The 72,089-nt window shown below is 36.7% G+C and overlaps 5 protein-coding genes across 12 annotated transcripts in view; 2 read left to right on the plus strand and 3 right to left on the minus strand.

Moving 5' to 3' along the window:
* Window positions 1-253: 253 nt before the first annotated feature.
* On the minus strand, window positions 254-15,138 carry LOC110377766 (ubiquitin-protein ligase E3C). The gene is made up of 21 exons (XM_064043613.1): window positions 14,939-15,138; window positions 14,710-14,837; window positions 14,044-14,247; window positions 13,285-13,404; window positions 12,285-12,411; window positions 11,803-11,956; window positions 11,174-11,397; window positions 10,591-10,972; window positions 10,009-10,277; window positions 9,390-9,616; window positions 6,814-7,012; window positions 4,898-5,012; window positions 4,698-4,816; window positions 4,326-4,437; window positions 4,114-4,246; window positions 3,497-3,709; window positions 2,882-2,976; window positions 2,547-2,707; window positions 2,039-2,169; window positions 1,401-1,569; window positions 254-888 (listed from the first exon to the last, which is right to left on the minus strand). The coding sequence occupies exons 2-20, from the start codon at window positions 14,833-14,835 to the stop codon at window positions 1,402-1,404; spliced, it is 3,279 nt and encodes a 1,092-aa protein (XP_063899683.1). The 5' UTR covers window positions 14,836-14,837; window positions 14,939-15,138; the 3' UTR covers window positions 254-888; window position 1,401.
* A 1,303-nt stretch (window positions 15,139-16,441) lies between these two features.
* On the plus strand, window positions 16,442-18,861 carry LOC110377773 (uncharacterized). The gene is made up of 6 exons (XM_049835958.2): window positions 16,442-16,622; window positions 16,895-17,080; window positions 17,198-17,327; window positions 17,694-17,848; window positions 18,192-18,296; window positions 18,471-18,861. Exons 1-6 carry the CDS (start codon window positions 16,575-16,577, stop codon window positions 18,621-18,623), a joined length of 777 nt encoding a protein of 258 aa, XP_049691915.2. The 5' UTR covers window positions 16,442-16,574; the 3' UTR covers window positions 18,624-18,861.
* Window positions 18,862-18,991: 130 nt separating this feature from the next.
* On the plus strand, window positions 18,992-21,518 carry LOC110377772 (leucine-rich repeat transmembrane neuronal protein 2). The gene is made up of 3 exons (XM_021336785.3): window positions 18,992-19,355; window positions 19,789-20,028; window positions 20,470-21,518. Exons 1-3 carry the CDS (start codon window positions 19,137-19,139, stop codon window positions 21,271-21,273), a joined length of 1,263 nt encoding a protein of 420 aa, XP_021192460.3. The 5' UTR covers window positions 18,992-19,136; the 3' UTR covers window positions 21,274-21,518.
* On the minus strand, window positions 21,510-31,020 carry LOC110377765 (tyrosine-protein kinase Shark). 2 transcript variants are annotated; one of them, XM_021336769.3, is made up of 14 exons: window positions 30,747-31,020; window positions 30,087-30,183; window positions 29,931-30,007; window positions 29,473-29,681; window positions 26,837-27,035; window positions 26,447-26,587; window positions 25,921-26,026; window positions 25,444-25,673; window positions 25,096-25,236; window positions 24,491-24,830; window positions 23,945-24,174; window positions 23,389-23,588; window positions 22,946-23,171; window positions 21,510-22,822 (listed from the first exon to the last, which is right to left on the minus strand). In XM_021336769.3, the coding sequence occupies exons 1-14, from the start codon at window positions 30,780-30,782 to the stop codon at window positions 22,619-22,621; spliced, it is 2,436 nt and encodes an 811-aa protein (XP_021192444.3). In that variant the 5' UTR covers window positions 30,783-31,020; the 3' UTR covers window positions 21,510-22,618. The 2 variants fall into 2 exon arrangements, with proteins under 2 accessions (XP_021192444.3, XP_021192445.3); XM_021336770.3 differs by lacking the exon at window positions 30,747-31,020 and adding an exon at window positions 30,321-30,338.
* A 6,651-nt stretch (window positions 31,021-37,671) lies between these two features.
* LOC110377768 (uncharacterized) overlaps window positions 37,672-72,089 on the minus strand; it is a 73,722-nt gene continuing 39,304 nt past the window's right edge. For 2 of the 7 annotated variants that reach the window (XM_021336777.3, XM_049835951.2), the window contains 8 exons: window positions 53,296-53,446; window positions 43,363-43,482; window positions 41,801-42,535; window positions 41,327-41,560; window positions 40,994-41,225; window positions 40,557-40,813; window positions 40,004-40,473; window positions 37,672-39,845 (listed from right to left, as the gene is read on the minus strand). In XM_021336777.3, the coding sequence (XP_021192452.3) occupies window positions 39,492-39,845; window positions 40,004-40,473; window positions 40,557-40,813; window positions 40,994-41,225; window positions 41,327-41,560; window positions 41,801-42,535; window positions 43,363-43,482; window positions 53,296-53,446 (2,553 nt within the window). In that variant the 3' untranslated portion in view covers window positions 37,672-39,491. Of the gene's footprint in view, window positions 39,846-40,003; window positions 40,474-40,556; window positions 40,814-40,993; window positions 41,226-41,326; window positions 41,561-41,800; window positions 42,536-43,362; window positions 43,483-53,295; window positions 53,447-59,348; window positions 60,089-72,089 lie in introns of those variants that run through there. The other 5 variants (XM_049835950.2, XM_021336776.3, XM_021336775.3 and 2 more) reach the window with 5 other exon arrangements.

Raw genomic sequence — 72,089 nt, forward strand, 5'->3', positions numbered from 1 at the left:
TGTAGCGCTGATGTTAGGGGTGCGGGAGTGCGCGGTGACGTGCTCGCGCCCGGTGGTCGCCGCCGCGTCATGCACTCGCTGTGACGAACGTTATCAACTACTATCTGAGCGTAGTGCTAGGCATGACACTGACACATCTGTACCGTACGTCTATTCTAGTACGATAACCATCCGCCTCTCACTTTCGTTTGTCTACACAGTAGATACGAATCGGGTTGTATGACAATAAGGTCCGCGATTAAAAAAACGATACTACAAGATTCAGATAACTTTATTCAATAGGTACTAAAATATAAAGTCCCAAATTTGACACGACTGAATAGTTTGTACAAGACCGGGCACACATCACAATGACCGATGGAAGCACGACACTCCATCGCATGTATTTGGACATTTACAAAATTCAATAAAATAAAAATATTATTACTCTTTTACACAATCCCAGGTACCTAATCTAGAACAGCTAGTGTATAAATTCGACACAATTTTTATTATTTACATGTAACAACATTGCACTAACATTTTTATCTATTGAACCTCAACACACCCTATGCTCCATAAATTAGAAATATAATACCAATTTAGAAGAAGTGAGTAATTGTTATAAATAAATAATTTAATTTAATGTGAATAAAAGATGAGTACATTAGAAATACACAAGATATGTTTCTTAAACAGAGAACACGAGAAAATAACTAACGGTAACGTTTATTTACAGAAACACAACCACATCGCAATAGTTCTCAAATATATTCGGATATTCTATTATCACAAGAAATGCGATTTGTTAGTGGTTAGTGAACTACTACAGTGGGAAAATAAAACTAACAATAAACCTCCAAATATTTAGTAGACAACTATCTAAATACGTGGTATTTGTGATTGTACCTGGAAACAAAACTGAAATTAGTTTCACGCTCAGTATTCTACTAGAATTTTAAAAGAATTAAGTGGGTCATAGTCCTCACAAAAAAGGATATGGAGATACTCACTGAACATAACAGATTATTGCGTAGGGAAATAATACACCAGTCTTGACTCACGTTAATAGAAGAATGAGAGAACAAAACATTATAAAATTTATTTATTTATTTTATTTATTTAAAATACTTCTTGCACAGATAGTACAATGGCGGATTTAACGCCTTAGGCGTTCTCTACCAGTCTACCTTTTAATTAATCTGTATTCAATTTTTATATTATGCTGTTACAAGCTTAAGAAGATTACGCGACTTTTTTGACAAATAAATAAAGTAAGTTTTACAATATTTGTAGAATTTCTCAACAAATCCCTTTTTTCACTATCATGATATAATTTTTGATCTATTCTACTATTTTCGATTTTTACACAATGTCTCACACTATACCTCTATAACTATGAAAATATATGTGGTACTCACTCTAGCTAAGTTCGAAGCCGGCGCCGGCCTGTATGGCGTACAACAACTTCTCGGTGAGCTGCTCCTCCGTGTGGAACTCCGGCAGCTTCAGCAGGTTCATGCAGGTAGACGATGATGGAAGACGGTCTGACGCACCCGCTGATTGGATGCAGAAGGGAGGTTGCAGGTCCTGGGGTACAAAAAAAAACAAGTTACACTTATATGTAGCTCCGATGGCCATTAGTAACTTCATGGTGTTCAAAATGAACTAAGAAAATACGATAACTTTTGTAAAATAACTTTGTCGTTCGGCAAACAGCCTTTTCAGTGCGTATGAGCAAGAGTGCTTTTATACAGTTTGACTGTTACAGTCAGCGAACTTTTAAGCGTACTAAAGGAGACTACTTTAGTAGGCTATTAAAGAACAGAAATGGTATTTTTCGAGACCATTACTCGACCTTTACTAGCCTTGTGTTGGGTCATAATTTATAGAGATCAATTCACAAAATTTTAACACAAGATAATTTAAGACGACAACATTTGACAGGCCATTGCTAGGACATAAGCCTTACGCCTTACCTGCTATAAAAAAAAGAAAAAATACAAAAAAATAATTGAGAATCTCTGTTTTTCTGAAGTCGGTTAACTATCTAAATTACCTTAAAGCCAAGCAGTGGTGGTCTGGAACAGCTGGTGACGAACTTGAGCAGCTGCCGGCGCTGATCGTCCGTGAACGTCGCCAGCACGCGCCAGAAGCATTGTACTGTTGGATGCTGCGCTGAGAAACCCCCTGTGTCGTGGAATAGTTAAATAATGTTAGAAAATATGTATAGGACGTTGAAGGTGTTTCTAGGCGTTTTGCAATATGGTAAATTGGTCTCCAGTTCTACTTATAGTGAGCAGATATGTATTTCGAAAGCTACTCAGAAAATGTAACATGCATGTCAGCTTTTCAGGGCTTCAGAACCAAATATTGTAACATCTTTTTTAACCGAGCATATAAGGAAAGAAAATAAAAAATTGGTTGACAACAAGTTACACACTACACCAACCTCAAAACAAAAATATAGTCTATGTCACCCAGCCATAGTGTAAGTTCCCAAAATTTAACGGACCGTAGTTTTCGTCCTTATAATATTAGTAGAAATATTATTTGTAGATACTAACCTGCATACTGCGTATATCTCTTGAGATCCTCGATGTCTATGGGCACTTCGGCGCCAGAGATGAGCAGCTGCAGCTCTCTGCACGAGAACATGCGCAGCCACTCCGCGGATACCACGGATACTAGGCCGCGCTTGAACGCGTTGCACTGGGATCTTATTTGTCTACAGAAAAGAAAGAAATAATTTAAAAAAGCAGACAAGAAAGTAATAAAAAAATACAAACACTCGTATTAAGGACTTCATCTTGTTTGGAAGTTGGTTAAATATGAAGGGAGGAAAAACAGTATTAGAAACACTTAATATAATCTGTATTGAAGGGAATGGAAGTTAACTTACTTATTTAACTTATAATCGGCGACTAGATGAATATATTCTATCCTATTTTCAGCTGTCACGGGAATGTTTGCACCACCAGGTTTTAATTCTTCTATCTGCAATACAAAAATCGTATGGAATTGTATGTTTATTTGCCAAACATACACTTTATTTAGGAATGATTTGCAACTAGAAAATATGTAATGTATAACATAAATATTTTTGTTTAAAGTAATGTAGACTGTTCTTTATCGGAAGAGGCATTCTTCTCCATAAGCCCCACTCATTAGAACTGTACTACATATTTGACATTTCAATAGAGCTTTTAAGACTTTTCAGCATAAAATAGCTTTTTTTTGTGAAGTGATTGAAGAAGAAGTGGATTAAATATACATAGTTTAAATATTTTTTGTTGTATGTAAGTGAGCCAAAATCAAAACCGAGAGGATTCTTAACGTATTCCATATTCCAGATACGGCCTAGACTAGAGAGACCAGCACGGAAACGGTGGTGGGGGGACACCTTCTTCGCAGACTGGCCGCAGCATGCTTTAGGTAGAGAAAAATGGAAGACTGAGCCTTTGCCCAGGACTATATAGGCCAAAGAAAGAAGTTATTAATAAGAACATGAGCCTACCCTCTGCTCCCCCAGCTCATCCGTCAACACAGTGAAGTCCAGCCCCAGCTCGGGCACGTCGCGGCGAGCATGCGCGCGCAGCAGCAGCAAGCCGCGGTGCAGCGCGGGGTCCAGCGACGCCAGCGCGTGCACGTCCGCCTCGCCGCAGCCGCACAGCTTGCCCAGGAAGAACTCTGCTAGGGGAAGCTCTACTAGCAGGTTCTCGTACATCGCCTGGGGACAAACTTGTTAATTAAAGAAGCTGAAGTACGTAATGCAGCTGCTAGAGCCTTACATAATAGTGTATTTGTAATAATCCATATCTATTCTCTAATGTATTTCTTTAGTACTCCCCTAGGTAATACCCCTATGTATTCCATCATATATCCTTGTGGACTACCCCTGTGTACTCAATTATGTACATCCTAATATCCGCCCGTATGTACTCATGTACCTTTATGTACTGCCCTTATGAACTTCCTTTTTTACTCTATTATGTACTACACCTATGCAGCGCAGCAGCATTCACCTATGTGAATTTTCAACCATCGAATGATTGTGACCACAACCTTTTTTGAGGGCGAATCCGCCCCTATCTATACTAAAAACATAATAGATAGACAATATAGATACGTTACCTTGCCCAACATCCTGCCTACAAAGTAGTAATGCATGGGGAAGTCGTCGTACAACAAATGTACGGCGGGATTCGGGTACAACATGTTGTCTATGGTCAGCCGGAATAAGCCTCTGTTTGGGTCAAACGCTGATCTGAAAGCGAAAAATGCAATTTAGCTTTTTTAACCTAATAAATTTAAAGAAATAAGTCTTATATAGACAAATATCTTACTTAAGTAGTTCAGAAAGAAACTCTCTGAATAGTCCTCCGCCGTCGACACCCGCTTCCTCTGCGCCCGCTTGATTTATTAGTTGTACTCTAAGTTTCAGTTTTAAATCAGGTTCTGTAAGGAAAACATATTGTCAGATCAGAAGACGAAGAAGTAAGTACTTTCAATTATACTTTAAATATTGCCTGATAAAGTACATTTTCATATGAAAGTACAGTTCAAATAATAATGGTTCTCGGATCAAAAACTCGGATTTGATGAACTGGAATATTGCTACGAATTCGACCAAAAAATTCCGGACGTTTGGGTACCCTGAGTCTTACATTAGATATCCTGATTAGATAAAATTAGATGTGGTATGTGATTTTTCTTACCGTTATCTGGACTAAGTTTGTCAAATGCATCCTCATATAAATGCGTCCGTCGAACACTAATGTTTATTGAAGGCCCCTCGTTGAAGTTTGACATTTCGTACCAATGGTCATGTTTTTCTCTGAAATAAACACAAAGTAAAAAGGTATTCCTCTAGATAGGGTTTTAATATGTTATTTTCGAAAATTGAATACAATCATACCTGGCTAAAAGTCCTTGGAATATAAGTACACGCGTTGAAAAAGGCACGACGAATGGAATTTCTCTAAGTATAGTGACTGTTCTAAGTTCCTTGATTGTTAGTGGTGGTCCCTCATCTAGGAAAAAAACATATATTATAAAAGTGACAGTCAAGTTTTCTTTAATACTTAGTTGTGTATTATTTATGTACTCATTGTTTCATTTCATGTTCATGTTTTTATATTTTCATGATTTCCTGGTCAACCAAGATTTTTCCCGTTCTTTGGAAAACGGAAAAAAACTTAAAACTGCAGCCGCCCGTCGCGTGTTGTGGCGGGCCCGCTCGCCCGCCACCAGCAGCGCGGAGGAGCGATGTGCATACATGTACCCACCATGTGAGAGCGCCAGCGCGGCAGTAAGGTTGGGCGGTCGGCGCAGGTGTCGCGTGTTGTGGCGGGCCCGCTCGCCCGCCACCAGCAGCGCGGAGGAGCGATGTGCATACATGTACCCACCATGTGAGAGCGCCAGCGCGGCAGTAAGGTTGGGCGGTCGGCGCAGGTGTCGCGTGTTGTGGCGGGCCCGCTCGCCCGCCACCAGCAGCGCGGAGGAGCGATGTGCATACATGTACCCACCATGTGAGAGCGCCAGCGCGGCAGTAAGGTTGGGCGGTCGGCGCAGGTGTCGCGTGTTGTGGCGGGCCCGCTCGCCCGCCACCAGCAGCGCGGAGGAGCGATGTGCATACATGTACCCACCATGTGAGCGCCAGCGCGGCAGTAGGTTGGGCGGTCGGCGCAGGTGTCGCGTGTTGTGGCGGGCCCGCTCGCCCGCCACCAGCAGCGCGGAGGAGCGATGTGCATACATGTACCCACCATGTGAGCGCCAGCGCGGCAGTAAGGTTGGGCGGTCGGCGCAGGTGTCGCGTGTTGTGGCGGGCCGCTCGCCCGCCACCAGCAGCGCGGAGGAGCGATGTGCATACATGTACCCACCATGTGAGAGCGCCAGCGCGGCAGTAAGGTTGGGCGGTCGGCGCAGGTGTCGCGTGTTGTGGCGGGCCCGCTCGCCCGCCACCAGCAGCGCGGAGGAGCGATGTGCATACATGTACCCACCATGTGAGCGCCAGCGCGGCAGTAAGGTTGGGCGGTCGGCGCAGGTGTCGCGTGTTGTGGCGGGCCCGCTCGCCCGCCACCAGCAGCGCGGAGGAGCGATGTGCATACATGTACCCACCATGTGAGAGCGCCAGCGCGGCAGTAAGGTTGGGCGGTCGGCGCAGGTGTCGCGTGTTGTGGCGGGCCCGCTCGCCCGCCACCAGCAGCGCGGAGGAGCGATGTGCATACATGTACCCACCATGTGAGAGCGCCAGCGCGGCAGTAAGGTTGGGCGGTCGGCGCAGGTGTCGCGTGTTGTGGCGGGCCCGCTCGCCCGCCACCAGCAGCGCGGAGGAGCGATGTGCATACATGTACCCACCATGTGAGCGCCAGCGCGGCAGTAAGGTTGGGCGGTCGGCGCAGGTGTCGCGTGTTGTGGCGGGCCCGCTCGCCCGCCACCAGCAGCGCGGAGGAGCGATGTGCATACATGTACCCACCATGTGAGAGCGCCAGCGCGGCAGTAAGGTTGGGCGGTCGGCGCAGGTGTCGCGTGTTGTGGCGGGCCGCTCGCCCGCCACCAGCAGCGCGGAGGAGCGATGTGCATACATGTACCCACCATGTGAGAGCGCCAGCGCGGCAGTAAGGTTGGGCGGTCGGCGCAGGTGTCGCGTGTTGTGGCGGGCCCGCTCGCCCGCCACCAGCAGCGCGGAGGAGCGATGTGCATACATGTACCCACCATGTGAGCGCCAGCGCGGCAGTAAGGTTGGGCGGTCGGCGCAGGTGTCGCGTGTTGTGGCGGGCCGCTCGCCCGCCACCAGCAGCGCGGAGGAGCGATGTGCATACATGTACCCACCATGTGAGAGCGCCAGCGCGGCAGTAAGGTTGGGCGGTCGGCGCAGGTGTCGCGTGTTGTGGCGGGCCCGCTCGCCCGCCACCAGCAGCACGGCGGCGCCGCCCTCGGGCACGGCGCCCGCCGCCGGCCACGCGCCCGCGCCCACGAACTGCAGCCGCCCGTCGCGAGCGTATAGCGCGCGGAGGAGCGATGTGCATACCTGGACAACAATTTATTACATTAACCGCTGGCATGCCGCTAATTAGAGAACATAAATATTCTTTTTTTGTATCTCGCGTGGATCCGCTCTCCGTTCAAGGGGTTACGGTTGCGTCTACTCGGTGCATATAGCTGGAGCAAGTTAACATGCGCAAGTGACCCGCGCGCCCGCAACCGAGCACGCGGGATCTTGTTTTGGTTCATGCGCGAGTCGCTCGATCCGTACGTATTTAAAATGCATGTAACCCGCGCATGTGCCTCAACAGGCGCAAGCTACTTGCACCGTGTAGACGCACCCTAAAATTGGGATCTGAGTGGCCATCAAGGTGGTCAATCATATATTCACTGACCGGGTATACGTCAGTGAATACACATTTACGTTGCCCAACCTTAACATTTACGTTGCTTCTGTAAAGAATATGTAAGTAACTCTGAAAAGTTGTAAAAAGTTCTAAGAGATTACTATAAGCGACTTATGAAGGGGTTTACATGAGTAAATAATAAGTTAATTAGGTAAGCCAAACTTACAAGTGTAAAGCCGACCTATAGCTTGTGTAAGCTGAAATGATTCCCCCACTGCAGTATTAATTGTTTAATATTTAAAAAATATAAGTGTAAGCTTTGTTTACTGTATGTTGTGTATACAGCCTAGTATTAACTTTATTATTCATGTGTACGTCGCCTAAAAGTATGACACTGCGTATAACAGGACAGCACACTCAAGGGAGAGCGAGAGAGAAGGCGGTTACAAAACGTCAAGTTGTGAGGGAATTGTTAGCCTGCTCATTACAAATATAATAGTATTCTTATAAAGACTAGATTTAAAGTAAATAATAAAGAAAATAGAAGAAGTAAACTTAATCCCACCCAAAACAATAATGTGAAAGACTGCCAAGTTCGATAATATGGGAATGCTTCGCCTATAAAAGAAGTGAGATCTGAATAAGTACCAAGTTCCATAGTTACATACCTCAGTTCAAAATAGTTACTTTTTAATGATGCTACTTGGCAAGTTTTCACACACCTTGTTATAAACCTACTAAACGCAATGAATCAAGTATTTAATTTTCTATTAAAACTTGCCAAGTAACATCATTAAAAAGTAACTATTTTTAACTGAGGTATGTAACTATGGAACTTGGTACTTATTCAGATCTCACTTCTTTTATAGGCGAAGCATTCCCATATTATCGAACTTGGCAGTCTTTCACATTATTGTTTTGGGTGGGATTTCATTTATTTTTGTAAGGTTGATTATTTTATTTTTTTCTTATGATTAAGTTAGTTAAGGAAATGTCTCATTTATACTATCTTTCTGATTTATGCTTCTTACAAAGAAATGAACTAGATTAACTAAATGGACTAGATTTACCAACTGACTGACATGACATGTTATCATATATTATGTTCGTGGATCAAAGTTACACATTCGTTATTTTCGAAACTGACGCACATTTGGTCGTTTTCAGATCAGATTTTTACTTTACTTTGACTTAATACAAACCTTTGTAACGAATTTCAGATCGGCACGACCATTCGAAGATATATTATATAAATATAGATAAATTTATTTCGTTTTAGTTCCTTAGGGGTATAAATTTACACCGGGTATAAAACACCTTCATTTTTTTGAAACCGACTCACACTTGGCCATTTTCAGATTTTTCCCTTTACCTTGACATAAAGACCTACCTCCATGCCAAATTTCAAGTCAATACGACCATTGGAAGTGGTCTAGGTTTTTGATGAGTGAGTCAGTCAGTCAGTGAGTGTATAGTAAAAATAGCGATTTTCTGACGTCAATATCTCAAGACCTACAATAGGTATATTAATGAAATTTTGTATTTTAGATAAGTGAGGGGGTCTCAACAGATACTAGAAATTTGGTATGCGTAAATAAAATAGATTTTGAGTTATAGGGGGGTCGAATTCGGCCCGAAATGGTTCGTGTAATATAACCCACGGCCGGTGTGTCGCTTTTTTTGCTCGAACTTGGCGGACACACTGCCGTGTGTCTAGATTGAAGTGATACAGTGTGATCTACTAATATACTGGATGTAAAAACCTTAATTGTCGATTTATAATATGTTGGACGATACAGGAGAAAAAACACAATTTTGATTTATCTAAAATAGATATACACTTATATAAACATATTATATAAGTACAAGCTTAACACCAAATGCAGTAATAGGACGTGTCGTTTCATCTTAGACAAACGATAACAATGAATGCTGAATCATTTGATTGATAAAGAGTAAATGAACGAAAGGAACGAATTATAGTATAAGACAGGTTCATTTTCAAGCTATGATCTCAAACAAAAAAATATCAAATGAGAGCAATTAAAAACAACTTTTACTATAAGCATCACCTACCTTAAACAAATGCGACCACGCCGGCGTCTGATTATTCCCAGATATCTGTATATGATCAGCATGTACCGCGTCTCTATAGTGGCCCGCGACCGCCGGCCTGGACTCCGGGTAGGCCAGCTCGACCAGGCCTAGGCATACCGTACGCAGAGTACGGCATAGTGAGCCTAGTTCACCGAACTCGAACGCGTGGACTCGACCGGCGGGAGTTATCGGTTGTGGCAAGCCTACTGTGGAAAGACAATGTTAGTCAGTGCATGGTAACGTGAAGATTTGAACAGTTGGTTTGATTAAAAAAAAAAAAAACGATAAATAATATTTTGCAAATAGGTTGAAAACAATACTTTTACAAGTTCGTTTTTCATTAAAAGCGAGATGATGCCGGTTATATGTAGGAACCCTAAAATAAACTGTCTGCGTATAATTTCACCTCAAAAGAAGAACCTACATATTTCAACATAGTTGTAGGTACCTAATTGACAATTTATTTTTTAAACTAAGCACACACTTTACACTTTTTGGCTTTTTGGTACTAGAGTTTAAAATCTGTATAAAAAATACCAAAAAATACTTGGTTTTCAATTTTGACAATATAGTAAAAATATAACACAAAAATACTCACAACTAAGCTTCTTCTCATCATCAGGGTCTCTACAGAACTCCGTATCGTGAAGCGTTCCAATCAACAGTGAGAACAAGGCACAGAACACAGCTAGCGGGGCCAGTAGGCGGTGCACGTTGAGCGCATGCGCGTCGGCGCCCAGCCCGCGCGACAGAGCCGACAGCAGCGGCGTGGCCGGCCCGCCGAACGACGACAAGTGAGACATTGAGGACACCCACAGCCATAGGCCGCGGAGGAACATCGGCTTGAACGCTAACGTGTATAGTAATCTGTGGACACATACGGGGGCTTTCAATAACCTATAGGTATGTTGATTTGCTTACTTAATATATGTGGCTAAGGAAAAAATCTAGTAACTAAAACAACAACTATTGAAATCTGTAGTTAATAAATATGTCAAAATTAAAAATATAGCTAAGACTGACAAAATGTTTAATGATGATAAAATGTTTTTACAAAGGCTTTGGAATGGAAGGAACATTTAAATGGGTTTTGATACTCCTATTCGAATAGTCATTTAATAACTGCCCATCCTCAAAAAAGGTTTATTTTAGAGAAAAAACTAAAAAATTTTACACTAACCTATACTTATGCAACGCCATCCTATGACTCAGCAACAAATTATGGCATATTTCCGACACACAATCCAGAAAATCCTCACTCAAGTCAGCCTCCGTGATCTGCGAGCACGTGGTCATCACACAACGTTCCGGTTCATTCAGAAGCTCTATACATCTCGTCAGCAACATTTGTTCTCTAACAGACGTAGGATTGGGTTCGTTCTCACTGTCACTATCGTCATCTTTATCAGCCACAGTCTCCTGGCTATACAAGGAGTCTTCATACTCATAGGTAATTTGCTTATTACAAACATTTACAGTTAACTTAGCAATAATTTTAAAGTAGTCTAAAACAATAGGATTGTTCGGCAGTCTTGAGTTGTCCATGTTGCGTACAACGTTTACTGTAACAAAAAAAAAGAATTACGTTTGATAGCATTTTGATACAAATCGATTTTGCCGCGCGGTTTGGCCTACCTAATAAATTCCGCGAGACAAAACTCGATTTTGGGCGGCATTACTTGAGTTTATTAAAGAGCTTATATTGCTGATATTTAAACATAAAAAAAAGTTTTATTTCTAATGTACGTAATCAGAAAACTCACCGAAATCCGGAGGTTCCAACGCCAGCACAGAATGCAGTAACCAGGAATCATTACTAAGCACTCTACTGGTAAACTTGGCATCATCCCGCAGCGCCTGCACTAGCGAGAGGAAGGGGAACTTCTTGCTGGGATCGTGCGCCAGCGCCGGGATTATATACATCTCTACCGGCTCCGGGTATGGGTTGCAGAGGAAGGCTGATGCGAACGCTGTCATTATGCTGTCACTGGAAAAAAATACGATGCTCTTTTAAGGAAGTCCGTCAAAAAGAAGGCTGTATTTAATGTAATTAGAAATGTATAAAAAGCAATGTTTTTGTTTCTTTAGGTTTCACATCCTAACTGATTGAGGGTGATTACAAACTACCGACTATCGTATAAGTCCGCGCATCTACGGTCCTTTTGTCATGATGCATGATACAGGCTTATAAATATGAGCGCTATATTTTGTACATCCATACACGGGTTTTATACCGTCTTTGCTCGAAGCAATACGCGACCGTAGTTACGGGACGAGCTTATACGTGCAACTGCATATCAAATAACAGTCTGAAAATGCTCTTAGAGGAAATAATCATATTCTCTGATCTGAATGCTATAAAAAAAAATTACAAAAGAATAATGAAACTTACTCATAATGTGGTATATTGATGCGCGATATGAGAGTGAGTGGTCGTTGTATGAGATCTAAGAGAGCTCCACTGAGAGGTGTCGGCGGGTTGGGCGAAGGCCCATATAGCGGTGGCGTCTTGTCACACATTAGTTTACACAGATCTTGGAAATAACCTGCAAAATATGAATAAAAGTAAAGTTTCCTTGATGAAGGTAACCGAGCTAGGTGAGTGAGGAATTTTCTGTTTGCTAAGATCACCCAAACAAGGCAAAAATGCGTAATAACAAATTCATATGAGAAGCTGCGGATCTCATTTTAGATAGCTTAAAGCCCAGAGCAGTCAAAGAGAAGCACCATTTTTTTTAAGTCACTAGAAAATCTATTTGCCTTAGGCCTAAGTGTTTGTAAAGGCGAAAGAAGGCCGGAACACAATGAGAAATAACATGTTAGAATAGTATTGTTCTTTTAGATCATAAGTATAATTATTGATTTAACGTTTACCTCTTTTAACAAGATATAAGAATGTGCTGCCCACAATACTGAGGGCTTCGTCACAGTTGATGGAAGCCTCAGCAGTGTTCGTAGACGTGAACACTTCGAACATTCGGAGAGGTACTGCCAATGGTACCTGTAAATAAAATGAAAGCTTCGTATCTGATTTGATTTTTTTTAGGGTTCCGTAGCCAAAATGGCAAAAACGGAACCCTTATAGTTTCGTCATGTCCGTCTGTCCGTCTGTCCGTCTGTCACAGCCGATTTACTCGGAAACTATAAGTACTACAGTGATGAAATTTGATGGGAATATGTGTTGTATGAACCGCTACAAAAATATGACACTAAATAGTAAAAAAAAGAATTGGGGGTGGGGCCCCCCATACATGTAACTGAGGGATGAAATTTTTTTTTTCGATGTACATACCCGTGTGGGGTATCAATGGAAAGGTCTTTTAAAATGATATAAAGTTTTCTAAAAAACATTTTTCTTAAAGTGAACGGTTTTTGAGATATCAGCTCTCAAAGTCGTAAAAAGTATGTCCCCCCCCCTCTATTTTTATAACTACGGGGTATAAAATTCTAAAAAAAATAGAGGTGATGCATGCTAATTAACTCTTTCAACGATTTTTGGTTTGATCAAAGTATCTCTTATAGTTTTTGAGATAGGTTGATTTAACTGTAATTTACGGAACCCTTCGTGCACGAGTCCGACTCGCACTTGGCCGGTTTTTTTATGATAGAGCAATTTCACACCCGCGGATATTCCATACGGAAATGCTCAGTTCGTATGGATGGCTTACGCTAAAATTGCCTCTGCGCGGCGTAAAAACCTGTCCCACGTACATGGTCTAATGCCGGCGTCAAAACTCGAACCGGTAGTGTTCAATTGTTGAATTTGTCGCTCGGAAAACCCGAGCAGTCGTTCCGCTAGTTTGAAAGCGCTTTTAAGTAATACATTTAAGTGTCATATTCAAATCTAAACAATTGGGATTTTGGATGTGCTTACCTCACTATTATCTCGTAACAAACGGAGATGTAAGGCTAACACTCTTCGTATTTGAACACAGGCACCAAATATTTGATACACTTTCTTCCATTGTTTCAGAAGCAGTTGTGATATTGCAACCTGGAATTAAAATTTTTAATAAGTTTAGAATGCTGAACCGAAGTGCTACAAAGTATTCTCTTCTATACCAACTTCAGAAAATTACAGGAAAATATGTGAATTAAACAACCAAGTATTATAATTTAAATTTTTTATAGCCTTTACAAAGTAATACTTCTGGTCATTGTCTGTTGTTGTATAATATTTTTTGGTAGATAAAGCAAATGATAATATTGTTTGACTCTCAACTGATAACAGCCTACAACATTATTTACTCACTCAAACATTTGCAAATGTAACTGGAAGATGCTGGCACTTTTTATATATAGTGTACCTTCATGTAAAGTATATGTTGGGAGGTTTATTACATAACTTTAGTACAGCTTATTCACAGATTTTATAATTATTATTCAACAATTTTTAAACTGCTCAGCTTAGCTGAGAAAGGCCTAGATCATGATTATAATATGATTAAAAACAGTATGGACACACTTGCTTACAGCAATCTTTGCTTGAAATATGTTTATCCAATAGAAGCATTAAAAAAATTTTAAAAGAAAATATTTGATCAATTATAGATTCTTTTTTTTTATACAGCCTTATTATGGTAAGACCTATGATACTTTTGGTTTATTTTAACATTTTAAAAAATAATCATACCAGTCTAGAATAATCCTGTTGATCATCATAAAAGAACAGTATCTTAGCAACAAGAGCACACAGCATCTGCTGGTCATCTGGGTTGACTCTCGGGAATATGCTATCAAACTGGTCCCTCTCAGTCTGTTTACAATGCTTTCTGGTTAAATAACTCCTTACATAAGCTTGGATTTTAACTGTACTGTTCAAGCGTTTTCTGTGTTCCTGTAAAAATAAATTATAACATAAAAATTACTGCTATATTTGTTCCAAGAATCAGAAACAATGTGAGGAAAAGTTTCTGTGTTTAAGTATAACACTGTTGTATACTTTGAATTAGAAATATTACAATTTATGGTGAAACTAAACAAAATGAAAATTGCAGAGTCATGCTTATGATACTACAATGATTTGTACAATTTTATATGAATTTTATAAGTGTTCCTTGTAAAGAAGTCTGCAGTTTACTAAATGAGAGTTTTTATATACAAAAGCAGTATACAATGTACTGTATGTAATGATATATGTATGTATAGATGTTTCAGGAGTCACTGACTTTGGATGTCTTGTTTAGAAAATGTTACAGAGCTAAATTTTGAGTTTGTTTTCTTATATTGTTCACATTCTGCAGTATATTGTTCAAGTACAATTAAAGTGAAAGTCACAAGTACTGAAGCATAAGTTAACCTCTCTTTTCTGTCTTTGTTGTTGTGACTGCTGTATCAAAGTATCTCGGTCTGTCTTGCGCTGAGCGCTGGCGCCAGCCAAGTTCTGCTGGGGCTTGCGCCTGAAGTCTCCCTCGAACGAATACATAGCTAAAAGAGAACACACCACCTTTAATAGCCAAATATAAAAACATTTTGTAAACAACAATCAGCTGAACGTTTCCTGGTAACAAATTAAGAATCATGCTTACCTTATGTATGAACTCAATAATCTTGCTGTATTTTATATCTCATTAATAAAAAAGGTCATAATAGAATTCTATGTGTTTGATACGCTCGTCATGAAATAACACCAAATTGATGAATTACAAGTTTTTATTGGTTTTCTTCATACGCAATGAGTAAAGAGTATCATTTCAGCTTTGACAGCAAACAGTTTGAGTGTTGTCAGCCGATAGTGAATAAATAGCCATGAAATGCATCCATTCCTTTGCCTATTTGAAAGTATTTGTTTTAGAATTTGCATTTTAATTTTGGTAATTAGAAAAAAAAATATTTGATTAAAGTAAAAACAACGAAAGAAACGAGAAATAACTTGGAAATACACTTGATAAAGGGCAATATATTCTTTTGAAAACTGCTTATACAAATTATACTTCCCCGTATTTTGGGTTAACCGCAAGAAGTACTGGCATCCCTGATTTTTCACAGATTATAAAATATTTATTATTTTCAGATTTTGCATTAAAACAAATGATGATGACAAATATTTATTGCAATTAATTTATATCAACATTTTTCTAAAAGCTTTAATAATTCTACCGTAAGCATTGTATCTCTACAATATTTAAATTTTTAATCTATGACAGATTTAGGGTTCTATTTGAAGAAAACGAAAACTTTTATCGTGTGTCCCTGAAGTAGGGCTGCCATCCGTCCGGGTTTCCCCGGATTTGTCCTCGTTTGGAGGCCGTCCGGGCGGGGTTTCAAGAAGTGTCCGGGGAAAACCCGGACATTTTTCACAGGGCCATCTTAACCTATGGTGCCTGGGTATGCGAATAACCCGGGCGCCTAATAATGCAGAAGTCGAAGTGTCCCAAAACTCAAAAATTTTCGCGCTCGCTTCGCTCGCGGCTTCTTTTCTTAACACTGTTTTTTTTACGTTTAGCTACTTGAATATCTCAATATTCAAAAAATGTTGCGCAACTTCACTTCACAGTTATTTGTATTTTTCATTTTTTTTTGTCTAACCTATCAAGAAGGTAACTCCTAGTTTCCATATGAGCTTTCTTAATTATGACCTTCAAAATACATTAAGTCACAATCTTTCAATACTAGGTACTACATGAGCTAGAGACGGCCCTGACTTTTCATGTAAGGAAGCACCTTATTGAATTTAAGTAATGTTAAAAATTAGGTCTTGTTTTGTTAAAAAAAAACGGACTCGTCCGGGGAAAAAATGCGATTTACGCCAAATGTCCGGGTTTTTAAAAATGTTTGTCCGGGTTTGGCGAAATTCGAAATGGCAGCCCTACCCTGAAGGCATGTGCATATATCGTTGGCAATTCGTTCGCAGCCTTGTCAGAAAACAACTTAATAAAGCTTTGCCATTTTGTCGCAGTCCTGAAAAGTATTTTACCACCCTTTATATACACAAAAATAATTAACATTATAAACTCAATAAAATTCCTACGGATCCTCAATACACGAGTCCAACTTCTACTTCTCTAGAAGAGATATGAAAATGTCAAACAAAACAAACTGTCAATGTCAAAATCAATTCGGTTTGTTTGCTGTTGATGTATTTTTATTTTCCTAAAAGAAAATCTAATATTGTGACTGAAATCGAATAAAGTTTTTCCTAAATTCTATCAGGCTTGCCACAAAATGTCCGATATCTTGGATGACCCAGATCATTCTGAAAACTCTGTTAGGGTAAGTACTACTTGTTATATTTGTTTATCCATAGTTTGTAAGCTATGTCGGATGGAAAACAAACTAAGCTTTTGCGTATGTTATTACATTAAATCTGTAGATGTAGATTAGGAGTCGTGTATCCAAAATTTCATGACAATCATTGGAGCCAAATAATGAAATAGGATAAGCTTAGGTACTTATAACATATCAATATGTACCCATGTGTAGTCCTGAAAAGTATAACACCCAAACGACCGATGATCCACTAACCATTTTTTTTCTGAACATAGATTTCTAGACCAACACTGGCCCAAGTAAGGGCAGTTATAGCCTTCATGGAGAAGCACCCAGACCTGGCTCACAGAAGGCTCCGAGTGGGTATGGGCCATGCTAAGTTTAAGAAATTATGGGTGGAACTGTCTAATATTGCTAACTCCATTGATGGTGCTATTAAATCTACAAAAGGATGGATAAAGGTAACATAATTTCAGTTTAAATTTAGAGTTTCATGTTACTTAAACAGACTGGCTCTTATGCATTCTTTCTCAATGATCTTCTTTCTAGGTATACCTATAATAAATGCTTTTTTACAGTTCTGGTCAGACAAGAGGCGCAGCATAGTAATAAAACAAAAGCAAATTGACCAAGGAAAACTGCAAGGAAGATTGACACCATTAGAACTTAAGATATTGGAACTCTGTGATGATAAGACTTCCTCACCAAGTAAGTAGTATAACCTGACTTAATATGAACTATAAAGCATAAAATCTCTTACCAATAAACTGCTAAGGGTTGGTAATTTTATCATATCACTCAATAATTTGTTATGTTAGGAAAATCAATGAAATTTGTGTAAACCTTGTATAAAAACTTAGAACTAGTTCCTGCATCACATAAAAAGTAGTTTATTATAGCTGTTGCTCTCCTGATATATGGCCTATCTAACACTGAGAAGAAAATTATAATATGCAAGTCCATGTCACGTTTATTAATCTATTAGCTATACTAACAAACTAGCTCATTAGCATTAAAATATTAGTATAGATTTTAAATGAGAACCCATAAAAAAATATTATATTTATTATCCAGGAAAAAAGAAAGCAGTAAAACAAGAACCTTGTAACGGTGATGATGAAGACTCCTTTGATGACACATTCTCAAAAGATGGTGATTTCACTACAGACAACAGCAGACTTTTCCCTACTGAGGCTGAAGAGCGACAGTTCAGTATGATAGATAAGTTGGTACGTACTTCTGCCTATTTATAATGAGAATTAAATAAGATTAAACATTCATTATTTATGAATAATGCAATTTTTGTCTTTAATTTTATGACTATTCATGTTTTCAGGGTTGCATAAGACTATATTTAATTGGGGTTCAGAACCCGTGTGCCGCGGCTGAAACCGCGGGAAAAAGCTCGGCGTGACCCTATAAATAGCGTTGTCCCCTTTAGTGAAAGAATCTTACAAATCGGTTAATTACTTTAGGTTACAAACAAATAAGCAATCAACTAAATATTGTCTTAGCGAAAATAGTTCTCTTATTTCCTTGCATGTAAAAAGAAATCATATTTTCTTTTTTTAGGTGGAAGTAATGGATCAGCAAGCAGCAGCCCTCACACAAATGGCACAGGCATCTCTCAGTAATTCAAAAGCCTTGGAAAGAGTAGCAGAAGCATCACATTTACAAGTGAGTTACAGTCTACATAATATTAAACAAAAACTATGCTTAAAAATAAGACTAGTTCTTCTATAACTCTACTTTCATCAGTTTGATATACATTTAAAACTTGATGTGCCACCAGCACACACATTATACATACTTACTCTCACATACTTACTTATAAAAACACATTATGCACAGGCATTAGCAGTGGACAGGCTAGCTGGAACATTCGAGACCATCAGCGCATCAGTCCATGACGTCAGAAACGCTATCCTAGGAATAGACTACACCATGAAACGTTGCTACCCCGCAACTGCGACGCAGCAGCGACAAAACAATATATTCAGCTAAAATATTTATAATGATCTCATACAATATAATTTGACGATAGTATTAAATCAAGTGCATTTTACAAAAAATCACATGCCATTATGAACATTAAGTTGTAAGCAATTAAGTATTATTTTAATATTCAAAGAATTACAACAGGTAATCTGACCTGTGCGTACATAGCGCGTTGAAGATAACCTTTTATGCATAATAATGATAAGCATTGTATTTTACTGGAATAAGACATTACTAAAAGTGATTTCGTCTTTTTATTTTCCTCGAATTAAGTGCATTCATTCTTATCCGGTTTGTCCAGTTTTAAGAACAGGCGTGTTTATGTAGTGAAAGATTATATGCTACGTAGTTATCTTATCTTGCGTGATAGTGATTGTTTTATCAATTCATGTATCATTGCTCCATTTTTCGTGTGAAACCAGACTGAGTAGCTTGAACGATTAACGTGGTATTTGATATAAAATATTCAAACAATAATGCGAAAACTTTCTTACATTGCCGTCAAAGAAATATTTAAGGATGGAGTTGAAGTTTATTTTAATGGTAGTGCTATTTAGTGCGGGCGTGGGCGGTGAAGTGTGCCCGAAGCAATGTGACTGTGATATGGACAATGGGCTGAACAGAGCCGTGTGTGTCGATCAGAACATTATCGGTATAGAAGTGGGAGTGCCCAAAGAAGTGCAGGTCTATAGTCTTAGTCATAATGTCATTAGCGAATTGGATAACTTTAGTTTTAAGGTGAGTACAAATGTACTTATTTGTTGTCAAACTAAAAAAATATGTTGGTCCAAATCTGCACTCCAGCAGGATCAAAATATGCGAAATTGGAAAGGGTAAGAATATGGGTACCAAGAGATCTAAACGTTTAAATTTTGAACCACTTAGGCGAAAGGTCTAACATTCATAAAAGGTATAAGTACTTAGTCATTGTTTAGTGAATCAACGCTTCCATATAATTACACCACGCTGATGCACCAAATCAATCTAAGATGTACTTACTGACGTCCATTTTATCATTGCTATGTTGTTGCGAAATCAATGTCTGACTGATAGCACCAATAGTTATTGTTTGACCTTTCTTTTGTTTGTTAGTAAAATAACATGTTGTTGTTAACAACAAACAATCTACCTGATACTACCTAGTAACTAAGACGCCTTTGTTATATTTCAGGATGCCGGTTACACATCATTGGAAATGCTGGATCTGTCCTACAACTTGATATTTTGGATTGGACTCCATGCTTTCTCGGGATTAGACAAACTGGTTCATCTGGATTTGAGCAGTAATCGGCTTAGATTTATACCCTCGGATCTCTTCTGGGACACGCCGGAGCTTGACACGCTGGACCTGTCTTCGAACGTCTTTGAAAGCCTTAAAAATGAACCGTTTTTAATGCATTCAAAGCTAAAGGTACTAAAGAAATTACTTCTCTGCCAAGGGTCATTCGGGACCTCATCCATGCGCAGTAATGTTTCTTTATACATTTTGACTATCGTGAGGCACCGTGAGGTCACTGGTAGCCAACTTCGACAGGCAAAGCTATTTGATGAGAATTGTAGGGTCCTACTATTTGTGTGATGCGCCTATCTCTATCTGTACGGGTTGTTTGTATACAAAGTACAACACATCTGTTTACCAACTCGCAAGCTTGTTTACATAAATGAGATATACTCGGTATGTTTGTCAACACTTCCACTACCAACAAGATACCCATTATAGGTTGGGAACCATTGAATAAAACGATATTCGAATCTTCTCAATAGATCGATGATGCTAATAGATGTTCGTCGTTTAAGTAGATGATTTAATTTATTTAATCAGTAATTTAAAAGCTTTTCTTGGAATTTTCAGGTATTGAACCTAAATAACTGCCGAATTAAAGCGTTGCCGCCTCGTCTTTTCAATCGACTCCCAAATTTACGAAAACTCGATCTAAGTGAAAACTATGTAGTAACCATGAAAACTGAAGTCCTATTGCCACTGCGAAAATTAGAAAGGATCGAATTACGTAATGATTATTGGCAATGCAATACAGACTTCATTGCGGTTGAATCTTGGATATCATCCCAAGGTATCACTTATGAGAAACAATGCAAAAAGAAGGGACCGCAAATGTCTGAGAAAATGATATCCATTGTGCCAGTTTTGGAGAGAAAGGAAGTCGACGTCAATGATGTATGGAATATAACTGAGAAAAATGACACCATGCCTGATATCCCCGAACAGGACACTACGCCACTCACACCATTTCAAAAGTTCGACAAAGAATTTTCATCCGTACAAGCCTTTGTTATAGGGCTGGAAATAGGATTGGCAATTGGCATAATAGCGACGTATATTTGGTTGAACAAGTTCTGCACATGTGGGGCGCTCAGTTGCCGTCGACCACAGACAAGGAGACAAAGGCGGCGTCGCATGCAACGAATGGACGGTGATATGAGGACCAATTTATTATGGAGTACTATAGTGAACCCTGATTTGGAGACACCCCCTACATTCCGGAGACAGCTCTCGCTTCCTGATAGAAGTGCTCCATTCCCCACTTATGGTCTCCCAGGATTTACTGAAGCTCCTTTGCAAATAGATGCGATTCGCATGCCTAATAGAGCAGAGACTCCGCCCCCGCCGTACAACGACTGCCGCATTAATATATAGTGAAATAGGGAGCGGTAATGCTCTATATTTCATTTGTGATATTTCGAATAAGTCGCCGGAAGCGAATACTTATGATTCAACCTAATTAAATGACGTTGGGATAAGATAACGAGCTTTTCATAGATATAAGTTTATAGTGTAAGAAAGAAGAATGTTCAAATCGTCCATAATTTATAATAAGACATTTTTATAATTAGTTACGATTGAGTTTAGTGTATAAAGAAATTATAAGACAGTTTATAAAATCGTTATTTATTTTATAAATACCATTATCACATTTGATTCATTAACATAATTATATGATCTGTCATAATATAAAAGTTAATATATAATATGCTAAGTCAGACTCATAGAATTTAATATAAATTCTCTAAAATTAAAATAGATATAATTTGGGTAACTCTATAGAATTTTGTACATTACATAACACAACCTTGTGGCAATTTCATATTTGTAAACTATGGCATTCCCATGGCATGTGGATCCCAAACACTGGTAAAATTATAATATTGAACTATTTCAGGCGCCCAAATTGTCATTAGTGAACATTAAATTAATTAAAACACAATTCAGATAGCAAGTGAATCAGATAAGCAAGCATCACATTGTCAACATTAGTATTCAATCTATTGATTTATAAATAAAAGGTATATTTTGTAAGAAAATGGAATGTACAGTTCATTTAAGTAGCGTTAAAAAGATAGTAAAAATAATATCAATATAAAATGATTTATATACATTTTGGCTATAAAAGGAACATGAACTGGAAATGCATGATTAGTCAAATAAATCAAAACAATGCTTAAAAGTAAATACGCAATATCCTATAACAAATGCTATTCCAATAAACTACCGACGCAATTTTAATATTAAAAATGAAACTATAAATAAATCGAAATACACACGTACTGAAACTACAAAACTACCCTATTTACACGTCTTACGCCTAGTTACACAATAATACATAATCAGGCACATCATAGCATGTCATATCTGATTATCACGCGAATTTCCACTACCCAAACTAATTGAGACTAATTTGTTTCGTTGTAAACATGTTTTGGATGCCTATGTATGAATATGAGAAGTTTAGGCACGTTATATGCTAATAGAGAGGTATAGATATACTGTCAGAAGTTTGTCGACTGCCTTCAAGACAATCCGATTGCATTTATCCACATACACAAAACATTTTTAGATCAAACATGAAGGTAAACAAATACATATCTTCATGTATCAAAATGCAGTAATGCAGTAATCCTATTGAAGTCATATGACGAAGTATTGTTCGAACTACGAATACATTGAACCTACCTATATATAAATACATTTTGATCCTTATTGCTTACACGATAGCGTCTTCATTCTCTAGCGCTAGTTGGCTGATGTTCACGTAGTCCGGGTGTTGGGAGAATACGTCGACCAGTTGACTGAAAGTGGGTCTCACGTCGGGGTTGTAAGCCCAGCAGTCCAGCATCACTTGGTATATCTCGTCCGGACAATCCTCTGGTCTTTCCAAGCGCTTGCCACTTTCCACTATTTGTATAGCCTGTAATTATTTTAATCATTAAGTACTGCATTTAATATACACTGAGAAATCATAAGATAAATGTTTCCCTTGATCACACGAGTTTTTGAAATAAGAATTATTCACAGTATTAAAGCTACCAACCTCCATGCCCCTCATGTCTCCATACGGCTGTTTCCCATAGGAGAACATTTCCCACAGCGTGATACCATAACTCCACACGTCACTGGCATGGCTGAATGTACCGTAGTTGTAGGACTCGGGCGCGTACCACTTGATAGGCCACTTGCCGCCGCGACTTGCCTTATAGTAAGAGCTGTCCGTTGATAACGCTCGTGACAGACCAAAGTCGCTGATTTTAGCTTGGTGTCTGGAAATAAAGGTTTGGATTTTAATATAAAATCTTAATAACTTGCACTCAATGCTTATATATAGTTGCTGCAGTATACATTGTTTAACAATCCTGTAACGGGCTGGGATTCCCCGGGTAAGTCATCGCCACGTCACCACGCAACAACGCAACTTTAAAATAACTACAGTAAGTACAGAAAATGGTTCAAGTATTTTAGTAGCATCATTATATTTACCTGCTAGCAAGCAGAATATTCCTCGCAGCTAAATCACGATGTACAAAGCGACGCCTTTCCAAATATCTCATGCCGGCCGCCACCTGACACGCCCACAGTCTCAGCTCGTACCCGGGAGACGCTTTCTCTGGGTGACGAACCAAGAACTCCAGTAATGAACCCAAAGGCACTAACTCTTGTACCATTGCTAATGGTGGACCCTGAATAAAGAAATTATTTTATCAGGTAACTAGGTAGACAAAAATGTAGGTGAATGTGACAACAGCAAACAATTTTATCAGATATGTTTATTTAAATATAGTAGTGGTGTAGGTCAATCACTGATAAGTTGGATAACGATAAAAATGTCTCAGCTTAGGTTATATGGTCGTCTTGTATGTAAATAGAGTAGTTGTTGCACCTATATCTTGAGAACTCACAGATCTCCATATAAATTCTAAGAAAGCAATCCAGCAGTTTTGGCGTGAAAGCATAACGTACTTATGCAAGGTTACTTGCACTTAGAACAGTGAGATCTGATACCATTACCATTGTTTCATAAACAAATGGCACTCACCAGAGACACGCCAATGAGCCGCACAATACACCGATGTCGGACCGACATCATGACCTTAGCTTCGGACAGGAACTCCTTCTTGTTGGTGTCGGTGTGTTGCATGTGTAACGTCTTGACGGCGACGTGCTGCGGCGCGGCGTCGGGCGGGGAGTACGTGGCGCGGAGCACGGAACCGAACTCGCCCTCGCCTAGTACCGCGCCTAGTGTTAGCTCGCTCATTGGGATGAATTCTGTCAAGTAGAGGCGAAAATTAATACTTGGTTTTTTGTATGTTTTGGGCGATAGGTACAGGGATTACGATTCGTGATATACAGAATTTTACGAAATAGAAACTACTACACCTGGAAAGATAGCGCGTATAAAGATGTAAGGAGAATAAAGCAAATACTATACTGCATTCTTTTTGAATCAATTAAAAGGGAGTTTATAGCTCATTTCAATTTGCCTCTGCAATCAGTTATCTGACACCTCACGCAAACAGCGCAGATTTTGACTATTGCGCAGTAGAAGCTGTATTGAGGAAACTTAACGTGACTGGTAACTTACCCTGCAGTGTGGATAGCTGGCCATCAGAGTCAATAGAAATCTCATTATAGTTCTCCGGTAACGTAACCACTGCACTATTGTTGGCCGGTACTTTATACGTGTCGTTATCTTCGGCAGAAACTTCGTTGTTATTAATACTATCGTTGTTGAAGTCAGATGAGAAGGAGAGGTTTCTCGTAAGTAGTTCGAACATATTATTGTTAGATTGTACGGAGGTGGGCGGTGATGTTTGAGCAGACATTTGCTTGTCGCTCAGTATGTCATGTTTTACTAGAGAGAGGGATTGGTTGACGGTTGCCCGGCTTGAAGCTAGCTTCTTTGTTCTTGGCATTGTGGAGAACTGAAACAATAGGTTTAGATTATAGTGAAGAAAAAGAGTTTTTGTCTACGTTATCGCATCATCACTATCAAGGTGTATTAGAAGTGAATACTTCCAGATATGTAGGTAAGATTTCCTTAGCAGTGATACAAACAAAATGTTTGCTTTTGAGCTTAAAATAAAAACTTTTGCCTTTGAGGCCTATTTCTTGAAAATGTTATCATGATTAGGTTGCCTACTCTGCCTCCAACGTCCTCCATTGGTTGAATGACGTTATGTTACTTACTTCAGGTAGAGGTGGCTTAGGTTTCGGCGGCACAGGAGTAGTGAGCCGAGTAGGGAGGCCGTCCGGCACTGTGCTATAATGCTCTATAAGCCTCTCTAGTGATTCTAAGTAAGGCCCATCGTCAATGAACAGCCAGTTAGCCTGGAATACAATACATCGTCAGAACATCAATAATGCCACTTTCACCTTCTCATTTACAGAATGGATGATATAAAATGGGTATCATTTCTGATGTGCTTCAAATTATCTAAACCACAAAGTATCTAAGAGTTGTCTTTCTTGCAAAACGTGACTCTCATTCCATAACAAAATTCTGACATCAATATTAGGTAAAAATACTACACTCACCTCTTTCCTAATAATAAAGTTATAAGGAGTATTTTCGCTCAGCATGGTCAGTACATAAGCGCCGGTATGTCTCTCGCTGTACCGCACCAGGAACACACCATCGGAAGACTTGCCTTCCACCTTATGATGTTTGCAGTACTCCTCTAAAATCTTCACAGCTTCCTCGCGGTTCAACGTGCCGTGGTACCAATACTTCTTGGATGTAGCTGGTGTCTCTGGCTGGTGGTTTTCTGTGGAGTTTCATACAATAATTGTAGAAGTTTTATATGGAGTTCTTTGAGAAAACAAATGAAGGTTTAGTTACACTGCTTTAACGTTAGTTGGTGGTGATTAAATACCAGAGAAAGAAAACAAACTTGCTGATCTTATGAGGTTTATGTTTAAATGTTTTTTGGACAAAAATAATGACAAAAGAACTAGGCAATTTTTTTAACTCCATGCTGATTATGTGTTTGCATTTTAGTGCATGTTACTTACTTAATAGCTGATAGCATTCTGTGTGTCCATAATGTTTAGCCAAGTCAGCGGGCGTGTCATGTGCCAGTGTCCTCGGTTGCGCCGGCGCTTTCAGTTTTAGAAGTACCTGCAATAAATAAGATCCATGATATATTTTATTTCAAAAGAGTATTTCATTATATAGGCGTTAGAAACACTTCTATTGACTGTTTTCCGACAAAAAATAATTACTTTTGCATCAAGAATATGAGTAAGGAAAATAGCTTTCAGTCTCTATAGAAGTCCACAGTTAAAGGAAATTCCGCCTTCACACACGTGAGCCACATTGATAATCTTTTTCTTCAATGTCAACAACTTAAGGACATACCAGACTCGTACTTACACTACAGTACATTGTGAGATCAGACTTAAGCCCAAATTCACCGACGAATGAATCATCAGTTTTCTCATAACAATTAAATATGAATTTCCACGTTCAATTTTCAAAATAATCAGTTGTGTTAAGAAAAACGGAAAACGTTTACTTGAGCCTAAAAAACTTAATTACCTTAATACAGTCGATATGTCCTCTTTGCGCGGCGTCGTGTAGAGGCACTTTGCCGGTGGGCGCGTGTCTCATCTGATAGTTAGCATTCCCTTTCGTTATCAACAGTTCCGTCGTGCTAGGCAAGTTGTTCTGGCATGTATACTGAAAAGAGGTAACTTATGAAAACAAACTCATGCTTGAATGTCGATATAGAAATATTATAATATCCTCAATTTAGTTTTCAAAGGATAAGTTAGCAAAATTATTTCTTTTGCAAATCATTAGGCACTATGTATATCAATTAGGATCAGCTCTATAAGTGTGTTCTGCTATTTATTCACACACAAACACTACTTCTATTACAGTTCTACTCATGCCACATTTTTTCTATCAACACAACACTGCACTTACATGTAAAGGCGTATATCCAAAGGAATCTCGAACATTGACGGTGGCTCCACTCTCTATCAGCTTGGCAAGTATATTGTCCCTCCCGGCTCTGGCTGCGATGTGCACAGCTGTCTGACCATCCTGGTTCTTAGCGTCGCGACTGCGGTAGCCGCATGCCAACATCTGGGACACTATGTTGAAGTCACCAGCTTCTGTCGCACTGGAAACGACAAGTACATTTAAAATAATTATATAATTAATCCACTGGGAAAAACAGTTCTTATTTTATGCTGATATGATTTTATCTTACTAAAATATGAATTTAAAACGACTTCCATCATTATAAAAAATAAATCTGCTGTTAATTAAGCGCAGTCTAGCGCAGCTCTCGACGAGACAATTCCAATTTAAATTCATTACCATAGCTAATGACAACATAATTAAGACAATGAAATCGATAATAGCTCACAAGAAATATTTAAATATCAATATGGAACAATGTGTATGCCAATGAATCATTACCATAAACAATGATTCACCATTGCCAAACACAGATGTATCTGGCTGAATAGATTGTCATCATGTCAGACACCATCTAACATTCTCAAGGTATGACTAACAGCAGCCTCAATGGTACACACACTTGAGCTAATATTTATTTGAATTTGTTAATGAACAATTAGATAAACTCATTAAATTATTTTTGGCTAAGTGATTATTTACAAAAAATTAAGAATATTATTTTTATTTATTCGGGACATAATGTAATGTATGTACAACAATGAAGTTACATTGTAATTAAACCATGATTAAATTGGTTGAATGCCTATATAAAACAAAGTTCAGTCATAAAATCAATAAAATATTCCTAACAGAACAATTTACACAAGAATCAGGAATGTGATTACAAAAGTAGTGTTGGCATGTGACTCAATTATTTCGGAGCACATTTGGTATTCCAATCAGTGTACATTGCAAACACATCTTGTCATAAAACATGCAAAGAATTTTGATGTTGTACACATAGCATCATGATGTAGATACATTGTAATGTTGTCAGTATGTACATAGCCACTACTACTGGCCTTCTCTTCATATTTATTGGATAAACATTGAACAATGCACTCAACAGGAAATTGTCAATAAGCTTGTCAGCACTTGTATTAAATTGCAAGCCCTATAAAGTGCAACACAAGTAAAAATCAGTGCAATAACCCCTTTTATGGCTGATCTGGCTTACGATTATGTTTAAAAAATAACTACAAGGTAGGTTCTTGTTAAAAGTTGATAAGAAATTAATTATTCTCATGGTTACTGTTACTTTAAATGGGCTGGAGTTTATTTATAGGGTGAACACAGAGTAATCAATGTGTGAGGTCCTGAATGCGATTTTGGTTTGTATTTCTGTATTTATGCTCTGGTAAAGCCAATTTAAAAATGGATAATGATTTGTTAATAATAACGATGAATATGAAGTGAATTTTCTAATGGAAATCTGAAGTTGTATTTTGTAAATAGCTCATTCCAACGGCTTTTCACGCCATTGTACGTTAACAGAAAATAACTCGAAAAAAAAACAAATGATTAAGGAATGCCACTACACTCCATTCAAGTCGGTAATAAAACAAGAGGGATAAATTAAGGGCAATTTAGGTAGCTCTCATCTTAATAGAACTTCCTTCTTCAACTAGATGTATACTATCTCTAATTGACATTGCATGTTGCTATCAATTATATTGTTTATGATCAATTTACTCTAAGTACAGCGAAGAACTGAGTTACACAGTACTGAAAGCTTCAGTTTCTTTCTTGATAGTACTGCTTATTTACGAAATTCTTTAGCTTATTTATTGCAAATAATTATTAAAACAGTAAAATTGAACAAAGACCAATAAAATAGGCACCTAGGCACCTGTTAATATTATAATAGGAAAGTAATTTTGTATTATAAATATTCATACAATGTGGTCGCCCAAAATGGATGGCACACATTTTGAAAACAATTAGCCAATTATGCCTTAGAAGTAAACCCATAATTCAATACAAGCTAGTCATATAGATAATATTATTATATTAATTTATATAGCATTGTACTTCAGGCCAAATCTTTATCAACATTATGATACTTATGTTACTAGTGGAAGTAAAAATGGCATACAAAGCACTTATTGTAAGCACTAGTTAGGTAATTATTTTTGAATGGTGTGATACTATTTAAATAGGTGATAGGTTAATAATATATTGTAATGTGAAACACTTGCAAATTATAAGAATTGAAGCAAGTGGCGAATAATATTATGACCTAGCAACAAATTAGTTTCACAATTTCCTTATGTATACCGGATACACTTGCTAATGTTGCATTATTTAACACAGGTTGATTTCAGCAATAGTCAACATAAAAATCAGTTTTGTATTGTAAAGTTTGAATTTTACACAATTTATTTAGAACCAACAGTTTTTCAGCGGTTTCCACCGTGCCCCTGGGGTACTACTGCCCTTCCCGGGATAAAATATAGCCCAACATGGGCTGACATGATAAAATGGAGCTTTCCAACAGTGAAAGAATTTTTCATATTGGTTCAGTAGTTTCGGAGCTTTTAGAATACACACAAAAACTGTTTCATCTTTATAGTATTCTAGTGTAGATTACTCACCGATGCAGCAAATTTGTAGTGCCCTGGGTCCGAGATTCATGTGGTGGTGGTTGTCCCTTACACACAACTGATAATCTGGTGACGAGTCCATTGGAGTCTCCTCGGTAATGCTGAATGAGCGTGTCCAGGCCATGCACGGTTGTGTGCTCTTCAATTGAGAAGAAGGCATCCTCCCCATGTCTGCGGATTTGGTAGTGGACTACTTCACCCTGTGAATGAATTGTTATTTAGAAAATAGTTACCTTATTTAACAGCAATAGATTGTGAAAGGTAAGGTTGAATATAGATTTATAAGATTAATATTGTCCCGTATACTTTACATAAAGTTACATAAGAATTCTTATAGAAGTTTATTTTGTTTTTAGTCAGTAAACAAAAACACGATTGATAACACTGGTAATCAAAAAACAGTATATAAAACAAGTTACCTTTGAGGTTATTGAAACTTTTAAACTAACCTGATGCAAAACAGAGAGCACATAATCTCCAGGGGAAGTGTTACTTTCACGAACTAAGAACACACCATCCTCTCCTTCTGCAAATTTCAACACAAGTTTAGTTTCTCAATAACACAAAACATTGGTACAACAACACAATAATAAATCACATCTGACCTTCCTTCAACAGCTTCTCAGCTGTGTCTCGAGATATTTTCCCATGGAACCAGTTGACATTATCTTCTCTGTTCATTCTCAACAAAAAAGAATTTGTCTGAAAAGTTAATTTAAAACTTGTTCAACAAGTATTTTCACAGACGACACAAAACTTTTCTTGTACATTGCTCATGGAAGACAGGATTTTGCTCATGCGACACTTTTACTCAAATAACATCACAGAAAATATCAAACTTATTACACGTATTACTAGCTATAATTAATCTAATTATTCAAATTTTATACTCGAGACTTCGATAGAATTCGATTTAAAGTTTTAGAAACTGTTCGCCATGTTTGATGTTTCTCTCTATTTCTTTCTCGCACGGAACAAATTACATTCGAATAAGCGAATACTTTAAAATGACCATACATGCCATATTCGGTCTCTTTCTATAACATTATGTTTTCGATAAGACAAAAAGAGATCGCTATATACACAATTCTCATGTTTTCAATAATCCGTATAATATAATGCAAACGTCAGAACAACTACAATGGTCAAATGAGAAACTGATAAGAATTTTAGGATGATTCATCCACATCATATATCTTAATTAATTTTAAAATATTTATAGCTAAATCTTCGATAAATAATAGTAGTCAGTAAATATAACTTACCTTCAAAAGTATGAATGACGTCATGGTTGTTATCATGATATCCAACTTCGGAAACACAAAAATATTTACAAAATATTCGAAAGAAGAATTTTTAAATAAATCTTCTTCGTTTTTTGTGAACACACATATTTATCACTATTATTGCTGATTATTATGTTAACACAAAGTATTCCGTAAAAAGCGCAACACGGTGAACGGAGTGCGTCTAGCAAGCAGCCGGCAGACAGGCGCGGTATCCCCGACTCTGCCTTCCATCGAATGACTCATAGCAAGGTCAATTCCGAGAAATGAATCACCAACGTACTCAGTTCTACAATGCTTTATGTAGTACGCATTCCCCCACAACACTGCTTCATTATTATAATTTGTAAATAAAGACATAAATTACTTAGGTTCATATACCTACATAGCTATGAATAGGCACATGTATCTAGTTGGAAAAAGGCTTCATTAGGTGCCTAAGAAGAATCAATTTTGAATTCTTAATCTGATTAATTTTTAATGCAACTCAGACATAGAGTCAGGCCTCCGTCACTCCATGTACTTGCGCGCTATAAGTGCCTACCGCCCAGCCGAGCGGGCTCGGTCCGCCGGCGGATCAAATTAAGTTCGGTTTTCGCAAGCGAAGCGCGCGCACGCCGTTCAATTTTTAACCGACTTCTAATAGTGCTGTTCGTTCGTACGCGTATTACGATGCCGTGTGGTGCCTTATGTGCTGTAGATGGGTGTAAATCGAGCAAAAGAAGGGATAAACACCTAACATTTTTCCATTTACCTGTCAACGAAGAAAGGTAAGTGATAAATTATTACTAGTTTATGTCGTTTAATTTTTTTTCCATTCACATACCGTCATTAGAGACCTAATTAAAAGACAGTAGGTGTGCGGACACCGGTATCCACTTAGAATTTGACAGTTTAATAGGTATATACTAAGCGTTAGCTTGCCTTTCAGGCACAGATTTACACAATTTTGTTACATAGAAACGTTATACCACAGACTAATTAATAGTACCTACAAGGTACAGAAGATACACTCTTCGAAAGAAAACATTCGAATATAAACTGCTAAACTAACAACTGAAATAATGTTCATAAAACACTGCAAAGCACGGACGTAACCTTCAAAAAATGTGCCTACAAGTCCTTGACGCGCTCGTAACGCATCAAAATGCGCTTTAAGTCTGTGTAGTTCTATTTCTTACGCCCGATGAAACACAGTTTTCAATAACATAGATAAAAAGTTTATGTTAATTTAATTTTACCGAAGAGGCAGCCCTGCGATTACTGTGGAATTGTGGAATCGCACGGTGCGAAGCAATCACTGCTGTACGCTTGAGTATTTAGGCGCATTTTAGCATACAGTGGTTGTTGACGCGAAGGAGTAGGCAATTATCGTAATAGGTATTGGAAATTTTCTACTGAGTGAAGTATCTGTAGTAATCTGTGATAGAGTCTAATACCTATACCTATTGAATAAGTTTTCTCCTAAATAATGAGAAAAGTTCCATAAAAAGTGCTGTTACAAATGTACCTACTATAGAAGAAATAAATAACTTTGTACCTACCGTGTGTCTTCTTTTTGATGTATCTACCTAGTTGTTAATAATTATTTTCTTTGATATTAAGTAGTAGACCCCACTGCCTACCAAAAGCTACCACTAAAACAAGACGGATTAAGTATTATAGCTCTGTCACAGCTGGATTCACTCCGTCTTATTAAAAAAGGGGTTTACTGAAAAACCCAGGTTTTACCTCGTTCTAAGTACCTACCGATAGAGAGCCTGGGTTTTTAGTTAACTCACATTTTTTGTTCAACTATCTAGGAAGGTAGAAATCCAAATAGGTAGTTTCTTTACACCTTGATATTGATATCAATTAAGGAGATTCTGCAGAACACTTGGCCGCTTTATCTAACTGTTAAGGTAGGCACTCATTTCCATTTCCTGAACGTTTTCCGATAACGTGAGTACTTACCTGTATTATGTAAAACATACTAATTACGTCGTTATTATGATAAAACATAGTGTTGTATGTTTCCACAAGTGCGGCGACAACCCTGCGCTCTAACTTCGCAATAAGACGCTGATGACTCACGAACTTACAAGATCTGCAAATATTGTCAGATAGGTACCTAAGTGTGTCTGTGAAGTGAATCAAAGCAACATATAATTTGTCCAGAAGGATCTATTACGACATTGTTATTGAGCACACTTGGCTACATATTATGGGATATGTCTTCTGCTTATTAGGTACTTAAATACGGTGTGCAACGTGTGCCTTGGGATAAAAAAGGTCCTTCTCGTAGGTACATTTTTTTTCCTCAATAAACCCTTTAGACTTTTCTAGTCTGGAATTTTGACATACCTAAATACTCCAAAAAATGCATCCAATTAAGCTGAAAGTTTATGGACCCATGTATAATGTGTACCTAAGTAATTAGATGATCTACCTAATATGTTTTCACCCGGAACCATTAAATAGGGTTTTATTAAAGAAATAAAAATAATCAGTCACTCGGTTACTTATTTGTTGATGACTCTTCGTCACGATTGTGTATTGTTAGTTAATCAACGACTACAATTAATTGCGCGTACGTATTGTATGGTTTATACCACGTTTATCCAATTGAATCAGTTTCATGTTATTATTTTATGTAATCGTGATCTTTTCATCGATCTTAAACTGAAAGAAATTTGTTGCACAAGTAAAAATACTATAATGCCTTTTGAATATTAGTGTTATAGGGAGTTATCCTGCTTTTATTTTTTGGTCTATGTGCAGTCATGTGGATATGGACATGACATGACATCAATCAATCAATTATTATTTATTTCTCATCATCAAATACCTACATGAATTAGTTGGTTGAAAATAGGTTAGTCCTGTATTGCAGAACACCAGGCGTACCCTCCGCCGAAACAATCTTAAAATTATAGAGATCAATTTAAGAGAAAAATTAATACCTATAGGAGTTGAATTGATATTACATAATTATATCAAACAAAAAAATATAAAAATTATACATTAACGGAACGGTAGTCTCAGTTGAAGTAAGTAAATAAGACGAAGATGAGGTAATTAACTATCTAAACAAAGGAATGTTATGTAAACTTTTAATTATGCCTTGTTCAATATTAACTCTATTGTACGTAGGTACGTAGCTCAATTGGTTCGAATCGGTTGATTGTACCAGGGCACGAGTACGAATCTTAGATTAAGAAACACTTGTCTAGGTGCCTGAGCCTTTCGCATGCCGATACCTTGCAACACTTTTACCACTTTAACGCTGTGATGCCCCAAAATGTTAAGAAATGTAGTTCTGTATTGAATAAGCGATTAAATGGAGTTTAAAGCCGGCCTGAGATTGGCAAATGGTTCTTTGAAAATCATGGGAGTGTCTTCGGTTGAACATCTGTCATTTACGTGTGTTTTTTCCTCTTACACATAATAATTCAGCTTATTTTATATCTTACCACTTGAACCTCCGCTAATATGAAGAAGGTATATCACATGAGTCTGTTACTTCCAATGTCCAAAATTTTGGAATTCAACTTCCAGCATTGTAAATCTAGGTACCTACTACTTGGATTTGCTTAACTATAGTTGAGTAGGGTACTCTAACTAACGTTTACTATAGTCATGAAAGATCGATAGCAAAAGATATACTCACATTTTCATATTTCTGATACTATATAAAAACTCGCAATATTTTACTGTTTAATTTACAGTGAAAAGGCAGGAAAAAAGTCTAAAAGGAAAATAATACAATATTATTCAGGCCTCTGGAATGGTCTCATTGAAAGAAATTCTATACTTATGTATAACACTTATTTAACGCTTTATTTAACTCAATTCAATGGTTGTTTTGCAAGTTTTTATTTGCTGCAGATCGTAAACAAATCGATTTGTTTGTGTCAATAAAACCTTCGGCGCAATGGAAGTGAAATCCAGTTGTGTCATTTATTTTTGAAATATTTACATCACTGTGAAAAGTTATGAATAAACTTGTTGAGCCAAACATTGATGCATTATTTATTGTTTTACATTTCCGAGTGAGCAATTTTTTTTTTATTAAAGACCGTTTTGTCTCATGAAGAAAGAGTCAATGCGTGATTGTGAAATTAGGTAACAATGCAGTATGTTAAAATGATGTCACGTCTTTCAGAGCTATTAATAATGTTGTCGATATTTCACGATAAACAAAAGGGCTGAACATAATTCAGCTTGATGATAATTTATGTGTGCACTACACCAGCGATTAGATAAACGTTTAGCCTGAGTATTTAGAAAGCATTCGCTATACGTACCTAGAGCACCGAGTGGACAAACCAGTCTCAAAGTTTGTTTACCTCACGAATGAAATGTTTATTTACTTTCATTCGTCTCCCTGCAACCTGTCTACATTCTGCATAGAATGCCCGGCCAGCCATTGTATTCGAGAATGTATTTCTTTGTAGCAATGTTTCCTGGCGGGCCATAAGAAAATTCTGTCCCATTCAAGTTGTGTTAATGTGGCCGCGGTTGAAATTCTCGTCTCGCAACATTTTATGTCGTCGATTGTTTTGTTGGTTTAGTTTTGCCTTTTAATGAGTGAAGAACAGCGCTTGAGATTCTTGAAAATAATACGCCTATGGCTGTACTCTTAATTGTAAATCAGATGCGCTTACCAAACAACGATCCTGAAAACTATACTTGAGATGTGAGAACGTAGGGACTTAGTTGTAGGTATTCTAATTGATAGTCAAAAACCTTATGTACTACAAATCATACGTCATATTTGTACACATGAAAATGACATTGAATAACTTTAGACGTACAAAGGAAAGGTCTGAAAATTACGGACCGCACAGAGGTAGGTATGTAATTTTATTTTATTTGTGTATTTTCTACTGACATCAGGATCAGATGTTTTTCAGACGGTGAAAAATTAAACGTCGCCCTAAAGAACACAGCAATTCAAACATGTATGTAAACCTGACTGAACGATATGACAAAATCCCGCTGCAATAATTTCACCTGATAATACAAAGGTCCTTGATACTATACATAGGTATAGTAAATCCGTTTCGTCAAGGCAGCCTGGAGTCGGGCCACGGGTGAGTCACTCCGCTTTCTACCGTCGCCAGTGGGTAGCGGTCGATGACACTGGGCCTGTTTATCCCCCATTCGTACTAGACCTATTGTGCTAAAATACTCTCGTAAACAAATGACTAAGGAATATTTTGCATCGGGTAGGTTGGTTTAGATGGGACAGGTTTACAAATGAATTATGTTGCAGCCTATTCTGAAAAAAGGCTTTCTGGAAGTTTCGATGTAAAAGTATCAAGGTCTTATTATATGGAATTTTATGTAATAGTCAGGATTTTTCTAGGATTTCTCTTCTCTTTCTCTATTTCTCTAGTTCGGATTAGATTTTGCTTCCACAAGATTTAGTAGGTACCTAGAAGGTGGTTATACTTACTGAGTCACATCGTTTACATGATAAACTCACTTAAATATAATTTATATTAAAAAAAAAAAAACATTTAGGATATGAATCATCGACGAGTTCGTGACGAATAACCTCATTCATAGTTCTACAAAACCGGGTCAATAAAACAATACGTTGTGATAAATGATCTGAAATAAAAATAAAATAAGTAGGTAAGTAATTAATAAGATCGTTTTCCTGTTCGATAAGCTTCAGTTACCGGCAACCCTATAGTGGATAACAAGGAAACGCCACGAAGCCGGCCGACCTCAAAAACAAGTGTGAAATGACTAAAGCAAAACGAACATGACGACCGAAACTGAACGGTAGCGCCGATGAGGTAATCACACTATGAATGAAAAAATATATAAAAAATCTAAAATAAGCTAACTGTAAGGTCGATGAAAAAAGCCTGCTACCAAAAATATATCTTAAATCCACGCCTATAGAATTACTTTTTGACTGTGACCTAGCGTGTGGATATTTTGAGAACTTGGTATTGAATAGACGTAGCAGATACAGAATATGACTCATCTGTGACTAGGAGATTACTGAGCGTGAACTTTAGGTAGTCAAGTTGTGTTTATGTTCTCGGTATTAGATTTCAAGCTATATTTAGAATTTGCACGGTCTATTCAGGATCTGACTAGTGCTTTCGGTGAAGAGAGCCGGATAACCTGTTTTGGATTAATGGCACCAAAGGATAAAGATTTATGAATCACTGCTCCATAAATGAGAAACGATAAAAATAAGTACCTATATTAGCTAACGTTCTAGATTTGTTACTAACATATCCACCCAGTCGATCTCTCAGAGAACTGATTGACGTTCTATCCTCAAAATCACACAAAGGTTCAAGGAGACACAAGCGTAGGTATTCATGAAAATGACTACCTATTATATATATATACCTATACCTAGTCAAGGTAAGGCCAAAGGAATTATAATTAAAAAGTTGATTCGTGATAATAAAGGAGGATATTATATTTTAGAAAAGGTTTAACAGTCCGCGAAGAAGTGCAATCTACACTCGTACTATATCAGTGTCGTGAAGGCTGTGTTTGTGGACTAAATTCCTTCATAGTGCTTAACTGGTTATCATTAGTGTTAAAAAGCCAAGCACTATTAGACCTAACAAAAATATAAAAAGCCGTGAACAAGTTAACAAATGCCCAAACCCATAAAGTAAACTTTCACTTCGATATTTAAGTATAACGTAAGCAGAATTTATTTTAAACATTTGTCTATAAATATCAGACTAGACCATAATGTCTGCTTGTCTTCCTAGAGGCAGACAGCTTGTCTATTAACTGGGAATAAAATATTCCTCGACTGGCTACACTTTTTTATCTTAACTAGCCAACCCAGTAACATTTGAAACCGGTCGCTTTGAGCGTGAATCACGTAAAATTACAACCATATCTATTAATAAAGGAAGCAAATAAAACAAAATAATTATAACATGGCATAGTATTTATTATCATAAAAATGATAACTTACATCGTAATTCGAAATATTTTTTAAAAGGTAAAAAACAATAGATAAATACGTAACTGATTTACAAATTAATCCTTAGAATAAACAAAAATTGTTAAATACAGTGTAAGTATAGAAAAACCCCTCGTGTTATTGGGCAGTAAAGGTTTATTATGACATTACTTTGGACGATACGAAGCAATTAACTTATTATTAACCTACATACATTACCTACATATTAGTTTATGGACGGAGAACTTAGCAATAATATTAATCGTGGGTTTCATAAAATTTTGTATTATGCTGTAGGTTTACACCATATTCAGTCCGAACAAATGGGTACTGAACTGTAAAATTAACATTATTCAACTAAGACAACATGCTTAGTTGTAGAAAAGTTGAAGTAGATACGACATAAAGTTGTGAGTTATTCACGTAACTTCACAAAATTTTTGTAAATTCCTTTGAAACCATTGCTAATAATATTATAAAATTCAGCTCCAGCCTAACAAAAATGGACGGAAAGGTAGATCAGCTTCTAATTTACGTTATTTAATTATCAAACATAATACAGTAAAATACATTTAAATTCGTTATTGAGGCTTTTAACGTATAATTACAGAGTTATAAACTAAAGATTATAAGAATTGTCGACCATATATTAAATTACACTATAGCAAATTTAATTTATTATCCAGTTCTTTTTGCATTAAAAAAAAGCCAAACAAAGATTGTGTTTGTCAACTTGAACCGTAAAGCAAAGAACTCTAGGTCCGTTATCAACATTTGAGGATCGATGCACGCAGCATTGAGGTGCAAATGCATTTGTGACCCTGGCGCAACGAACGGCATAAAATAACAATACATTAACTTTTATAAAACTCTAATCAATACCTACGCTTCACTTTCATATAAATACTTATCAATATAAATAATTCACCGTGAGTCCTATTTACAAATGCGTACTACTATTCATTAAATGAAAAAGCAAATGTGTTGATGAACTTAATTATAAAGTTTGAAATGATGCAAGTATAATGATATCATGGAATGTGTTTTTTAACAACTAGGTAAGTTTCTAATTTAAATATTTACAATACAAATAATAAAATCCTAATGAATAATATTGATCCCCATTGAACGGATAAGAAGCAACAAAATTACCCAATTATCAAAACCCGAAGCAATTCAGAATGTTTTCCAAATTCTAAGTAAAAGAATACTTACATGGATTACAAAATATTTTGTAGTAGATTTAATCCCAAGGTCAACTTATTCTTATTTTAAATGACAGACATTTGTAAATCATTACATTATTTTACGTAGAACAATGCCTTACTCTAAGTTCTAAACACATTACGAAATTTTCTCCACAGGTACTTAATAAGATCTAAATGGACGGCAATACGAGCGAAATTATTCTAGCCAGCCGGGTTCAGGCTAGTCAACCGTAATCATGCATTGCTTTATCACAGCGTATACTATTGTATAACATAACTTAAAGACGACGTTACACGCGTGTCATGCCTGTGTTATCGTATTTTCCCAATGCCTAGACGGTATTTTTCAGAAAAGCGATGACTATCAGACTACGCCGAGTCAGTAATTCTACAAACCTCGACAGGTAGTAGGCTGTAATATTGTTCTTGACATGAGAACCAGTATTTTACACGTTTGTTGCCAAGTTGTGTTTCAGAATTTTTCAGTCATCGGCATTCGTCAGTCAATGGACTAATAACGACAGCGCTGTAGTGAGGAACGCTCACTGCCTGCCTTACACCTAAAGCGCGGGTGTTGAATCACGTGTAGCAGTTGTCTTCATCGGCATGGTCACTGCAGTCGATGGTGCCGTCGCAGAGCTGCGACAGCGTGATGCAGCGGCCGTCCACGCAGCGCAGCTCCCCGCTCGGGCAGGGGGACGCGTGCGCGCGAGACCACTGCGCATCTTTACCATACACTGGTCCCGGCCCCGGTCCCGGTCCGTCAGCGAGTGCCACTTTTTCAGCGTCGTCGGTAGTAGCTCCAGGAGTTATAGCGACTGCACCCATGTCAGACTTATGGGGAGCGGCGGCTACATCATCTTTATCAACATACGCGAACGTCTCGTTTCCTTGCTCTTCTGCAGCTTCTGCGGCTTGCTCCGCTACCGCTTTCTGCAATAATATGATTTATAAGATATTAATTAACTGGTCATCCAATACGCATTTACTAAAGCTGCTACAGTAACAGAAAGGTTGAACATAGATTTAATTGAAGTCGACTTGGTTTTGATTGAATGAAAACATAAGTTGTGACAAAAAAATAATGTTACCCTTAGCAAGGCCGCGCCATCAATAACTCTGTCTAACTTGTGTGTAGATTTATCCAAGCGAGTAGTTTGTGTAGCTGCCGGCAGAGCTACTGAGCTGGGTGGAGGTACTCCAAACCGTGTCGGCACCATGCGCTGCGCTGACTTCTGGTCGGGAGGATTTTGTGAAGGTTCTTTTCCCTCCTTTTCAAACTCATCGAAAAACCCGAGGTCTCCCATATTCACGTCTTCAATTGACTCATTGTCTGAAACAGTTTTCTGAGATGCCTTATCTCCTACTAGTTTTTTCTCTTCAGCTTTCAATATAATGGTTTCGGTAGTGGCATCCTTGGTATTATCTTGTTCGTTACCAGAGTGTGGAGCGCGGTGGTAGTGCGATAGTCTGGGTGGTAAAGGACGACGCGTGAAGTTTTTTCTTTTATAAGAATTATTACTGTCACTCGTTACAAGGAGTTCCTTGCTACTCTCATCTCCTAAAACAAAATTATTCAGAATAGATCTAGTTAAATCATGTTCAAAAAAATAAAATTGATGTCATAATATTTTAATGCATTACCAGCACGCTGTCTAGGGTTTTTTTTCCCCACGGGCACTCTGTTGGGTCTCCTGATGGCTGGCGCCGGCGCCGAGCCCGCGGACTCTTCCCCCGGCTCGTGGGCATCGACGCCGTGAACATTGCCGACCTCATGCGCTCCATCGATAGCGTGGTGGCTGTGAGCGCCGCACGTGTCCACGTGCTCGTCCTCACCGTCCGGGCAGTCCGAGTAGCCGTCACAAAGCCAACGCTTCAGAATACACCCTCCAGAACCACACCTGTGGAATTCATAACGTTGATTTATCAATATAAAAATACATTAAAAAATATTTATATATTTTAAAGATGATGATTCACTCAGAAAAGATGTGAATATACAGTCTATGCTAATTACGGACAGCATTGCTTTCGGAATGAAAATCAATAATGGTGAGAACAATAATGTATGAGTATATTACCTGTACTCATTCTGATCGCACTGAATGCATGTGGTCTCATCTTCTCCAAGAGCACAATCCTTGGTGCCATCACAGATCCAGTCTCTGGGTACGCAGGAGCCATCACTGCAGGCGAACTCGCGCGGGTAGCATGGTGTCTTGGCAGCCACGCAGTTTGTACGACCATACTGCTTGCAGTTGAAAGCCGGAATCAGTTCGCTGGGAATTTGACCTTCGCATGTGTCCACGACCGCTGAAATGAAAGAAAATATAGGATGTAGGAATGTATTTATGAAAAATTTTATGAAAATAATGTATTTATGAAAATATATAATTTTATAAAAAAATATTTACCTTTACATAAACTGTAGCAAGGCTTCTTCGGAGGGTATGGAGGAGGATTGCATTCAGGCTCGAGCAAGGCACATACGAAATGTCTCACACGGTCACTGCAATTAGCTGCCACTAAATAGTCAATCTGAGGCATCAATGATGTTATATCTGTATGTCCAATCTTCGCTGGAGTACCGGCTAGGTCGTATGGTAGCACACCGCGGCACAGAGATAGACGGGTTGAACGACACTGAACTGAAAATGTTAATGAAGAAATTGGTACTTCGCAAGATAAGTTATCCAATTTGGAAATATGAAACATTAAAATAGTTAGTTCACATCATATTCACACCAACATCACAATGACAAAATGTTATTTATTTGATGCATTTCAATGAAAATTGAATAGTGATTGTGAGTAATAACTACGTACCATTTGCCTTGAACCTTAGTGATGAAACCGCATGCCCCACGTAACTAAAGCTAATGACTTACCCTCTGAATAGATATTGGATGGATATTTTTTCGTAGTTGTGTCGTCTCCGTCACGCCACGTGGGAAGCGTGGGGGACACTCTAGTGTTATAGAGAGAGCTTTGTGTAGTGGACTTCATTTTTTCTGCATCCTCTATAGAAATACCAAACAACTTTGAATGACCTGAGGTGAAGTTGATGTCGTCAGCACTGGGGTGGCGCACGTAAAACTCTTGCATATCAGGCGGCGCATTCTGAGCTCTGAACTTTAAGGGCCTTAAGGGCTTTTGATGCTCCTCCTGGACGTGGCTTTTAAATTCCCTCGGCACATGGTCCTTGTGCAGCACGGGATGAAGCTGCAGTGGTTCTTCTTCCACTATCTTGGTTTTCTGTTTACGCTCAATATTTGTAAAATCGTTTACTGTTTCCGCTCTCGTTATGACCTCTGTAGTTGTAGTGATTGCTCCACTGCCATCTTTAAAGTATATCGCTAACGGTTTCTCAGGTTTTTGAGTTATATGCGGTTTAACTGTGGAGCTAACGTTGTCAGCGTCCTCCAGTAACTTCGGTGTCCTTAAGATATCGGTGTCAGCTTTCTCGTTGCCATATTGGACTTCAGGAGTAAGATGGGTAGGGAAGACGGGAGGTATGGGCGGTGTTCTTTTTGGAATTGGTCTTGTTGACGTAACAACAGTACTTCGATCGAAGTTTTTATCGTTTTCAGCGGCGTAGAAATCTATTTCCGATGTTTTCGTACCTGCAATTATGTGTTTGCAACAATATTCGTAGGAAAAGGTGATTTGTTAAGTAAATTCTTGTACATACACATGCATAGTTGGTTAATAGGTCCCAGATGTTGAACACACAATGATGTCGTGTGGTGTACATGTGTAACACAAAACATTGAAATGTGACATGACAAACACAGCCAAGTTTGTGCTCCTCATACATACTTAAATACTAAGGTGTTCTTGGTGATTCGTGGATACCTTCAGCTAAGAACTATCCGCAGACTACCTTTAAAATGATTTAAAACCATTTGTTGGATTATCAAACAAGCTTTTACACAATAACAACAACAGTACCTGGAAGGTGTTAATTTAAGATGCGATCACAAACAAGTTACTTTGACGTAGGTGCACTTTGAACGAATAGGTACGACAATATAGGTACTGTCCCAACATCTTAATTTAAGAAGCTATCCGTAGACATTTGAAGATGGAGGTACTTACAATTCATCAAGAACACATTCTACTGCGATATACGTAATTGACTTTCTGAGGTAAGTACCTACTGTATAAGTGAGTAAGAGAGAATTAAATAAATCGGCGAAAATCGTCTCACTACTATCATAGTGAGACTTAAAAAAAATCCTGAACTGAATAAAGTTAAGTATTTATAGTGGATTACCTATATCATTTTAAACTTTGATTCGAATTTGATAAACTACATGGTCAATCTTTAGCTTAGGGTTAAGAACTTTTAATAGAGAACTAGGTATACTAGAAATAATATGTATACTCTATAAATACTCTTGCTACTTAGTGCTTATTTGTTACCATACAAAAATGTTAGTGACCGTACCATGTTCGTTTTTGTCCGGTCGGTTGTGTTGGTCTCTTGTGCCCGTGAAGTGGGGCCGATGGCCGGCCACAATTGGCTCCCAGTACGTCCCGTTCTCACCCACTCTCGGCTCCAAGTTATCTGGAATTGTTGGGTTAATGATCTCGTTAGTTTTCTTGGTATAGTTATGATGGTTTTCATATCTATACTAATATTATAAAGCTGAAGAGTTTGTTTGAATGCGCTAATCTCAGGAACTACTGGTCCGATGTGAAAATTTCTTTCAGTGTTAGATAGCCCATTTATCGAGGAAGGCTATAGGCTACTTTTTATCCCGGTACGGGAAGTAGTTCCCACGAGATGCGGGTGAAATCGCTGGCAGAAGCTAGTTTAAGATATAAAGGAAAAGGACAAATTTTATTGAGCAAATAATTAAAAAATCCTTGTAAAGAATGTCAACTTTTCAATTGAGAGTCAAGTAAACTTTTATTTCTAGTTATATTTGACAGGTTATATTTTCTTAGTAGTTTGGTTAACAACAACCAGCTCTTGTATGTGAGTAGCGAACGCGCGTGATGCTCGATACTTCTAACAGGCGCAATGATTTTTAAGCTTCCATTCTAAGCGCAAACCAAAAGTATTTCATTAGATGCTCAAATATAAATGAAAAAACAATAAGTCACTAAATTAAGTAAAAAAATTATTGCTCAGACACTGTTGTATAAGTAGAGCCGCTTAATGAACGTCTGAACTGCGGAATATTGATTCGAAAAGGGTAAAATATATCTAAGATTAAGTAAGTAGGTCCGAATTGCAAACCTTATTCTGATGTTGAAATTATTATACTTATGAATTGAATATAGAACTACTGCACAAATTGGCCAATTAGCGAGAACGTGTTGCCTTCACTGAATCGTTAGTGAACGATATTCAGGAAATATATTCATAAATCAATAACTTTATCTTCTGTTGATTAAATGAGTAGATTTATGCTAGACGCGTGCCACAAACCTAGAAATGTTATATTCACGTAGATGCAATTAATACTGGTAATTTATATCATGCTCTAACCAAACTGCTTTGATTTTAATGGGTGCTTCTCATTCATAATTGTATTGGTTTACCTCACAATTCAAACTCACGATTACAGCAAAGTCGGATTAATTATATCGCAGTTTTTAATACACTAATGGATTTAATTTTACCTAATAAACTAATCATGTAGCCCAATAGTCGTGTCCTCTCAAATAAGTACGACAGTTAGTGGAAAGGTAATCTGTATTACGCCTGTCTAGACTTTATAACCGGTATTTAGACCTAAAGAAGATTAGACTGAAACATTACGTAGTGGCTAACATACCGGTAACTATATAGTAGGAAGCTTGAGTAGTGTACGTTTAAATTAACTGCAATCGTCTACATTGGCTAGAAATACCTCTATATAATTAGGAAATATTTCTTGCAAAAAATGTAATAAGTTTTCTCGGGGTTTATTTCACATTCTTAAGAAACTGTTTCAAAAATTCTCAAATTATACGGCCAGTCTATGTCAAATTTTTAACACCCCTTTCAGCATTTTAACCATGACAATGCAAAGAAAACAGAACGAGTTTCGAATTTCATAATAAAAGCACAAGCGTGTTTGACACACTGTTTCAAACAACCCAAAAAAGAGTAAATCGTGCATCCTTTAATCTATGTACGGAAGTACAGACTACCTAACCTCAGCCGATTCCAGTTTCTGAACATATCATCTGAGAGCGAAGACCGAGCGGTGAAAGCTCGGTTCAATATGTCACGCCACTCCCCTTCAGCCTAGAATCGCCATTAATCCTTATCGTTATTATATAACACAAACATACATACATAATGTGTTGATAGCTTGATAGTGATCCCGTTTCTCTGTGTCAGTGTCAAAGGTGAGAGATGTTTCCTATAACTTGTTATAGAGGTAATATATTTTGTAACTTATGCACTCGGTTGCATGGTCCGCAGTAGGTTAGGCTACCGCGCTTGTTTTGTGTTTTAATTTAATTCATCAGGTCAGATGTAAAAATGTCAGGTATATACATATATGGGTCATAAACAGAACATTAAAATTATGTGTGCGTTGACTCAAACTTAACTAAAACAATGTAAATCAACCATATTTATACTTACAGTTATTTAATATGAGTGTACACCATTAATTTACCAGGTAATTTTTACATTTTAATTATTAGTTTTAAAAATATTAAAATATAAACATCCTTTTTGTACCCCTCCGTGGACCGTTTCCAAACGCGGTTTCAAACTTCATGATCAAAATTAAAATGTAATAATTTACAAATACTAATACATCACCTCTTTTAACCGTTATTAATATAATCAAAATCCATTTTTCCACTGTTATACAATATTTAAATAAAATTTCTTCAAATTATGATACATGAACAATTTGTTATTAGGTCCGCGACTCTTTCCGTGGTCATAATATATACAATGTTTGAATTCTCAATATTTGGAACGCAGCCTAAATTGTTTATTTGAACTGGTAACATTTCAATCGCTGTCAGTTTAAGATACCTTGGTTTCGGTCTGCATGCGCTCCGTCAATTAAAAAACAAAAATTGCTTAAATCAAAGATTATTTCAGTATAATATAAAAGATCATTGCGACTTTTCTGTGACTTCGATACCACGGTAAGTGTTTTATCAAATATTATGGAAATCTATTAACATCAATTGTTATGGGACGCCATTTTTACAAGCATTGCTTTTTAAATTCTAACCTAAAATTTTGACGTGTTTTTACGCTTGATTTGATTGATTTTCTCATCCGTGGACAAACTTTTCCGTAGACAGTCACTTCTGTGGACGTAGACTTTTCTGTGGACATTGACACGGAAAAGACTGTGTCCACAGAAGTGACATCTATTAAGACTAAAACTTGCTTTTTGCAAACAAATTATGTGTTGAACAGCTAGAGCATTTGTTTTTGTTACTTTGCATAGGATATTATGCCATGTATAATATATTTATTGTCATGTTTATTATGGGACTTTTTTACCAATATTGTGTTGCATTTACGTGTTATGTCTTTTTTAATGCTTGGCTTGGTGTGGGTACATGGTTCATTGTCATTGTTTCAGTAAATTAAAATGCCTAGAAAAAATACACTAAAGAATCTTACTGATGAAGAAAAAAAGATGAGACGGCGTGAACAAAAAAAATTAAGTATGCGTCGAGCTCGGGCTAAGTTAACTGAAGCTGCTGTTGAAGAGATACGCAAACAAGATAGAGAAAGATACCATAAGAAAAAGGATAGAGGAGATATTAAAACAATTGATCAGTTTACACCGAGGCAACAGCGGCAAATAAGAAAAATGTGGCGCGAAAAATCGAAGAAACGGCGACAATTATTAAAGATGCGAAAAGCTACTGAATCACTTATACAAGAAAATACTCCACCGGCAAGTCCGTCTTCCTCACTCTCGCGAGTTGAATCTGGACGTGCAGTAGCTGCCCGAAATAAAAGAGCAAGAAAAGCTGAAAATGAGGCTTTAAAGAAAAAGGTGTTTCAGATGGGGAAGGTAATTAAAAAGTATAGAATGAGAATACGAAGACTAGAAGAAAGAAAACAGAAAGCATCGAAGTCGAGTTCTAGAAATAAAGTCTTGAAAACGGATATAAGAAAAGCTGTGCATGATTTTTTAATAAATGACGAATATAGTAGATTAACTGCAGGTAAAATGAAACAATAACTAGGAAAAAAAGCAAAAGGCAAATTCGTTTACTAAATGACACACTTTTAAACTTACACATAATATTTAAACTCAAAACAGGATTTAATATTTCATATCAGACTTTTAGGAGATATAGACCTTTTTGGGTTCTGTTTCCAAAAGCAGCTTCAAGAAACACGTGTCTCTGTACGTTACACGAAAATAATGATCACATAATTCGATCACTTCAAAATCGAAAGTTGTTTCTTACGGATCTGCATCCGATGCCGCTAAGGCATTGTGTTGTAATAATACACTGACTCCTAAATGTTTAGAGAGAGTGTCAGAGCTGTCTTTATAAGAAAATTGATTTTAATAACTTTGCCGAAAACGATTATATAACTTATGATAGATGGGTTACAAAAGACGTGGATGTAGTTATCAAAGGTGTACAGAAAAAGTGCAAGAAATGTGTTAAAGAAACTGTTAAAACTACGATAGGTGCGCTAGTGAAGTTATTACATTTAAATTTACCAGTATTCATGCAACATGTAGCTAATATGATTCATCAAATGAGATCAATACAAACATTTAAACAACAATTAACGTCTACCAAAGGCTTGTTGCATGTAGACTTTTCCGAAAACTATAATTGTAAGTATAGTGCTGAGGTTCAGTCGGCTCATTTTGGTGGCTCGAAGCCTCAATTGTCTCTTCATACTTGCGTTTATTATAGCGCGGCAGAATTTCCGAATAATGGTTTCCAAACTACATCCATGTGTTCTATTTCAAAAAATTTACGCCATGATCCTGTTATGATCTGTGCCCACCTTAAACCAATTCTACAGCGAATTAAAGAACTCAGTCCAAATTTAACAGAACTACATATTTTGAGTGACGGCCCAACGACCCAATACCGAAACAAAACTATGTTTCTTTTAATTGTTAAATTCATTAGTCGAGAATTAAATGACGTGACCGATATTGTTTGGCACTATAGCGAAAAGGGCATGGCAAAGGTGCTCCAGACGGAGTAGGTGGCTGCATAAAAGGCTGTGCGACAGTTCGGTTGCGATGGGCAAAGATGTGTCTGACTATGACTCACTTATGTTATGTCTAAAGAGAACTGTAAAGGAATTGAGATCTACGGAATTGGGGATCCAAATATTGAAGACATTCAAGAAATAGTAGATAAAAATGCGATGAAAGCTTATAAAGGGACATTTAAGATACATCAACTTTCTTGGAATCAAAATGATCCAAATATTTTACATGCCCGAAGGCTTAGTTGTCTGTCTTGTGCATCTAATGCTGTTTGCCCGCATTTTGAAATTGGCCAGATAAAGGTTCCGTCCAATAATACACAAACGCATAGTCCCTTGAGTATGGCTGACGCAAGGAACGTTTCTCCGAGAAGTGAAGACACGGCTAATGCTTCTACAATAACTTATAGGTCAGATCAGATTACACCTGATGGAGGTACTTCTCATAATGTCCCATCACGTCCCTGTAAAAGATTTGGTTTCCTGCCAGACTCTGATGATTCAGACGTGTCTTTACCTCTGCAGGATGAGAGATCCAAGTTCCTTTCAGACTCTGATGACTCTGATGTTATTTTTACACCTCGCTATCGTCATCCATTGCCCACAGACAGCAGCAGCGAAGGCGACTTCATTGTACGACCTAAGCAGTCTCAAAAACCTTTTGTCGATCCCTACACTGATAGTGGCGATGACGAATAAAACAATATGATATGTCTCATTATGTTTATTTCTATATTATTTTACGTTCAGTTTGGTTGACATTATGTTTGATTTAAGTCAACCGAAAATAAATCCCTTCTGTGGACATAAATTCATTATTTTTTCAAAACGAGAGGATTGTTTATTTTATGACATTTTTTATGTGAAGATGATTAATACAGCCAGATTGTTGTAATTTTAATAAAACTCTTTTATTTAGTTTAGAATTATTTAGACAAATTACAACTTTTGTCTTTTCTGTTGATTGTGAAGTCTTTTCTGTGGACAGTTATAAATTAAAATATTGAAAAACTAATTAAAATCAAAGCTTTGATCTCTGAGAATATTTTTATTATAATTATTTTATGTTTCTCAAAATAAATGCTGATTCGAACCAAACAAAATACGACTTTGATTTTATTTTTATTTTTGAAACCCAAGTTTGTTTATGACCCATATCTAGAATATTATTATAAAGTTGAAAAGTTCGATAGTTTGTTTGGTTGGTCCAAGTTTAACGTAACGTTCTTTCAGTATTAGTGTATTTAGGAATGCTTGAAGTGTACCTATGAGACACATGTGAGGCAGGTAAAAGCTAATCTTAAATATATTTTTAATGAATATAACCTTGATTATTTTGACTGCAAAACTATCTAATGGCTTGTCAAAGTAATTATTTCAGCCAAAAAATAATTTTGCAATTGTTGTAACCTGCGAGTCACCTCGTGACTTGTGATTGTATGCAGAATTATAAAGTTTGTAACACTTTGGGCATCATTATACATTTCCTAAATACATAATAAGAATTTAATTGCATTCCAGGTTCCCCACACGTTAAATAGTTTCACAGAACTGTGTCTAACGTCTAGACTGATGCTCGGGATGTAAGTAGTCTAGACTCCTTACAACTCGTATCATACTCGTAAGTAATTAAAACGATTAGGTACATATTACACAACATCTGAAGGCGTGCGCCAAATGAAAAGCAATTTGTGAACTAGTGCCTTAACTACGGGAGTCTATTAACTTATGTACTGACGAGTCATTAGGTAATTTAGTACCTTTATAACTAGTACTAGGTACGTATATGAGATAAGCCTTCGACACAGGACAGGCCACACCTCGCTGAAACATATCAACTGTCGCGGTTACCTCTACCTATTAGCAATAAACCTCCGTAATTACATCCATTTACCATTAATTCTACTAGATAAATGTTTTTGCAAATTGAATGTTGCATTGTTTACTAGCGAATGTATGAAGGTGCTAGATATACCTACAGCTGATTGGTGACGATAATTAAATAATAACTTCTTTGCTTTGTTAATTGATGTCTTTGACGAAGTTTTCCAATATCTTCAGACAAGTATTTCAATAAACCACATTGTAACAAGGTATGTATTATTAATTCGAACTGCGAAGTATTCATTAGCATCAACAGATAACAACCACAACCTTCAATTTATTACATAAATTGATTTCGTGTGTATTCGTATTTGATTATACCCATACATCTTCACGTTTTGCATACTGCAATTATGAGTCTGTACCCACCAGTTTATGTTGACACAATAAACATTTCATCGAGTATTATTAATTGTATTCACACAATAAAAAGAAAGCGACGTCATGGCATATTTTCTCCTTAACGAAGTTATTAGCACCTATTGTCATCAATTAGACATAATAGCTCATACAACAACTATAACACAATAGATATAATCGCAATTAATAAACAAAACACGCCGGAAGCACAAGCTTAATGTTCCACATCAGTTTAAGTGATCTTATTTATGAGATGACTCCTTACACTTTCATTGTGTTGCAAAATGATGCACGTTACATAAAAACGCTGCGACATAATGTTGGGCATTCATCTTATCTATCTAAAAAGGAAAAGAAATGCGAAAAAGCGGAGCACGTATAAAAATAAACCCGCCCACAGCGTTTATGGATGCACAAAAGTATTCGCGAGGTCAACTTTCGTTTTTACGTATCCTTCGCAAATAAAAACACAATATGAGAGCAACAAAGGAGACTGGAGCGCATCCGGTCGGGCGGCGCGGGCGCAGCGGCGGGACACCCCACGCAATCAAATTATTGCTCACCAAGATTTTACTTTACCATTTAAAATCCGTTATTAAAAAATCCCTTCGCGTGTGAGATGTGAAAGTGGCTGAATATTTATGAAGAGATCAAAAGTTTCGAGAGCCCCTCGTACTCTTATCAAAGTACAATTTGCACATGAAAAGGACTATAATTGCTTTGAAAGTTATTTTACGATGCATTTCAGCTTCCGCTTCGAGGGCAATTACTGATTTTAATGCAAAAATTAACATTACAGACTTTCTATATGCAAATTATCTTTTATTTTAGATCTGTGCGTGTCGATAAAGATGTCAAAGTGATCACTGAGCAGTTATAAATAGACTTGTCATCAACAATGTGTAATAAACTGGAGCCCAATCCAACAATTATTGTATGGCACATGTAGTTGATGTAGTAAAATTCTATTAGCCGCCGGTAAATCTGGGTAAGAATGTGAATAAAATATTGTGTCCGAATAGTTTATGTTAAACGAGTCTTAGTGACGTGTTTGTATAACAGAGCTATTTGTTACACCGATTGGTGTGTTGTACGAACTTTTCTATCGAATGTGTGTGTTACGTGTCGAATTAACCTATGACATCGCTCGTGCCATCGCGTCTCCGCCCAAACGTGAACTGACTCTATCACATTATAATAATGACTTTCAATCACGAATTCTTTATAGAATCTGTATATAATCGTCACTTTAACAAAAAGTCATGTTGGTATCTTTATGTTCTCCCGATCCACGAAATAAACATAACTAATTTTGACTGACTCATTATCGAACGAACCCAACACGTTTTTGAATTGATTGAGAACATTTACATAATTAATACCGAAGCGTAAGCGTTTAATTAAGAGCTGATAACGCCGACAGGCTACACAGAGAATGCGAGAGATTTTGAGGAAGATGTTTCTTTCGCCCATCTGTTGAATTGAAAAATGATCGAAACTGCTTAAAATTTCGATCTCACATAAAACCGACAACTTCCAGAGGTAACGTAAATTGTACCCTCAGCGGAAATTATACTCGTAAAAACATGAAATCTTTTTAGACCGCTTCCTCCGGCAATACAAAATGGTTTCTCATCCTAATTCAGTTGTGAGAACTTGGGCCATCCAGTTGTCAGTGCCATAAGCAAGAATGGTGTCAATAGCAGCTTTCGAGCGATACCCACGACACAAATATGCCCGGTATGATGCAAAGCTACAATATTGGAGCATTATGTTTGGGAAAATTGAAAGTTTCGACGTGACCAATTCGACAAAGCCTTGTGCCAACCATATATGTACATACTCATGGGTAACTACGGCTAATCGGAATTCTGTTCCTTATAAAGCCAACAACAATTTTGACAACAACGTATTATGATTGTCTAAAATCTGTTGAATAAAAAATGTGGTGCTATTTGCACTTTTAATTGATTGTAACCTTTTGGGTTGAGTCATTGAGTGTTGACTGGGTTCATATTTGTTTCATAGCCTTGTCGAAAAATGTGTTACTTTATTTTTAGGTTACACAGTCACTAAGTTAAATTACTGCAGACCTACATTTATGTATCGTGGCCATCACACTGCATTATAACATGAACATATTGTAAATGAATGTAGAAAATTTCGATAACCGTTTATTTAGCACGTATCCGAGAAAACAAAAAAACAATAGAAATTGAAGAAAATAAACTAACACAGATAAATATCGAACAAGCCAGGTAAAAGGAGAATGCTCGAGATTGTTAATAGGTTAACGGGTGAAAGGTATAGAAAGGCGGCTATTTGCAAAAACGTTGTATTTGTTACAAGATAAAACTGTTCTGATTACCAGTTTATGAGGCTTTCGTAAAAATATGTTAGTGCTATAAAAGTAATATAGTTCATGACAAATTAAGCTTTCTTTTGTCACTTTCCCTTAAAAAATTACCATGTCATTTAGGTACATTCTTTAAATAAAATTGATATAATAAAAATATCCAGCATATTATGATCTGTCGTAATCCTGCGGCCTAAAAAATATGATGACAGGTAGAGATTGTGTTTCCAAGTAATACTAACACCTAATCCTAAAATTATATCTGTGTAAATAAAATAAATAAATTATAACGTGAAAGTTAGATGAACGTTTTTGCAAATGTATCAAAACTATAAAATCAAACATTACTTTTGCAGTCAAAAAGGCAGTTGAAAGCTGAGCCTCAAACTCGGGGTGGGCAGACACCTTTTCACACACAGTATGAATTTAACTAGTCTATTTTATATAACACTAGCTTCTGCCTGCGGTTTCACCGGCGTTCCGGATGAAAAAAACCTAAGCTACCTTCTAATTTTTAGATTAAAGGGTTCAGCCATTCCTGAGTTATAAAATGACTTTCTTTTATATGTATAGATTTTCCTGAAACACATCATATCTTCAAAACCCACCTGGCATAAGGAAATAGACGAACACAGCCAGAGCGATGCACACAGCTACCAGCGCGACCGGCCATCGAAGCATGCGCAGGACGCGCGTCACCTTGTTCGCGCCTGCGCCGCTCTCCGCCGGTACCCGGTACAGGCTATCTGGGTGGGAGCCCTGAAGACAAGAAAATTAACATTTTAGTACCTGTGTTCCTGAAATACTTATATTTTTGTATGGGGAGATACTGCGGTAAATCTAGAAGTAAGGGTATGTTTTTGAGAAATTTAACAGCCACAGGGGAGCTAAAGGAGATATAATTTAAGTACCTACTGTAAGGTTGTATTATAATCACTGAGTAGCCTGGACTACTCTACTTAACAGCAAGCAATGTACTACTGCCGGTCAGATGTTTCGTATGAACCGAGCGGTGTCGAGCCCAAAATACAGCGGGAAAATCCACCAGTATGAAAAGTATAAGGGACATACATAAAACGTTGGCTCGTACATTACAATTAAGAAATCTTTCCAATTTGGACTCGTTTGATTGAAATGAAAGGATCTGATGCTTTATGAGCAGATAAGAGTGTTGTGCACGAGAAGTGCAGTGATAACCTGATGTTTATCGGCTTTTACGAGATCGAAGATACCCTTCACTTCCTTTCGATTGCTTGTTTTGAAACATTGGGCGATAGTTGATATATGTATAAATGAATTAGAATCATGTTGATATTTAATTATCGTCCTATATCTTCTTTATATGGAAAAAAAATCAAAATAAACACACTACGGAAAATAATACTCCGTTATGCGTTTGTGGTGCTATTAATAATGGATATTGACTCAATAGCTGTACCGAATTCCAAGACGATTACAATAAAATTTAACAATTTGTGTATATGTAAACAAGTTTATACACCCACACAGCGAGCAGATTAACTATATTTATTCAAAACAAAAGTGCTCTTCAAAAAGTTACGTGATGGCCGAATATCATTTTTATTATGTCATTTTAATCGAAGAAAGTTATCGTCCAAAGTACGGTGGATAATAACTTTTGTTAAGTACGACATAAAGATTTTATATCTTGTATATTCTGACATATATTATCTCAGGACACACTTCACTCATATCGAGAAATCAACAACACAAGAATGACAATGATCATCAAAAATGTTCATCATCCTCCGAGCCTTTTCCCAAACTATGTTGGGGTCGGCTTCCAGTCTAACCGGATTCAGCTGAGTACCAGTGCTTTACAAGAAGCGACTGCCTATCTGACCTCCTCAAACCAGTTACCCGGGCAACCCGATAAGGTTAGACTGGTGTCAGACTTACTGGCTTCTGACTACCCGTAACGACTGCCAAGGATGTTCAATGACAGCCGGGACCTACAGTTTAACGTGCCATCCGAAACACAGTCATTGGTGTCTAAGATATACTTAGAAAGTACATACAAACTTAGAAAAGTTGCATTGGTACTTGCCTGACCTGGAATCGAACCCGCGCCCTCATACTCGAGAGGTTGGTTCTTTGCCCACTAGGCCACCACGACTTCAAAAATTTTAACTCTATTATTATTTAAGACTTATTTTAGGTACTTCACATACTTACTTACCTCTAGAAAGTTCCCATTTCGTGTTGATAGACATAATAATGTTGTAAAATGGAGAAATGTCGGAAGCAGCAGTAATGTTACCGTAGATAGGTTAATATGGCAAGTTATCGGCTATAAACTAATTTATCTCACATTATTATCGTAAAGAACTCGTAGGAATGTGGGCGATATTCAAATTCTCTCGACTCGATTGTAATTTGATTCTGATTTATCGAGGTCGTAAAGTTAGAACATAATTTAAAAGATAAACTTTTTTGTTGACAAAAGAAAGTTACATCCAAAGTGTTAATTTAGATAATAAAAACGCAGTTTAAATATTATGAAATACAGTAACTACATAATATCGAATTAGCTATAAATAAATGTAATATTGTTAACCGTTATAATTTGTAGAATCGTCGTAATACTAGATCTCCCGCAGTGCGGTAACCTCACAAATTATATATTTTATCTGTCCGAATCATAGACAGTTTCATTATGGATCCAACGTAATGGTTATTCAAAACGTATTCAACACTGCTACCGGATTTAACTAAAGATGGATTACATTAAATTAAATGAAGTGATTATTAAAACATTTGAGGAATTAATATTAAGTAATTAGAGAAATAAGTAGTGAATGACACGTTAATAAGATTTAAAACACGAGGAGTGTATGGTGGTTTTAATTTAATATTTTGGCAGAATATTGAACATTTAATTCGGTTAAATAACTTGGTAGATAATAAAAAAATATTACCGTAGTAGGAGGTATGCTAGGAGCTTTATCGCCCATCTATATTTCGTAAGAAACTTTAGAAAGAGGAAGCAGTAGTCAATTCGCACGAATTTTACTGGTGCGAAAGTGCAAATCGAAAAAAAAGTCGAAGTAAGATAAAGGAAGTGTCGATTTGAACTTTCGCATCATTAAAATTAATGCGAATTGACTACACTAATTCACTTTCAAACGAACTCAAAAAAAAACCGCGAAATTAATGTCGGTGATGTACCACCGTGTTTGCTATCACTAGACTAATGAATAATGCCCAGAACAATCCAAAATCATACGTAGCTTCCATTGATTTTCGTTAACGTCACTCCTTTATTTTATAAATTACATCAGCCATTATTATACTTCACAATAAATTCGTATCTGATTGTTTACCTAAATAAACGTCATGCCTGTGTTTTTCGTTAGATCATAAAAGTTTGATTGCGAGCCTATTGTAGTAAAACTTTATTAGGTCAAGTTATATCAACAAATAAGCAAGTTCGTAAGGTGTTAAATAACAATGTTATTACAGTTATGAATCATCTGTTACACTGCAATGATTATGATCGCTGTTCGATGGTCTACGACTATCGGAGAACAGCACTTTAACTTGAGCTTCAGATTTATTTGGCCTGTTACATAAAGCTTAGTTAGATCGCAAATACCTAATATACTAGGCATGACTCATACAAAATGATTTTGTTTTACTTATACTAGGGACTAGCCGTTTTCACCCAGTTTCGCCCGCATCTCGTGGGAACTATTGCCAGTACGTTGATTAAATATAGCCTATGTTACTTATGAAGAGTGTAGCTTTCCAACTGTGAATTTTTCAAATCCGTTCTGTAGTTTTGGAGCCTTTATAGACATATTTAGCATAGATTTTCCTTTTTCGTGTACAAGGGACTGCAGAGTCCCGGACTTTTGGAAAGGTAAAGTGGGGCCGAAGTCAACACGCTGAAGCTTTTTTGAGACAACTTTAATGGAAGTAATGGTGACACATAGCTACGATTATCCCTGTTTATACTATAGAAATGAACCCATGGACAATCCTCGGTGTGCTTAATTATTGCCAAGTAGTAGGAAGTAGGAATAAAATTCCTTGAGCTATTGTGGTAAGATTTTAGTGGGGTAGGATATGGAAAACTACGAGGACTATGGCACCTGCCCATACAAATGTATGCAATACATGTAAAAATGGCAGGTTGGAGTCTCGCTACGTCTCTTACCGGGTCCTCGGGAATCAGCCGCAACAAAAGCAACGGGGTTATTATTGTGATTCCCCTTAAAATAATACTTTTGTAGTAAGGTTCATGACAGTGCGATGATACGACTGAAAACATGCTTATTACTTGAACCAGTTAAAGTACTCGTACAACAACTTAATTGCTGACGTTATACTTAGAAAAATAAACCTGTCGTTTTTTGGAGTATTCCCGATGGATTTTTTTCAAAAGTAATTTGCATTTCCATTTTGATCAAAAGTAAATTTCAATCTTCTGCTCTAACTTTGCACTGCACTATTGATTTTTTAGGATATGTATGATTTTTTTTTGTACTACAGGAACAGTAAAATAAAATAGGTATATACCCGTAATTTGGGATCCACAATATTCTTGTTAAATGTTAATAAAAAAAATAAAAGAAAAAAACAGACAGATTTTTAAACACATTTGGGTCCCAACGAGAATAGTTTTCGGGATCGAGCGAGACTTCTCCTGACTTTTTGAACGTCGGAGCCAATGAGAAATATAAAATAATTATTTGTGGGATCGAACGCCACAAATATTAAAATGGGATCAAAAAGTGGGATTCAACGGGAATGACTCGTTTTTTTACCTGCCTACCTAAGTAAGTACTTTTAGCGTTGGAAATATTATCTAGTATAGTAGTATAGTAATATTCTAACCACAGAGTTAGAATATTTACAAGACAGATTTACATTTGTAAAACTTTTGCTAGGATTAGCAGAATTTTCAAGAAAACATACTGATCGATTCGGTTAGACTGGAAGTCGATCCCAACATGTTGGGAAAAGACTAAATATTTTTAAAGATTATTTTTTTTGAAAATCATGCATGAAAAATATCCCTTTGTGAGTAGTGTAGTTCACTTAAGAACCCCCACATGGTGCACTTTTAACATACAACAGTCTCGTTAGTAACTGAAACATCATTAACTTCACTATAAAGTATAATGAAGGCATCGCAAGAATCATATAACACTTTTACCTCTGACTTTTTTTAATTTTCCCATGATTATATTTAAATTAAAATTCCTCTTAACAGCAGCAATTTCTCTAAAGTAGAACCACAACGCGGAAGGCATTAAGTTCTTCAAGTTACGCCGTCACTTATCAAGTACACACATGTTCTAGTTTTAAGACCAGACACCACTATCATAATTAGTTTATTGCCAAGCCTCTCTAGAATGTAGTGTTTGATACTTAAACAACATTTAACCAGCTATATGAGACAGTTAAATTAACCGGCTTAGTTATTACTACATACTAAGCATATTAATGCGTGTATGATTATCGCGGATATGAAAAGCTAGATTTGAAATTAATTATTAATTTTTAATTAGTAGATTTATAAAGGTAAATAAAGATCTGGCGAAGCGACTCACTGACACCTTAAGTGACCCAAAGACTGGTTTTTATTTTGGCCAAAAATTAAGCATGAGGAGGAGTTTTTGATGCCATTTTGTAATTATAATTATAATTTGGTTAATAAGTCTATATAGTAGATTCAGGAGTAAACTCAAAACATTCAAAAATAATAATTAACGTTGACCAATTTGTTCTATATTTTTGTTGTTTTCACTTCTCTTCAAATTTTTTTAGATTTTATCACCAATTTGTTCTATATTTTTGTTGTTTTCGCTTCACTTCATTTTTTTTTAGATTTCATCATCAGGTTATTTTTTTAGTAAAATTATGAGCAACTATAAAAAAAATGTATTATGTGGATAGCGTGATAGATTACATCAATGTAAGCTATTCCAATAAAAATAAAATTAAGTAAGATTTTTTTATAAAATGCAACGTACTCGTAATATTCAATTAACAACGTAATTTAAATTGGTTTGCAATTAATAGGAAATGAGTTGCACAATAACTGTGTGTTTAAAAATATGCGTTAAATTGGTGCGTTATTAATTTATTATTTTTAACTACATAGATACTTTTAACGAATCAGCAGGAGTAATAAACACATTAGGTTGGAGTTTAATACACGAATACTTATAACTTTATAATACACGGATATAAATATTAATGTCATTAGAGATTAATATCTAATATTTTATTATTAGTTCGTGATCAGTTCCAGACACGAACAGAAAATATAAAGTTACTACAAAGACACAACACATTTACATAATGATTGTATTAGATAACCGCGCATTCTTATCGGTGACAAAAAATAAATTTATTATTTACATTAATATAAATGGAACGAAAGAATTTCACGGTACATAAATTAGCTTTTACATAATTAATACTTATGGGTTTCTTCCATGTGATAAATTATTATTATTATTTAATATTTCTTAAAGTAGTATTAATTTATGGTCACTTTAATATTGGGTAATATTTTTTTAAAATTAATTTGAGGTGAAGTTTTATTTTAAAATAAAAATAAAATTTAATTTAAAAATTCACGGACACATAAAATGGGTAAAAGGATACAATAAAATGGGTGACTTACATTGTAGCCTACCTTGGCGGAGAAGGGTTTGACATCCCGGGGTTTGGCAAAATATTTGTCGAGTTTGGTGTCGTAGCCGGCGATGAGGTCGTTGACGGTGGGGCTGGGCATGGCGCGCACGCGGTACGTGCCGTACTGCTCCCCGTGCTCGGAGATGGTCGGCAGGTTGCCGTTCGGCGAGCTACAGCTACTGCTCGACCGCGAGTACGCGTAGTTGACAGACCCGTCGGCGGGATTCTTCGCCTTCTTTGTGAATGCGTAGCGTCTCGGTCTCTCCTCCGTAGGCTTCAAATCGTACGTCTCGAACTTTTCCGTAACAAAGTTCTCTTCGACTTCTGACGTCGGCACGTACCGCAACAATCTCGGCTCCTTTATTTTTTTTTCATATTTGACTGAGTCCGTCTCATTGTCTAATTGTGCGAGGTTCAAAGAATGTTGTAGTTCATTTGCTGTCCTATTCGCTTTGCGTTTGTTCTTGCGGTCGTTTGCTCGTGAATGAACATGGTCGTCTACTATCTCCGACTCTGAGGAAGGTCTGTCACCGTACAGCACGTAATTTCCGTTCACCATTTTTAACAATAGTTCAATCACTTGATGACGGAGCTTATTTTGAGCGTTCACTTCGAACAATCATTGTTCAACTTTGAACTTCACTTAAAAATCTTTTGAACAAATTGTGACATTGGTGCTACATGCTATCGACAATACAAAGATGTCAATCAGTGGACGACACTCGAGTCACTGCGACTGAGTAAAGGTGCTTCTTAGTAATGCTGATTGTTTGTTTGTTTGTTGTTTGTCGAAACAGAGGAATTCTTAACTGTTAAATATGTATCGATTAATCAGAATATGCAGATAATGACCGGACGAAGAGTGTTCTCTTACTTTTTGTTTGTAAATTTGCAACAAATGAATCAATATCGTTTGTGTAGCAAATATTTCGGGTATCACCTTTGCTGCATCAGTTCATGCCGACTGAATGGTGAGTGTGACGTTCAAAGTAAATAATTTCGACAGTGACTTCTGAACTATTTCGTTTAGCAGACATTTGAGTTACGTACATAATGAGCTAGTGCATTGAAACAAGCAATGAGAACATTTGCTATGTTGTAAACTGCAAGTACGTTCATACCGACAGATAACATTCGTAGCGTTATGTCGGCCATTATTGTTTGGGCGCAGTTCCCGCGCTTTTTGCCCCCTTTACGCGGGAACGTTCTCAGTAAAGCGCGTGCGCGACAATGGCGGCCCCGAGACACGCAACGAGAGTGAATTGCCTGCGATTGTGCAACGAGTCCCAGTACTTTATGCAACTGATGTGCCGTTAATGGTGCAGATGCACTGATAACTCGGTTCATCTATTACAAGACCAGTATTTCCTGGTGCATACCTGCGAAATACCTCGTTTCTAATCTTCTCTAGAAACGTTATGTAAAGCTACAAGGAGGGTAACTGCATTTGTGAACTTGTACAACATAGTTTTAATTTCGATGGTGTAATCTATCCTAACAAGATATTCTAACTACTGATGGACCAACGACCAGTATCAGTAGTTGGATGGAAGACATTCCTTCTGGAAAAGGATTTGAAGTAAAATATACTCACATGTTTACGGCAATAACAGAGTATACGGTAATATAGCAATCAAACCGATTCTTGGAAACAACATAATAAAGTAATAACGTATCAGTAGACTGTACCGTTTCCAAAGCAAGTCAAGCAAACGAAAAAATACCAACAGTTCCAACACAGCTCCCACACTCGACTTACAATTGCTATGGCGCAAAAAGATTAATTAGTCGCGAAATATTTCTAACTTCGAGTGTACTATTAGTGCAGCTTTTTACTGCAAAGGAAACGAGACTAAAAGATTACTAAACTACATAATTGACCCTTCGAATAAGCTATTAATGTAAGTGCCAATTGTAATTCACGTTCCACGCCACAGTTTCGACATAGGTACCCATTTAGAACGAAATTGATTTAAGATGAATCTAGAGGTTTATACCCCAGTTGATTTACCCATCATCGGAAGAGCCTATGCGCAATAATCAAGCAAATAATTTACCGAAATGTAAATTCCATTAGCACTTATACAATTATGAAAGACAAACCCTACAATTGATATAATCGTTCGCATTGTAACATCAGTAATGACGAACCTAGTCCTTGATCTATGTGTAGGCAAGCGTTTCGTAACCTATTATTATAATAATTCGAAGCAACTTGAAGTTCGGAGAGCCTCATGATATTTTATCATTGTATCTGTGACCTAACCCTACACCATTGGAAATTCCAATACCATAAAGTTCATTCCTTTGTTCGCATTCGAATGCTATTTTGAACTGTAATTTGTTAACACGTTCAATTTGGGAAAAAATGAAAGGAAGTTAGCTAGAATTTTCCTAAATGTCGAGGTAAAGATTCCATTTATCTGATGACCTGCTAAGAATAGACAGAGCAAGTACGATTTGTTTCCAATGACAATCATAGCAGAATAATATAAATTCTTTAAGCCATTGAATGTGGAGATAAAAAACAATAGAATTCCATCGAGTTTCAATGAGCATTTGTTTTCTAAACGCCGTTGTGGATTAACTCATCGGTGGCTCAGAGTTGAAGAGGTGACTGAGTACTGAGACGTCGCACTCACTGGCTTTCCATACGAGTAGTAGTGAACACGTTGAACTACGAACATTCTTTACGTACTATAATTCTATTGAAATGTGAGTTAATAACGTAAATATTTGAATTAGTTATTTTGAACATCATCGTCGACCTTTTTGAATATTTCAAAAATAGGGTGATTTAAAATGTCCGTTAGATAATTTTGACAGTATTTAAGTAATTTGGATCGAAGGCGATTAATATTAAATTAAATTAAAGCAAAAATAGAAATAATACCATAAAATAAGTAACTCACAAAAAAGTGCGTTTGATTGCATGCATCTTAATGTGGTGCAACACGTTTTGTTTATCAAAATCAATCGATCGATCAAAAATATTGCACCATTACTGTGATTGCAGTGGTCGACCACAGCAGTCCGTATAATGTGAGACCCATTGGCTTAGCCCCATTCTGACCTAGTCTGACCTAAGCACGTGCCCATTTTTACAAGCTTTTTTAAATTTCAAACTATCATTTTATTGAGATGATAATTTAATTCACATTCAGGTCATTTCAAAAATATACTAAGTTTTATGAATTGTAAGTAGGTATAAGTAGTAGTAGCATTTAATTCAACAGTAAGTTTTTAATTGGTCGCAAATTCCAAAGAAAAAAACAAAATACCAAAGTTTAAGTTAGGTAGTAAAAACTTAAGGTTGTTTATCTCAAGTAGTAGGTAGCGCAATCTTTGAAACCTGTTGTTTTACACAGTAGCAAACAGTCAAGCAATTTAAGTATCGTAAAATCGACAAACTTAACGGCTTATTTTTTAATGCCCTTTGCACTTAAATTTAATTTAATTTTACTTATTTTAAAGTAAAATATTTCTAATAATTTGCAAAACTAAAACCGTAAGTTGCCGTTTTAGATCGAGATTATAATCGCATCAAATGAACTATTGACTTTTTTAAAAGTTTATAAATATACCTACATACATCGCGAATTATGTGTAACAGAATTTAGGCCAGAATTAATTATATGACTTTTTAAGGCTATAAGTAAACTGACGAGAGTACATAAGTGTCTAGACATAACTGAAGAAGAGAATCATTACAAAAACATTGCAATAAATAACCAATCACAAGCTACTCACGAGCACCGTGTAAAACTGATTGCAAAACAAATGTTAAATTGTGTAGTAAGCGACAGTAATGATAGGTTTATTGTCTTTAACGGGCTGATACGAGGAGTACGCTAGGCGTCAAATAGCCCATAATGCCTAGCGGTATTCGTACCGTAAAGTCGTCGCGAATGAGCGCGCACTGCGCTCGTGTGCGTGCGACGCACGCTGTGAACACAGCCTAATTGGAAATTAAAGTAACGTCATAAGTTTTTATTGCATTAATAGACACATTAACAGAATCGAATTAATTAATAAATTAACACCCAATTTCGTGAACGCGGTTTTTTAATGATGCGTATTGATAAGATATGTAGACAAAAAAATATCAAGATATCAATGTATTTAATTGCAATGTTGTTTACAAAACCTTTAATCGATGTTCCGCGCCCCAGTTAACATGAGAATGTTACGGCATATTGCTGCGCGCAAGGACGATCAGAACAATAGCATAATTTTCATGAATAATTCTTTTTTATGTTAAAACCAATGACCAATGTCTAAATTATCTATTAGTCAGGCACTCCATTGAATTTTTTTTTCAGTTGGAGCATCAGAAGAAACATTGAAATAATATTGATTACAAAAAAGAGGCACGTAACAAATGCATGTATGCTGTTCGTGTCGTGAATTTCACAATTTTCTGACTGAATTGATCCGTTTAATGGTTTCATTGACAGTGAAATAATATTTCCAACATTTTCTGAAAAGGCCGAATTTATCATCCTCCCCGTGGGAATATGACTCAAAAACCTCTATAACTGAGGGACCCGTTACGCAATGTTGGCGCCAACATTTGTCAAAGAAAAGGGTTGGCGTATCATTACCCTCTGATTGATATCCACCGAGTTATTAGAGCATTGAACTGTGACACGTTTCAATTAGCATTCTGCTTGACCGTTACCGGTAATCATACGTCAACGCGTAACTACTAGTAGCTAGTAACATTTCAGGAGAAATCGGCGTTCGGTCAACGACTCTAAAATATTTATGACTAGTAAAACGTAAGTAGGGAAATCCAATGCGGTTGTAGAGGTATTGTTTGTAAACAAATCCGATGTTTCGTGACATATAATTTACAACTTTAAAAAATATACTTTCAATTATAAATAAGACAGCTGTGTAAAATAACCACGCTGTAGGTAGAGGTTATATTCAAATGAGATTCTATAAATAGGACAACAAAATAACAAAGTCAACAAATGTCATGTTTCTAAATGTTGCAACACTCAACGCCCGCCCTACACGCGCCCGCCCATTGCACTCGCAAGACGGCCTTCAACATCTGAACCAAACAATTTTATATGTCACACGTACAACAAATTTGATAAAAATGTAACTGTAAAATTGTTTATGTAAATCAAATTAAACAAGCGGTTTTCGTGGATCAAACACAACATAAGAATGTACAAACAAACAAGCAGCTCCTATATCTGGTTACCCAACACTTGATAACAGCACAACACAAAAACAAAACAGCACTTTTTGTTTGTTATGAAACGTACAAAGGTACAATATGTTCGCGGCTGGATGTGGTTGACAGTAGCGAGCGGCGCGACCGACTGAACGCCAGATCAGGCTCACCACCGTTGCACCACCAACCATTGTCAACACAACCGTGGAAACCACACACCTTTACGCAATCTATTATATACAGAAGATACTAGATAATTTTGAGAGCGATTATTGCACGAATTAAGTAGAAACAACACAATAGTTGTGCGCTGAATGTTAAGTGAAGAAAATAAGGTGGGAACTGGAAGCGGCCGAGAGACCGGTGAGCAGTCGACGCCTGCATCCTATTGCGGCATGAGTTATAACTCTATATTTATTGTAGATGCTACCAGTAATTAGTTCAACCAGCTGTTTCTTAATAAGGTACAGTCCTACACTTAATTGTAACAGTATTTAACTCGCAGTTAATGAGCGAATCCTAGATCTAACCTGACGTTACGATAGGTATTTAATATGACAATATCCTAAAGTAGGTAAAATTTAGAGCCACTAAGTGTGGCTCTAAATTTTACAAAGGAGGTACAAATAAAATATACTAGTATTTTCCAATTTACAACAAGCTGTGCTACAAATTAACCAAACTATTTCATATTGAGGCACAGCACATAAAACATTATGTTACAACAAGAATTACACGCAAAAACTGTTCTAAACAATTCAAAGGACGCCGATTCTCAGAAGATATGTGCCAGTTCCCATGTGAGTCGGTGCTCATTGCACACCGGCTTCCGACTCAAAGCGAAAGAGCATTTCGTTTTGCAAAAACTTGACGTTCATTCACAAGACTTTATCTTTATTTGACTTTTACAAGAATTACTTCCCGGATTAAAATTAGCCAATACCTGCCTCCTACATCTTACTATACTCCAATGATTAAATCAAACTGACTTTCACATTCATCATATTAGTAAGGACCTTATAGGTATACGTTTTTATTGTCATTTTAGTATGCAGTATTTTAGTTTGTTAAAATAGTTTAATTTTGTACATAAAATGTGTATATATTTGTTTCTTAAAGTAAGGATTAGTTGTACCCAGATAACTGACCCTTCATATATGTATCTAAATAAAAAGTATCGTGTTTAAAGTTATATGCCCGATAAGTTCCAAACAAATCGGTTAAATCATGACCAAGTTCTGAGCCCAACACATTACACATATCTGTACTGAAATTCTCGACTACTTACGAAGTACCTTCATACCAATTTTCCCGACATTCAAATTGGGTAATATTAACAAAAACAAATGACAGCGTGAGTGGTGAATGGTAAATTGTCCACATTCGTACTGGTGAATTATGATTTCATTTGGTAACAAATGCTGGTGATTGGCTGGAATGCAGTATGCAGTATGCAGTGCAAAGTGTGCAGAATAGCGAAATTGCTTTGCATGCATTTCTTATTAGCATATGTTTGTGTTTGTGGAAAGGTGTTGAAATTTTGCCCTAACGGTGGGTTGCACCATTTAACTATACCAATAACCAACCCACTTTCAGTTTGAGATTTGACTGATGGGTGGAAAATACGCCACTGGTTATCGTTTGATTATCGTTATAGTTAAATGGAAATCTCACCCTTAGTTACCAACAATGATGCAGGTAAACCTAGGTACTCTAACGTTATCAAATATTGAAAAATCTAAAAAAAAAGTTAAAAAAAGTCTATTCATAGTGAAACACTTATTATTAAAAAAGTAGTGTTTAATTATGACTAATAAATTGGAACTAGCAGCCTATATAATATTAACGAATAGCGTTTAATTTGCCATATAACATACAAAGTATATACTTTTAATAATATGTCTTTACTTCATGCATCGTGAAATGGAAACGCGTGCACTGTCACAGATGAATTAAACGCGACGCATGCGCAGCGCTTGTGTAACACTGAGATGCTAGTTTTTACACACGGATTACTAAAAACATGATTGTTATTCGAATTTTAATGTGAACATCATTCTTGTGCCAATTTTTTTGAGACATAATATTCTAAGATATTTTTGTAGTATTTACTATTTTTTGAGGAATTCGTAGGTATGTGTTTTGAAGGGGAATCTTGTCTTGTCTTTGACAATCATCATCATCATCATCATCATCTCAGCCATAGGACATCCACTGCTGAAGATAGGCCTCCCCCTTAGATCTCCAGAGATACCTTTTGGAGGCGACCAATAACTTCAAGATTTTGCTTGAGAAGAAGATATTAATATAAAAGAGATTATTTAAATAAAAGATAATAATTAAATTTTAATAAAAGATAATAAATCAACAATAGTTTTCAACAATTATTTGATGATGATTTTAATCATTAGCGTTCCATACCATATTCAAGCAATCTTGGTTGCTGAAATAGCTTTAAATAAATTACTTCAAACAAAGCACTTCACCCTAACAATAACTCAATGGCGTAACATTTTAAACTTAGAACCTTTTCAAAGTTAACAACAAGTTTTGCATAATTACTTACCTACCTGAATTTGTATATACAGAATTATGTACATAATTTAATACATAATAAATCATCAATCATCATACATATTACAATGGGATGTTATTCAAAGCGTATTTTCAACAACTATTCAAGATTTCTATAGTTACAGTAAGTGTGCTTTCGAAGGTAAAATGCACTCAACGTGTGCCGAACAAAAGACATCAACGCGTTACGTCAGTTTAGTTACAGAAGTTACTGTAGTAAAGTGTGTCCTCTCCTTAGTAACCTATTTTGGTGTTTGTTTAAGTGTGTAGTACTTAATGTTAGGTAATGTTTATTTTCTAAAGTAAATATAATATATACTGCGACCCGTGGAAACTAGTTACTTCGCTACTCAAAAAAGTAGCCCGTAGGCTTCCTCGATATGGGGGTTATTTAACACCAAAATTTTATCGATTTTTCTAATCATCCGATTTGTAGATAATAGTTCGTGAGATAAGGCGCATTCAAACAAACAAACTCTTCACCATTATAGGTACTATTAGGTCACATAGTTACCCTATACATTAATATTAAGAAATACTCAAAAAGCTATAACTAGTAGGTTAAATACTGTCTTCCTTTCGTTTCTCAGAACAAGCTGGTCAAGACGCGTAAGTTCACGACCCTTACACAACGCTGCAAGCGATCGGGTCGAAAGCTAACGTGTTATTGTTTATGTCTCACTAAACCTAAATTGTTAATAGTTGAAGCAATTAAATAAGTATTTTATTGCGTTTTCTTAGTAGTGTTTTAGTTGTTAGTGGATTGAATTCTGATTTATAAGTTATATGGTGGGTGATCTACTTCGCGCACTCGGATAAAAGGCAGTCTATATCTTTTTCTCTTTCTCTAGACTAACTGTGGGCACCAACACATAAATGACAAAATCAGTATAATTTCATTTAAATCGGTTCAGTAGATTTAGCACAAAAGTGAGGCAGACAAAAGTTACTTTTAAGGTAAAATTAATTATGACATCAATCGTACCGAATGTATGTTGCATAGATCTTACATATGTTAAATAATTCAGCTCGATAAATATTTGCTTTTTTATTTTATTCAAATTAATATAAGAATGCGGTCAAATTATTTCTTACTGTATTAAATGCCACGAAAGATGATTTAAATAAATAAATGCGAGATGAGTCAACGATATGTTTGATTGTAGTTTTATAAGAAATACTAAATAGATACATCTGTCGTTTTAAATTAGCCTAGAAATCTCATTTTTATCACAAAAATCTGAGCTAAACACACAAATAAACTGCAAAAAATATAAAATCTTTTTCTAAAATTAACATTTAGGAATGATATAATAAACTGCATATTTATTTTCATAGCTTAGAGAATTCAACCAACCGGTAACGCCATAGTCGTGATTTCTTCTATTCTATGAAACGAGACCACCAGTCATATACACAACGACTGGTAGTTTTTGCTTAATGCTTATGTTTGTCAATTGTTTTATGTGAAAGTATAACTATGTTAACGAAAATGCGTAAAAGTTCATGCAGCATTATAGAGGTATGTAGCATTGCCTCATCCTGCGAAAGTCTGCCAAGTGTATTTTTCGCATGAAGATTTGTGCAACTAGCGGGTCCGGTTGGCTAAGTGCTCTAAGCTAGATGCATAAAAATGAGTTTCCTCTAGTCGAGAATCGTCAAATTACAGTGTATTGAATAATTTGGAACTAATATAATCTATAATAATATTATAAAGAGGTATTTTGTGTTTGTTTTATCGTAGAGGCTTCGAAACTATTGAACCGATTTGAAAAAATATTTCACCGTTGGTAAGCTTTACTAACTCCCGGTTACATGAACTATATTTTATCCAGATACAGGACATAGTTTCCACGACACGCGGGTAAAACCGCGGGAAACAGCTAGTTAATAAATAACATCAATTTTTACCCCAATGATATCATTCTGACTCCCAATGAAGCGTAACCGGGTTAACCTAGTTTCAATTCTCAAAAGTTCATAAATATACAATTTATTCATAAAACGTTATTTACTGTCGACCACTTCCAGCTTAGTGCTTCTACCGCTTCCTACATAAAAAGACTTCAATACATCACAGTGTCAGTATGTAAGTATGTTGTAGTGTGTATAATACGGAACTGCTGAACACCATCAATTTCCCAGGCTTGTGTGACATTTGCTTTTGAAGCTGTCCGCGAGGCGCGACTTCCTATCTTGATGCACTTTTGAGCTATGGTCATTACTTATGACCATATGAGATGAGGGGTCAGAAATGAATTTCCACTTATTTTTCATGCTTTACTAAGATTGATAATTAACATGAAATTATATAAAGGGAAAAACAGAACTTTGCTAAAAAATCCCGGCTTTTTGATTTATTGTTTTTCAACAAAATCTGTATTTTATTCATCAAGTTATTTTTAATGTCATATAATAATGCTATCCTTTCCGTTTCTCAATAAATTAATTGCATTCTTGCAAGTGCATGTTTTATTATGTTTTATAAAGAACGTCTAACTTTTTTGCTCCTACATAAAAAGTAAGAGTGAACCAACAACCACACAACAATATTATGACATCACAAACAAATAATTTCCCTTAATTATAACCAAAACAGATAACAAGCGGAACAGGGCGTTGCGTAAACTAATATAATTGATTGCTATTCTAATGATGAGGTATAAATGCGTGAATTAACTTTGTATTGCGTTCTGAAGCGATTAATCTCGTCTTCGCCATATATCACTCGTGTACGACAACCGACCGGTTTGTAGAGTTGCTTAAGATAAGAGTAGCCTCTCACGATGCGTTTTAGTTGATCACTATAATGTAATAAGAATTTGTAAGTAAGTTTAAAAAGCTTTGTTGTTAGCAAATTATAGGAACCTTATGGATGGGGGATTGACATTTTTCAGTTCACTTTTTGCGCCTCTAAACATATATTTAAAAATAATCAATGTCAATATTGAAAACTACGTTAAAACCAACATACATCTGTAAAAGCAAAAGTAAAGACGACAAAAAATTTGTACAGAACATTAACATTTTTATTTGCCCGCGTTGAGCCGTGTGAAGCGGCCTTTAGGCGGTAACTTTCAGTCGGTCATTATAATCAACTTCTACATATTATCACACGCGATCATATCTTTAGCAAAACGTTTAAAAACAATCTCGCTACCGTGAGCGTTATGTTCACACTTCCACGTATAATTTCACGATATTTGATTTTAAAAAGAAAAATCGTGAGATGCATTACAATTTTATTGTTTTTTAATTACTTCACTTTTACTTGTAATGCCTTCACTTCAATCTGAATACTGTAGGAAAGGTTGTATTTATTTGTGAATAAAAAACAGTTTTAAAAGTTAATAAACAAGATAGCTTTATATTCAAGCTTTTATTCTCACACAAAAGCCATAAAAGTCAAAATTACCATGAGCAGATTAAATTCCTTTATATCATTATGTCACAACATTTTATAATGTATCGCAATCAAGCGATGACACAGAATAGAAAATCTAGTTAGTGGACATAAAATAGACGACAATGTCAGAAGTCAAATATTCATTACCGCGCCGAACTAGAATGTTGGATTGTTACGAAATTTATGTAATCGGAAGCTGCGCCGGAGTTCGGTAGAGGTTTTCACTACAAACACGCGATTATTCAATTACTACGAGTCAAATTGTGATGCAAATCGTGTAGTCATTTTGGTTGTCAGCGGTATTAGGTCGCGTGATTATTTGGTATGCATTATTTGTTTATTAAATTAGGCAAAATTATCTTATAGCATCTTCTTTATTAAGGACTAACTGTTTTCCCATGGTTTCATCCGCTTCCCGTAGAAACTACTGCCCATACCGTGATAAAATAGCCTATGTTACTCGGGAAGAGTGTAGCTTAGCATCGAATCAAATCAAATCATTTTTCAAATTAGTAGATTCGGAGCCTTTACAAACACACAAATAAATGTGTCCTCTTTACCATATTAGTATAGATAACTGTTATGAACACCAGCGAATACGTGAATTATTGCGACTGTGTACTTCCACAAATCATACAAAATATTTGCCTCAGCCAATGAAACAAAGAAAAGCAAGGATTTATTACACTTAGTTATAGAATTATTCGTAGGCGTAGTTATAGAGCTGTGACTACCTTATTGCGAAGCTAAATGCTTTAGACGTTCGTCACGAAGTGCGAAATATTATTCCTGTTTATGAGCAGGCATAGAAGTCTTGATATTATTTACATACTAACACCTTTGTAACCTATGAACATAGAATAAAGAGCTTTGACTTTGAACATTTGAATATCGAGGTAAACAATGCTGTTCAGACATTCTTGGATGCGGAAAATATAACGTGCTAATTGTCACCGTAAATGAAATATGCATGTAAAATAAATTAATAGCGTTGATGATAAATGTAATATAATTAATTGTTTTTTAAACTTCCTAGATCAAAGAAGAAACCTGTTATACAAGTCAGTTAATTATATCAATGAGTGTGTAACCGTTTGGAAATGATTGATCGGACGAGTTAACGCGGAGGGTTACAATTAAAATACACGATACAAGCGATTTATTTGTTTCAGGTATTGATTCACAATTAAGTATGTACGCAGTTTTGTTTTCCTAATTAACTTATAACTCATTAAATTAACTAAATAGGTAAAACATACCACAGTTGTACGATGCGTAAACAAAATAATTTTGTACTTTGATCAATTGGGTTATCAGAGGCACCGCCACGTCGGTACACGTCATAGTGCGCAAATAAATAACAAATAATTATATTACCTAAGGTCAAACGCTCTGAGGACGACTACGCCATAAAATTTTGATAAATGACATACAACTTTTACATCATAACATTGACTTTCAAAAAGTAATTAGGTTTAAAAAATGCGCCCGCACCCGTTTGCATCGAACCGAGCTCGATTTGAACCCATCAGACATCAATTTACGATTATCGATTGAAT

Source organism: Helicoverpa armigera, chromosome 3 (assembly GCF_030705265.1).
Source record: "Helicoverpa armigera isolate CAAS_96S chromosome 3, ASM3070526v1, whole genome shotgun sequence".
Lineage (NCBI taxonomy): Eukaryota > Metazoa > Arthropoda > Insecta > Lepidoptera > Noctuidae > Helicoverpa > Helicoverpa armigera.

Excerpts from the sequence above, each read along its gene's own strand:
- LOC110377766 (XM_064043613.1), bottom strand. The coding sequence starts at position 14,835 with ATGTATTCGTTCGAGGGAGACTTCAGGCGCAAGCCCCAGCAGAACTTG. Across the intron at positions 14,248-14,709 it reads AACAAAGACAGAAAAGAGAG|GAACACAGAAAACGCTTGAA; the intron begins GTTAACTTATGC and ends TTATTTTTACAG. Across the intron at positions 7,013-9,389 it reads CGTGGTCGCATTTGTTTAAG|GTATGCACATCGCTCCTCCG; the intron begins GTAGGTGATGCT and ends ATTGTTGTCCAG.
- LOC110377773 (XM_049835958.2), top strand. The coding sequence starts at position 16,575 with ATGTCCGATATCTTGGATGACCCAGATCATTCTGAAAACTCTGTTAGG. Across the intron at positions 16,623-16,894 it reads ATTCTGAAAACTCTGTTAGG|ATTTCTAGACCAACACTGGC; the intron begins GTAAGTACTACT and ends TTCTGAACATAG. Across the intron at positions 17,081-17,197 it reads CTACAAAAGGATGGATAAAG|TTCTGGTCAGACAAGAGGCG; the intron begins GTAACATAATTT and ends GCTTTTTTACAG.
- LOC110377772 (XM_021336785.3), top strand. The coding sequence starts at position 19,137 with ATGGAGTTGAAGTTTATTTTAATGGTAGTGCTATTTAGTGCGGGCGTG. Across the intron at positions 19,356-19,788 it reads TGGATAACTTTAGTTTTAAG|GATGCCGGTTACACATCATT; the intron begins GTGAGTACAAAT and ends GTTATATTTCAG. Across the intron at positions 20,029-20,469 it reads TAATGCATTCAAAGCTAAAG|GTATTGAACCTAAATAACTG; the intron begins GTACTAAAGAAA and ends TGGAATTTTCAG.
- LOC110377765 (XM_021336769.3), bottom strand. The coding sequence starts at position 30,782 with ATGATAACAACCATGACGTCATTCATACTTTTGAAG. Across the intron at positions 25,674-25,920 it reads AGAATGCTATCAGCTATTAA|AAAACCACCAGCCAGAGACA; the intron begins GTAAGTAACATG and ends GAAACTCCACAG. Across the intron at positions 24,175-24,490 it reads CCAGCTATCCACACTGCAGG|AATTCATCCCAATGAGCGAG; the intron begins GTAAGTTACCAG and ends TCTACTTGACAG.